The sequence below is a fragment of the Oreochromis aureus genome, linkage group 13, assembly GCF_013358895.1.
Source record: "Oreochromis aureus strain Israel breed Guangdong linkage group 13, ZZ_aureus, whole genome shotgun sequence".
NCBI lineage: Eukaryota > Metazoa > Chordata > Actinopteri > Cichliformes > Cichlidae > Oreochromis > Oreochromis aureus.
Genome location: NC_052954.1, coordinates 35,213,586 through 35,268,410, shown reverse-complemented (window position 1 = coordinate 35,268,410; position 54,825 = coordinate 35,213,586). Strand labels below are relative to the sequence as shown.

The window sequence follows — 54,825 nt, the reverse complement described above, 5'->3', positions numbered from 1 at the left end:
ATAAGCTGTTTCTATTGGACACTGATGCACACTGACTCAGCAGGTAGTTTTCACTTACCTGATTCATCACAGGTAAGCATCTGTGTGGGGACGCGCGGCACTAAAGCTTAAGGCCTGCAAACAGCTTCTGATTTTACCTGAGCTCCAGGCACCTTTGTGAGGGTCGCAGAGTGAAGATTTTCTTCTTCTGAAACTCATTTCAGTTGAACTCCTTTAAACCTGAAGATTTCTGCGACATTCTGAGTGTCCCCTCCTCTGTGTTTCTATCCAGGTGAAGGCTGGAATTCCACCAGGAGAGACAGGAGAGGATGAGCGCAAGCGTCCAAAGTTTCTGCTCAGAACGGTTCACCTGCTGAGTCTTCGACTCACCTGGAGTGTCTTATTGGCCGAAACCTGCAAAGAAACCAGAAACTCACCTGGTCGGCTCCGACAGGTACCACACGAGGCGAAAGCTTGAGTGCAGAACAAACTGCATGTCTGTCACGTCTGAAACATTACAACTCAAACATCATAGCTCTAAACTCTGACCTGAAAAATTCACGACCGGTGTCATCAATCCATCCCTTCACATTCGCTCTGCGCACAGCGGGGACGAGTTTAACGACCGTTGCCTCAGATGTAAAGAAAAGGAGAGTTTGGATCTATTGCGCTCAGTCGAGTCTTTCTAGTTTCAGGGATGAAGATCTTCGTCTCTCCAGTTTCCTGCCCTCACAGTAGCATTCTTTTAAACTCAGTCATTAACCTACAAACACAGACATCAGAAAGCTGCAAACCCGCAACACACACAACACCTAAGAACATCAAATCATTCTGAGCTTCATTTTTCTGACAAGAACTATTTGGGTATCAGTGACCTCTCAATGTACATAAATATGTTTTTGGCTTTGTTCTCTTTCCTGAGCAGGTGATGAGAGATGATCTTCAGTTACAAACTGCTTAAACAGAACATTTAAAGACCAAACTCTCACTTTCCAACTCAACATATGAATAGATTAGAATTAACTGGAAGCTGAAATGAAAGGATAGACGTGTGTTCATTAAATGAAAGCGATCGCTTTTCAGAGCTTCTGTGGCTGCATAGGAAACACACACATTAACCTACCTTACCGTTTTCACAGGTGTCTTATGTACGATTCGACCTCCACAGGAGACCCCTGCTCCTAAATGTTGCACAGCTTGCTTCATGAGCACTAACCAATAAGTGATCATTACTTACGCTCACCTATCAATATACATGCATCAGGAGCCCAGCAGCACCTTCAGAGGGTCACACTGCTGTGACCTATGACCTTTGAGCTTGAAGTTCTCACAATGACATGAATAAAAACTTTTTAAACAGATTTGATTGTTTTAAGGACTGAAGTCATCCCATATGAAAGGACCTTTTTAAAAAAACCTAATTTCTGTTTAACTCACTGTCTGAAACCACAACCGTTCACACAGGAAGTCCCGCCCACAGCCACCTGATTCAGAGCAGCTTTGACCTTTAAACAAAGACATTAAAGAGAAAACAAAAGAAAACAAAAACAGGTGAAAAAAAAGCTTTTTTACACTTGGAACAAAGTAGTAACTTATATGACAGATAGAGATACTCTTCTTTAATGCTTCTCTGACTAAAACAATCAGTATCCTTTCATTTCTGTCTCAGCTATTAAAGACCAAATGTGAAGGCTGGCCTTCATCTACATTGGGTACAATGAGTAATAATTATTCCTGACAAAATGACCGGTTGCGGTTCTTCTCCATCCTCCGCTCCGATAATATTGCAAATGAAGATGTCACAGAAGCTTCTGATAGCTCCCACATATTCACAGATCATCGTTTTAGACGAGACATTTATCACAAAGACGAGACCAGACTGAATCAGTGTTTATTTCATTTTCAGAACACAAACACAAACACAAAGCAGTTTAAATCATGAACATGCTTTTTGCTTAAATCAAATGTACTGGCAGGTTTAACAGCTCCATGCATGAGAAAAATGTCTCTGCATACCTGCTGCATAACATTAAGTCGTAATGGCTGAAAATGAGCTGACATTAATGAATACAGTGAATTTATTATTACCGTAAGATGTGAGATATGCTACACAGTAAGCTAAAACAGTTTCATTAGTCAGGAGGTGGTTTGTGCAGCTACAGAGTCGGTGAAAAACTGCCTAGCTATCCTCAGAAATAAACCTAAAAAAAAAGGAGAAAGAAATGAATGTGAAACCTCTCAGCTCTTCTCAGAGGCTGCGTTCACCTCCATCTCCCACTTCTCCAGGAAGTCCTGCAGGTTCAAATTGAAAACATCGATGCCCTTTTGGGAAAGGTGGACACCATCGACCCGGTAAAGACCCGTGTTTGCACCACAGCGGATGTTATCGTGGGTCAGAGAGGTGCCGCCCAGCTCTGAGATGATATTTTGGATCCGGCGGTTTACCGTAGTGCGGACCAAATCGACCTCGTGGCTGTCCGCCGAGTGGCGCCACACCCTTCGAGGGAGGATATTGGACCACACAAGGACGCACTGTGGGAAGATGCTCCTCATAGACGTCAAGTCCTTCTTGACGGAGGCTAGCAGGTCTGTGGGGCTGTCGGTGCTCAGGTCATTCCCCCCCAGGTGCAGGATAAGGACATCTGGGTTAGGCCAGGTGACCTTCAGCTGGTGGAGCTGTGGCAGCAGCTGAGACCACGTCATGCCCTGGGTGCCCTTCCACCAGACAGTCACTTTGCCGGGGTCCATGCCCAGCTGCATACCTACCTCTGGAGACTTGGCACGCGACTCGGCCCAATACACCAGCGAATGACCGACGATCCAAACGTTCCTGGGCTCACTGCTGACTTGCTTACCTGGAAATTCCAACAGGATATACTTGTAAGTGCCAAAGCCTTATGGAACATCTTCACAAGCTGAACCCAAATCACATTTAGCATCAAATCCCAAAGCTAAGACTACTCAGTCTTCAAGCTGGTTTCACAAAGCTCTTTTAGACCAAAGCGTCAGGTCAACTTTAATTAGCACAAAAGTATAATTTTAAAATGTCCAGAAGAGATCTGCAGTGCTTGGACATTTGTGACGGCTGACAGCTGAATTAAAGGTCCATCGACCTTTGTGAAACAAGCAACCTTAATACAGGTGACATCACATAGGATTATCTGTGCAATATTCACCCTCTCAGCTTCATTTGCAGATGAGGTTCCTTTTAGCTTCATGGTGCTTACTTGGTGCATTATTAAAGCTTTTCTTTGTCGTATTTGCTGAAGCTTTCTAGCTCAATACATCAGTGACTATATAAATGACTGAAGTGATAATTACCATTTCAGGAAAGTTAAGTGTTAAGCCAAAAGAAAACCCACCATTTACATGTTTGTGATAAATTACTCTTTGTATCTACATGTTCAGACTCATGACTTTGTTAATTGATTTATATTTTAAAAATGTACTTTTGACTATATTAAAGCAATCAAAACTATCAGCCCTATTTAATCAAGAGACCAAAATGATTACCTACCTTCGCCATCAAGACATTAAATAAGTCTGCAGTGTTTTTATTTTAAACCTCTTTAAAATCTAACGTATGCAAAGCTGTTTGCGAGCGTTGCTGTAGCAGCTTTTATATCCTGTCCCTAGCTAATAACTCAGTCCCAAATAGCACCCCATTTCTTAAATATTTCATTTTTACAGATAATACTGATGCACAAAAAACACTAATTATACTGCTTAACCTCGTTATCAGTTTCATTCTAAGGCCGTTTTACTCCGAGGTTGCTTCAGAGACCAATATTTCATGTGGGGAAAGGAAATGGAGCTTAAGTTCAAAAAAGCCCAACGAGGGCGGATGAACGGGAATGTGGAACCCCAACTACACTCGCTTGACTGTCGTTGGGGTGATGGCCAGTGTTTCAGGGCTTATAGCACAGTCCAGTCATAGCCAGGTAACAGAAACAATATCTGGGAGAAAAATTCTCTTTCCATAAACTTTTTATCATTTACAATCCTACCACCAATGGTGACACGTTTAAACAAAGCTGAAATCTCTATTGGGCTGTAGATCACATTTGAGCCAGTATGAAGTTCTTCTGGTCTCCACGTGGAACACTAAAGGCTGAATCTGCAGGCAGTGTCCAAAGCTTCAAAACGGCCTTAAAGTGGCCCATTTTTTGTATCATCGGGTCACGCATTTACATCTGATCATTACTACTCACTACTGGTGGATATTTAACAGCTGGACTAGAGTGTGTGATTTAGTCATTGAGAGCACCTTAAAACTACAAAGATGAAGTTAGTGTGGAGGTGGATCCATGGAAAAAGTCATTTAAGTGTGGGTCAGATCTTTAGAGACTGCAAGGCGTAGGCCAATCTAGCATAACTCTCTGTTCACATTATGCCCTGTTGTTGGATTATTTGACAGATTTTATTTCCATTTCCATTTCCCATTTCCATATTGGACCTCATTATTTCACTGACATCTAAACCAAAATAGTCTAAACTGGAAGTCCAACCTGTGAAACCTCACAGGTCTGCAACTTGAATAGAAGTTACCTGAGCACATGTTTAAAAGCAAAGATGAGACCTGTTGCGTGTGGAGTCACATTGGATGTAAATGCGTCAAAGCGTGAGCTGTGACAGACGACCTACTGCCGTTTGGATGATGGAAGTCCAAAGGTTTGAAGTTCAACCACTTCCTGTGACACAGCCATGTTTGTGGCACAGAAAATAAAAAAAAAACCCAAAAGGTGCGGATAAAGTTATCTATACGACCAGTCGGTATCAGGCAGGAATATCAGCAGTGCGTCAGTCCCAGCTTCAAAAGGACTTCTCTGTTAGCTTTCTGAGCTAACAGTGGTATTACAGGTAAGACAAGCAAGAAAAGTATAACGTCCCTATCATATAACAAAAGCTGGACGGCTTAAAATATTGGTGTGACAACTCTTGAAATCTAATTTTACAATCAAACATAAGAGTATCAGACTGTGGTAAATGATACTGATTACCTACCAAAGAAACGGTGATCTGTAGCTGAGGCCAGTGTCACAGACTAACAGGTACAATCCCAACCATGTGATTAACCGCCCCCCCCCAAAAAAACAAAAACTTTATACCTTTGATATAAAGGATGATGATTTAAAATGATCTCTTAAATTTAAACACAATGCTATGCTGCCTTAAACAAGTTTTAATAAAATATTCTATGATCAGAAGCGATATTTGTACTGAGGGCAGTGGACCCGTTCTGCTACTCCATATCGGCGTATATGACTGATGTTCTTATTAAATGTGACCAACGTTCACATAATGTTATAAGTCTAACTGAACCATCACTTTATGTTTTCTCTTCTTTCAGGAGACAGCCAATCAGGAGAAAGTGGCTTTTATATAAGGTGGCCTTCAGGAGACAGGAGCTCTTCGGGCAAGTATAAAGACTTATTTACAGGATAAAACTACAGAGCTGGAAATTAGCAGAATAGGTCCACTTCAGGCTAATGACACTTGCGTAATGAAGCCTATGGTAACAAGATGGGTAACCTAAAGAGGAGATTAATATGGACGTTATATACCTGGAGCAAATTTTCCAAATGAAAAAGGACAAACTTATCTGGACACAATGCTTTTCATCATACTTGCTACTCTTTTGTGACATTCAAAGAAGCCTATAAAAAACCAAATCTTGTATCTAAGATTAAAATCAAGCAGATGTGAAATAATGTAATTAGCAGTCCAAACAGGTCTACTCTGGAACAAAAGTCGCATCCCTAATGGGTAACCTCTCTAATCTCTCATTAGGTACCAAATTAGTTCTAAAATATTAGATAACCAAACATTTTTACCTGCGGTGGAATTAAACAACCTTCTCAAGGAAGCTTTCCTGATTCAGGAGCTCTTCCAGTTAAGTATTAAACCTGGCTGGATAAAAATAACCATTCCCGAGTTCCTTTTACTGTAAATGAATAAGGAAGGCTTTACTTGTTGGTGCCCGGATTATGAGTAGTCTCCTGGATCTTCTTCTGCACACTTTTCAGTTCGATGCAAATGGAAATGAGCAAACTTGACTTACCCTGAGTATTTCATTAGGACTGGACTCAAAAACTTCAAATCAAACACAAAAAAATCTTGTGCAAACAATTCTGTAAAAACTAAAGACTAAATGTCTAGAAAAGTGGACTTGTTAGCAATAATCAACCAAATTATAATTACCGCTTAAAACAATCAGAAAAGGAGCTGTTCCAAATGAGCCCTTATGTACAAACGCTCAATAAAAGATGGCAAAGCATTCGTGACCGCGAGACATTTTGGCTTAAGAGAGCAGAGTTCATAAGAACCTGTAGCTTAGCATTTCCAATATACTTCCAATGCGAAAATGGACACAGTCTGAGCTCTGCTGTGTTTAAGGCACTGTCATCGTTAATGAGCTACAGCTGACATAGTTTCTAACACTATCTGCAGTAAACATTTTCTCACTTCCGTCAAATGTCCGTTTTGACATCCTTAATCTCGGACAGTATATATCAGTAACATGGCATAGATGGCTGGTATATACCTAACGTTCACTGTATAACGGCTAACTACACACAAAATGACAGCTCTAGACCTCTTAGCATCGCATGCATTTGGGCAGACGGGGCTGGACCACTTTCATTCGACACTAATTCATGTACGCCGAACTTATTCCTGAACTGACGCTCCCTCATTATGATACAACCCTAGATCTTGGATCTAGGCAGTTCTGATAAGACTGAGACCTGGACTACTTAACCTTGAATTTTAGATAAAGAAATAAAGAAAGGAATAGTAGCTACCCAATCTTGATAAGACAGAGCAACCAACCAAATATAGGTAGGAATGAGTCAATCTATGAATTTTGGGATGGTCTTTATCATGGTCTTCCTCCTGGTGAGCTGAATCAACGTACTGAGTTTATTTGAATGAGAGCAGGTATCAGGAAAAACATAAAACCATTCAAAGCTTAGAAATGGGATATTATACTAGCTGTTCAGTGTTTACAGTGTTTACACTCAGTGGTCACCATTTCAGTACACCTCTCAGTATCTGGTACTGCGTTGAGGCTGCGAGGCCCAACAGAAGGATCTACTGGCTCTTTGGGGTTCAAATCAGGATTTGTCTTCGCTGTCTCCTGGAATTCCCTCTTTGGATTGGAGATGTGATCCTTCATCCAAAATTATTATAGACCTTTATTTACAACGACCCAGAAGTAGAACCAGCATACAAGCAGTCAGCAAATTTGTTCCTGTACTGGTAAGATACATACCATTTAGCAGAAGAATATACCTTCTGAATTACGTGTGTTTATGAATGACCACTGAGTGTAAGTAAATCTAAGCTGAATATGGTGCTAAGCTTTCCAAAACATGATCACTCTGCCTACCTGTCTAGTTATCAATGTGGGTTGATGCTAACATACTGTCAGGTTCTGGACTGGTACTGAATGTTTGGTCATACAGTGAAATTACACTCAAAACAAAGTCTATATTCCAGTGGAAGAGACCAAACACATTATTTTGTGGAGTTCAGATCGCAGCTGGTGGCTTCTCTCGATCATTGGATGAACCACCAGACTCGGTAAACGGGAGCAGAAGAACACACAATTGTAGCATTGCAATGTCTATGATGCCTTTTAGAGGAGTTAATGACTCAATGTCAAAGCTGTGGTGGTATATATATATATATATATATATATATATATATATATATATATATGTGTATGTATATATCTATATATATCTATATATATATACACACATATATATATATATACATACACACATATATATATACACACACACACACACACACACACACACACACACACACACGTATATATCTGACTCTACTGTGTAGGAATCTATAAGATGGCAGGGCCACCTGGGTGAAGAGACGTGACTGTGTCTTAGCACTAGATAGGTCTCTCTCCCATAGGGCGTACCTGGCTAACAAGGCTTGGGTAGTTACATGTTTTCAATTTCAGAGAAAGCAAAGCAATACTTCCTTGATGTTATCTTCTGAATGTTTTACCACGTGGCTGGGCTTCTCACTAAAATCTGCTTTTGTTTTTTTGTTTTTGAATACTCAAAGTACCTGTCAAGTGAAATAAAAAAGGAAACCATGAAAATAATATACATTGTATTCAGTGGAAAATATATTTGTCATTCAAATACCTGCAAGTGAAAGGTTTCTAGTTAGGATGAAATATCTTTTTGTAAAAACAGAGGTTCTGATACCTGACGAGATTAGCAAGCCATCCTTACTGGTCTCCCCTTGCTTCTTACGAGCTAGCATCTCCTTGAACTCCTGTTCTCTCTTTTCCAAAAGTCTCTGGTTGTACAAATCCAGCTGCAACATAAATGTAAATACCTTGTGTCAAGACTTCCACCATGATGCAGTTGATCTTATCATTCTTTTATCATTTCCTAGGTTTCTAACTCTCAAGTGCACAAGTTATCCAGGAACATACGATCGAAAGAAAGAACCCATCCAAAAACCAGACGTTCTGTTATTTTATCTCTTGTGCAGTAAAATATCTGATAGTCTAGTAGTGCTGAACCTACCTTCTCCTTCTGCTTGAGCTTTATGTCATCTTCTGTCTCTACTAATGGGGTCTCTGTGGGTAAACTAAACTGGACAGATTTGACTGGTTTGGCTGGTGACTGAACAGCTAGAGATTTCACGGTCTCAATGACCTTCAGGCATCTTGCCACTGTCGTAGAGATAGCAGAATGGTCAGTGCTTGCAGGACTTGAAGATGTCAGTGTTGATGACGGTGGTAGTACCACAGTAGTGGTTAAAGGTTGCGTAGGACTGGTGGTCCCAAGGGGAGGCGCTGTGTCTGGCACTTCAATGAAAGGCAAGACTGACTGATTGGAGGGTGGAGAGAAAAGAGGCTGTCCAGGATGACGTCGTGGTGGAGGTCCAGGAGGTGGTCCCGGAGGAGGCTGTCCTGGCCGCCGTGGAGGAGGTCCAGGTGGAGGTCCAGGAGGTTGTCCCAGTGTTTGGAATTGTGGACCAGCTGCAGGAGGAGCTTGAGTGACCATGCTGGATGTGGATGTCTGCGTTGGCAAAATCTCAGTGGTGACGCCAAGTGGCCAGTTGAATGGTGGTGTTGGATGTCGGTAGTGAGCAGGTGGAGGCCCAGGAGGGGGTTTTGGAGAAGAGGTTGTTGTGGCTGTGCTCCCCATTGTTTTGGTAAGACTCTGTAGCTGTTGTGCCTTCTTAAATGATTCTAACTCTTGCTGGTCCAGGAAATCTTCATATTCAGACATGTTAGTTTTCTGTTTGCCGAGCGGCTCCAAACTGGAGGATCTGACAGGCGAGGGGGAATGGATGCGATCCGATTCCAGAGAACCAGTTCTGGTTGTCCGCAGTTCTTCCCGTGGAGCCGATGAAGTCTCTCTCTCTGTGGTAGATCTCAGGCTAAAGACTTTCTCCTGGGCTTGGCTGGCCAGTTTAGAGACCTCTCCTGTACTCAGCTTCAAGCCAATAGTACGAAGTAGATTCTGGATCTTGTCATAGGGTTCTGTCTTTGGATCCTCATTTGTTTTCTCAACGGAGGAACGTTTAGGGCTCGGTGGTCTCTTTTGCCCTTCTTGGGCTAGACTAATGCTCGGTGGCTCTTGAGCCAGCCCCACAATTCGAGAGAAACCCTTGCCATCCTGAAGAGCCCGCTCATGAGGCAGAAGGTCATCATTAACATGAACTGGTCCGGAATTCTTTTCAGCATCCACCTTTCGGTTAAGCATATCAAGGAAACGGTCCAGGGGTGGTTTCTCGGCTGGAGGAGACAAGCGTGATTTCTTCTCCTTTAGTTTGGGAGAGGGGCTTCTAGGAGGCGAGTCTATGGGCGAAGGGGGTCTGAATGAGGTCTGGGATGAGGATGTGGCAGCACTATGGGACAAATGCGGGTGAGTCGAAGCTGTGTGAGCTTTGCCAGCGTGAGAAGGGGGTGACAGGCCACGGGATTCTGGAGAGTGGCTTTGTTTGGCTTGGGGATACAGATCGTAAGGTCGGTCCACATACGCCGGGTCATAGTAGTGATCATCATAGGGTTCATCATAAACATCGTATCGATCAGTGTAGCGGCGGCTGGTAGACGGCGGGCCACCATAGGGAGATTCACTATATAGGCGACTTTCATAAGAGCGGTCACTGTATGGACGGTCACTATACGGATCTGCGTATGGCCGATTGGCATACGGGTCCCCGTAGCGGTCACTGTAGCACCTGTCTTGGTAAGCACTATATGGGCGGTCATAATAAACATCGTCATAAGGAGGACGGTGGAGGTATTCTGGTCCATCTGGTCGTTTCTTTAAGATGGAACGGACCGGTTTGTACTCGGCTAGGGGAACGGCGATCCTACCGTGGTCGTAGTCAATGCAGGTCCTCTGTCCAGGTTCCAGTCCTCTTGGGTCAATGTCCACCAGCGACTTTTTGTAGGCGATCATTTCATTCAGCTCCTCCAGTTCCCGCTTCTTCCTCGCCAGCTCGTCATCCACAATTCCACCTCGCCTAGGAGGAGGGCTCAGTTCCGTCCTCCTCTTGTGACTTTCTTCATGGTCTCTGTTTGTTTTACTCCTTCTCTTGCTGGCCCGGTCTTTGCTCCTCTCCCTGCTCCTGCTTCGACTCCTGCCGGAGCTCTTGCTCCGGCTGCGACTCCTGCTCCTGCTCTTGGAGCGGCTTCGGGTGCGCTTGTGTAATCTCTCTCGGCTTCGCCTGTGCCTGCTGCTCCGGTGTTCACGGTCGACGCTGGAGCTGCGTCTCTTTTTGATACGTCCAAACTGGTCTCTGGAGGGACTTCTACTCGGACTCCTGCTCTGACTCCTGCTGTATCTACGCCTCGTGGCGCTGTAATCCTTCTTGTTAGTCTTGCTGTCCTGTGCTCTGAGATTCTTCACCACTGCCTTCAGCTTCTCTGCCTCTGGTTTTTCCTTCCTAAGGGAGTTACAGGGAGGTTGTTCTTAATAAGTTTTACAACTTTTCCAAGATACAAAAAGAAATATGGCATTTATTCAGAGCCAAATGTATTTACATGAAGAGTGGTAACATTTTGAATGTATAACTTACTCTTCGGTAGCTTTTGTCAGCTTGATGGTCATCTGCCAAAAAGAGTTGTGACAAATTCATTAGAATGATGACAATTTTGCATTCTTCGCAAAAGATTTCTCACAGTTTGAAGGAAAGTTGGGAAGATTCCATAAAAATGATGCCATAAATTACCAACAGAACTAGTGAGAGTTTGCTCACCATGCATCTCCACACTGGACTAATGTAAACATAAATCAGGTCATCCTTACCTTTCCTTTGTTTGCACCGACACCACCAAGTTTCCTCACTGGGAGGAAAACGCTCTCTGTGTAACGTTTTATCCTGATGGCCTGGACTCCCCCGTCTGCCGTGTCATGCTTGAAAGAAATGACAGACATCATTTTATTCAGAAATGTCACCAGGAACATCACACGTCCAAACATGCGTGATTTCCTCACGTTTAAGCTTGAAGCGTTAAATCTAACACCAACATCAAGAGAAAAACAGAGCGGTCTACAGAGGTAAACTCAAAGACTGTACTCAAAAGATGAAAACAAGATGTTCTTGAAGACGTTCCCCTGATTTCATTTCAAGAGTTCAGTTGCTACCAACCAGAAAGCCTCAACACTTCCTGTTTTGTTTCTCTACCAACAGTTTGACGAGTTGTTCCGGAATATCATTTAGCTGCCTCTCAAGAGGATCCCTGATCCGCTGGTTGGATAAACTCCACCTCCTCTGCAGCTGGTAGTCCTCGTTCTAATCGACACACCACGGAGGCTTTCCAGGAAGAGCCTGGACCACCTGGAGGTGGAGTCTGTTTGTGAGATGAGGGATTCACCGGAAAGGCAGCCAACTGTTTTTCAGAAAGAGCAGTTCGTGTGCTTCCTGTGTGACCTCCACAGATCACCTTGTGGTAGTTCCATTTAGAAATGTTTGGACCCTCCTCTAGAGTTTACCTGACTTCCTTTCCCTCCACCCCAAGAACCCAGCAAGGGGACTCACCGGGACAATGCTGAACTCAACCTTCTCGTTCAACTCCAGCTTCTTCTTCTCGATCACCTCGGACATGTGGAAGTAGAGCTGGGGGTTCTGAGTGCACTTGATGAGCCCGGAGTCCTCCAAGAACTCGATCACGATGCCCTGGTTGGAAAAGCAGCAGAGACCTGGACTCAGACCCTAAGAACCAAACTGAGGCCGTGTTCAGTTTTTGACTCTGAGGGTGGGAGTAACTGGACTTCAAGTCTTACGTGCTGACGCTGTTCAGTGGATTCTTCAAAGGAGTCGTGGAGAATTTCCACGTAAGTCGCCCGCTCCTCTTTGGTCTCCCGATGGGTGGCGATGTTGAAGCGCACCTGTGCAGGCGAGACACAGTTCAGGATCAGGTTCAAAAGAAGCAAAGGTTCCGTAGATGCTGAAAACTGAGACCTTGATGTTTTCTCAAATAAACGTGACTGGTCTGAAACAGAAGAAGACAGTCCAGGATCCTCACCTTGTCACCATCGAGCATTGTGGCAGTGGTCAGGAGGTCTTTGGGGCCAAAGGTCAGCTGTTTCTGTTGGCCGTCGATGGTCATCACCAGCCGGCCCACCTCTACGTCTCGTTTGGTTTTGACTTCAGCTTCAGGAGGCTTCTCCTTCGTTACCTCCTCATCTGTCTTGTCCTTCTTCAGCTCCACCGTTACATCCTGTCCTCCCTCCACCTCTCCCTTCTCATCTTCCTCCATTTTCTCCACCTTTATTTGCACCTGAAAGAAAACAACAAACTGAGTGTTTTCCTTTTGTTTTTCAGGGAAACTGCAGTTCCCACAGAGCTTTTGAAGTTGTACCTGTCCAGCATCAGCAACTCCTTGCTCCTCCTCAGTCGCCTCCTGTTTCTCCTTGAGCTCCTTCTTTATTGTATTGGGAGGGTGTCTGGGAATTGATTTGAGGATGGTGCCTTCAAATCGCTCCTTGCTGATGTCGTCCAGCGTGTCAGGGTCTCTCATTTTGAAGCCGAGCGGCGTCCACTGCAGGATGTCAGGAGGACAGCGAGCATTCAGAAACAGCTCAGAGTTTTATATTTGTGGGTCGTGATGTTTTTGTGAAGATAAAAGGGGAAAGGTTCAAAAAATCGGTTTAACCTCCTAGGACCTGCCGTCCACATATGTGGACATCACATTTTTGGTTATTTAGACCAAAATACTCAATTTTGCTCTACATGGGCCTGATATCCACTTACAAGGACATTATACTGCTAGTGTTCTATCAAAATTTTAAATGAATATCCTCATTTGTGGCTCTCATTCTTCTTAAAAACAAAAATATGGTAAAAAAAAACAAAAAAACAAAAAAAAACAAAATCTGGCAATTCTTTGTTTTTACATTCATCGGGCCCCAATATGCCCAAATACCAAAGAGAAATTAAAAATGCATGTCGTGGAAGAGTTCGGGTCTTAGGAGGTTAATGCACTTTTATGAAAAAATAAAATGACAATAACAAGCTCTGGTGATTTAAAGTCATGACTCCCAGATTTCATTCAATCATCATTAGTGGGTTGAATGCTCGGGACCCGCACACTTTGCAATGCTAATAATATTATTATTGAGCTGGTGGCGTGGGGCGCCCTCTGTTGGCTGTTGTGGGTTTCTAAAAGATCCAGAGACTTGTGAGACTTTGCCATAAAAGACTGCGTAAGAGCTGCGAAATGTGACTTTGCAGCCTGAACTCAGTGCCTCTAACAACCACGAGCAGCTCTTTCCTCACCTTGTCTTTGGCAGCTGCCAGTGCTGCAGCCACCTCCTCCTTCTTCTTCCGCTCCAGCTCCCTCTCATGCTCCTCCTCCTCTCTCTTCTTGCTCTTTTCCTCCTTCCTCTTCTTCCTTTCTTCCTCCTCTTTCTTCCTCTCCTCTTCCTCCCGTTTCTTCTGCTCGTACAGGATCGGGTCCTCAATCTTCTTCGTCCTCCTCAGCCTGATGGCCCTCGTGTTCGATTCCACCTGTGGAGACAAAACGATGGATCAAACCCGCCCCGTCTCTGCAGCTCGCTCCTGTTCGGTTCGGTCTGCGCACTCACCTGGATGGTCGTGAACTCCACCTCTTTCTGGAGGTCGTCAACGTTGAACTCTGTATCACTGAAGTTCTCGCAAACGTCAAAGGGAAGCTTGCCGTGCCTCTCCGACGTTAGGATGCCGACCTCTGGCCCCAGCGAGGTGATGATGCCCTGAAAGACAGCGGCACTTGAGAGACCGGAAGCAGAATGGAGGAGGCGGGTTATCAGTGTGCATGCTGCGTTACCAGCTCTCGCTCCTCTTTGGTGTATTTGAAGGTGAACGGGACTTTGGGTTTGATGTTGGCCGCTCTCCTCTTCCTCGTCATTGTGTCGATCAGCAGGTTGATCAGCACGTGGTCGTTCTTCAGAAGCGTGACGCCACAGTTTCGATGGTCGAAGGTCACATTGGTCCTGACGGTGCCGATGTTGGCGTGGATCTGACCCGGGTAACCAGGCATGCCGGGCTGAAGGCATGGGAGAGGAGCTTTTTAAATAAACATGTTAACGGCCTGGCACAAAGTCTGCTTACTTCTCCTGCGTAACAACCGTTTCTATAGCTCACCTGTTTAAATTGGATTAAGGCTTACAGTTTGCATGATTAGGGGCGAGGCCTGTTTGACTGACAGGTGGATGCTTCACCTGAACTGGACCCGTGGGCCGTGTTTGTGCTGTTGGAGCCTTTTTAATGAGGTCACTGTACTAACAGACCGTCCGAGGAGGCGGAGCAAGAGTTTGGCTCCACAGTGAGATTCTGGGACTCTGATTGGATGTTACCGAGTGCCAATTTGGAGATGTTAAAAATTTTCATTTAACACTGTTTGAAGTCAATTAGTGACATCTGCTGGTCGATACACATAAAAACATTAGTTACCGTCTCCTTGGTTTCCTGTTTGTCTCATCTCAGTTTAAAACTGTTAAAGTTTGAGTTCAGGGTCACCTTGGGTTCGATGATAGTCTGACTGACGATGCCCTCGTACAGCTCCGTGTCCAGCATCATGTTGGGTCCGATCTCCTGCTTGGTCCTGGTTCTGATCGGCTTGGTGAAGCAGTCTTTGGTCCCGTCATTTTCTTTCCTATCCTCCTCGTCGCCGCTGGCGTTAGCAGTGGCAGTGCAAAGGGTCAGGAGGAGGGGCTCCCTCACCCGCTGGATCCTGACGGCTCGTTTTCCCGCTCTCAGCTGATGGTAAGAGCAGAGAGATGTTTGAAACGGTCCGGTCAATGGCACCGACGGCCATGAGCACACTCTCAGCTAACAGCCTCACCTGAATGACGGTAAACTCCACCTCCTCATTGATGTCCTCCTGCGTGAACTCGACGTCGCTGAAGTTCTCTTTGGTTTCAAAGGCGAGCTCCGTGTCGTCCTGCCTCTTGATGACGCCTTCTGTCTCCTTCAGGCTGACGATGACGCCCTGCCGCCCGCAGATGAGTGGAAAGAGTAAAACCATCAGACAGAGAAGCCGATTCGAGAACACGTGAGCAATCAGACATTTCTCGTTTAAGGATAGACAGCGGAGAGGTTTCACCGCATGAGCACCGCCAGCAGGCGAGGATGGGCCTGACCTTCTCTCTGATCTCTTTGGTGTGGCTGAAAGTCGCCGGGATTTTGGGCTTGATGTTGGTGGCTCTGGTCTTCTCTGTGATGATGTCGGTCAGCAGGTTGATGAGCACCTGGTCGTTCTTCAGCAGCGTCACCGTGCTGTCCTTCCTGTCGAAAGGCAGGTTCCTCCTCACAGGCCCGATGGTCACATACACCTGACCCGGGTACTGACGCTCGCCGGGCTGCACGGCAACAGCACGTGGAAACGTGGAGGAGACGAAGTAGAAACAGTTTTAGCTTTTTTGTGTCTCTATTACATTTAACATCTTTGTTACAGTTTTCTGGTCTTACTGAATAAAACCTGAATCTGAATAAGCTAAACTAAATGCAGCTGAACCGAGTAAACAAAAACAACAACAGAAATGTAATAAATGAGAACATGAAGACAAACACACCAAACGCAAACTGACAAAATTAACCATACAACTTATTACAACGCTTCTTTTCTCCTTTAGATTTTTTATTTTGACAGATGAATAAATCAGAAAATTCAAACTGAAATTAAAAAAAAAGAAGAGTTTCTTATAAATCTAATGGTACTAAGGTGGCTACATGTACTGGTTTATTTTCACTGATGCAGCAGATCTATGTTGAAAAGCAGGCTCAGTCCCTGCAGCTTTCAGTGATCTCAACTTTCAATAAGCATGAAAACCAAAGTCGTTAAACTGGGCCAGAAAATGACTGTAGAAGGATTTTTAAACACTTTCAATGTTGTTAAACATGTTGACTGGCTGAGGATGTTATTTAAGGACCAGAGAAAGTCTTACAGATGTTCAATAGTTTGATTGGCCAATCACAGACAAACAGACCTGCGGCTGCTCCTTGGACACACTCTCAATTTAATAGATACAGAAAATTAAGAAATGATGTTAGTAAATTAAATAAATCCAAGAAAAGACGTTATTAAAAAAAAGATTAATGAGGTAAAATCCTAACTGAGGTTTGGGCGGGAGAGCTAAATCAGTGCATCACTGTAGACGTAGACAGATCCTTCCTGACTACACCCGCTGATATCTGTGTGTTTATTTTAAGGACAAAGCTTGTACTCTAAGACAGTGGTTCCCAAACTTTTTTTGCCAGGCCCCCTTTTTACAAGAAAAATGTTCGCGCCCCCCCCCCCCCCCACCACCTAACCCCCCACCCCCAGCACAAACACATCCTCCAAACACACACACCCATATTTTGTTTACAAACTCCATTGCGGTTTATTTCACACCTCAAACATTTAGTAAACAATTAAGCAAATACAAGTAAACGGCAATAAATTACAGGTAGTAATAAAATATACTACTAACTCTTTTACGCTACGTCCACACCTACACGGGTATTTTTGAAAACTCAGCTGTTTCTATGCGTTTGGGTCTTTCGTCAACACGTAAACGGTGTTGCGATTCACCGAAAACGGAGATTATTTAAAACTCCTTTTTTGCGTTTACGTGTGGACGAGGAATACAGAGTTAGTCACGCAACGTCAAAGGTATGTGCCTCTTTTCACGTCACGCTGTGCGCCACGTTATTGTTTACATGAGATGAATTGCAGAATGGCAGATAGAGACAAAATACTGTTACTGTTAATCTGACTATCTTCAGGTTTTACACGCTTACATACACACACGCAGTTACTGTCCCTCCATTTAGAAAGGCAGAGGCGTCACGGTGTAATTATTTTACGTGTAGTTGTTTTTTTTCCTGTGTAATGATATTCAACATTGCTATCAATACATTTTTCAAAAAATGCCTCTCTGTGCAAAATGGGTTTAAACACATAAACAGCTGTGGGATACTGTTTGTCCGTGATTTGAACCGGGGAACAAATTACGGCAGGATCAGCCTGATATTATTTGTATCCCACTGTAACTTTACTGCATAAAGAGCTAACATGTCCAAAATGTCAGGAGTAGTTAGTTATTACAAGAAGTGTTTGTGAACTAAAAATCAAGAATGTGGGATACTGTTTGTCCGTGATTTGGAGAGCCCAGCGCGTGCTCCCGACGCAGGGAAACTAATTTTGCAGGGGAGAGCTACCTTGGCACTTGTGCAGGTGAAGCCAAAGGGAAGACATGCTTCACCATATTTTCCTGTCTTTGGCTTGGAAGGAAGTTGGTTTGGAAACATATTTGGCGATGCTTCATCTCCTGCTTTGCGTTTATGTGGGAGCCCCGTCAAAAACCTGTCCACAGTGTCCAAGCGCTCTTCTTTTTTCTTTTTTTTTCCTTTTCATACCGCGCCCCCCCTGCAATGGCTCTGCGCCCCCCCTAGGGGGCGGGCCCCACACTTTGGGAACCTCTGCTCTAAGAAAAGGGATGGATCCACACGATACAGTGATTTAAATAATACGTGAAAGAAGAATGAGCAATTAATCAGACAGAGCTGGTATGAATATAACTGAATGTGTTAAAACTATCCATCCATCCATCCATTCACTTCTGCTTATCCTTTTTCAGGGTCGCGGGGGGCACTGGAGCCTATCCCAGCTGTCAAAGGGTGAGAGGCGGGGTACACCCTGGACAGGACACCAGTCTGTCACAGGGCTAACACACAGGGACAGACAACCAACCACACTCACATTCACTCCCGCATTCACACCTATGGGCAATTTGGATTTTTCAATTAACCTATCCCCACAAAACTGTGTTAAAACTAATGAGAGAGAAACCATCAGGTGCTGATAACCTGAGATCATTACAAACAGTAGCTGATGTGACAACTTCATTCTGTCCTCTGGGTGGAATAACCTCTTAAAGAACAGTAAGGAGCCAAAAGTGTGTCATTCGTTCTGAGTAGATGATGGAAGAACAGACAATGAACACATCAGTGAACTCTGTAGAACTGCGGCCTCACAGGGAACAGATGATCAGAGATAGTCGTTAAAGCTGGGCGTTTGAGTCAACTCGATCATGAAATCTTATTGGATACATTAAATTGTTATGGTTTTGAAAAGTCTGCTGTTGAATGGGTTAAGAGTTGCTTACTGTAACGTTTAATCTGAGTGACTCTGACACTCACACTCTCAGCTGTGGTGTTCCTCAGGGCCGTAGCCTGAGGCCACTTTTATTTGCTGTTTTTACAAACGACTTGCGTTTTGCTTTGGACAGCTCCACCTCTGCTCCAAGCTCTGCTGTTGAAGCTAACAGGGATCTTAATAAACACATAATGAAGCTCACTGAGAGAAGGCCGAGGGTTTGCAGCAAAGCAAGGGGCAGCTAACTTTGAGGAATCCAAAATATAAAACAGATTTATCAGTTTCTTCTTTGCTACATGATTCCAAATAACCTGCTTCATACATCTGATGCTTCAGTGAGAATCTACAAAGTAGAAAGTAGTAAAAATAAAGAAAAACCATTAAATGAGAAGGTGTGTCCAAAGCTTGTACATATATATCAAAAACAAAAACATTTAACTGACTGTTAATTTCATGTATGTATCAAAATGTATTTAAGGCTGAATTTGGCAGTTTGGGTCCTTCGCAATAATTAAATGTATAAAACAAAGCAGCGCTGAGGCGTCAGAGGGTTTGGGACTTGCAGCTGCAGGTTTCTCGAACTCACCTGAGGCTCCACGATTGGCTGACAGACAACGGCCTCGTAGATCTCAGGGTCCAGGTTCTCGGTCCCGCCCGGTGCCACCTTCACGTCGGTCGCTATTGAGCTGTTCTGCTCAGGAACAGGAAGTGACAGAACACCAGGTTTACAGAGAGAACACATCCACGCCGTCAACTTGTAGGACGACTAACAGGCAGCTAGGGAGCCCCTCACCTTCTCCTTGCAGGCGGTGAAGTGAACTCTGACCCCGGCCGTCATGGCTTTAGGATTTCCAAAGAAGGCGTCGAAGCTGAAGGTGAACTTCTCCAGGTCTTCACGCATGATGTAACCAAACGTTGGCTGCAGGTCAAACACAGAAAACGACAAAGATTCAAACAGGTGAGCTTGTAAACAGGTGAGGGGGTAAACAGGTGAGGGTCAGACGGAATTCTCACCCCAATGAAGGAGATGATCCCTGTGGACCTGCCCGGAGGTGGCCTGCAGACAGAGAGCAGTTTAAACAGCAGCTACAGGAAGTGATGTCACATTTACAGCACAGGTGTTAAAGGTGGGGAGGGGGGCACAGTGCCCGCGTCAATACAGAGATCAAAGCTGCTGAAACGAGCCGACCTCCACACTAACGTGACTGAATCTGTGAATTCCACAAACACACAGCTCACTGCTCCCACGAGCCGGCGTTCCATGTGGGAACTTTCATTTCTAAAGTCTCTCTTTAGGCCTGAGCTGCAGCTTCAACTCAGCTGATGCGTCTCACACACACCTGTGCTGCCTGCTGGTTCTACAGATGCCCCACAGGTGTCAGCATAAATCATTTATTTATTAAATAAATAAATAGAATACATTTGATGTATTTGTTGGTAGTCTGAGCACCGCCAGATGAGCAGGGTTAGTTCCACTATACTGAGAGAAGACTGACGTCTCCACCACCGAGCTGGCCGCAGAGTCTGCTTTTGATTTTAGGTGAACTGTCCCTTTAAAGAGGAGTGCAGTACCTGTGTGAGTCACTCAAACACAGCAGCCAGCTCACAGACGCAGGAAGCTGTTCAGCAGCAGCTCCAATGCTCTGAGGTAAAATTTGAGTTTTTGTGAATGGAGACTGGTGGGAGTGATTTTTGCCAACTGTACTTACTTTTCAAATGTGCGTTTTCCCAGCAGCCCCAGAGCTTTACTGATTGTGCTGACCTCAGGTTTGGGTGTCGGGGCAGGAACGGTGGGGGCGGTGGGAGCAGCGGCAGTGGTGGTGGCGGCGGGCTCAGCAGCAGGTGTTTTTTTGGCCACAGCTGGGTCCTCAGCGGGCTTTTTAGCCTCAGACGATGTTGACTCCGTAGCCGGAGCTGAAATCAGAGCTTTGATCTGACAAAGAAAAAAGAAGAAACCAGCAGGTGTCTTTACTGAGCGCGCTCACTAACAGCCTCATTCACATCCTGCACACGTTTACATTTTAATTCAGTTCAATTCAAATTCAATTCTATTTATATAGCGCCAAATCACAACAGCAGTCGCCTCAAGGCGCTTTTAATGACGTCTGAATATTTTAAAAGTGTTCTGCAGTTTGTGATACGCTCTGAGACAACGAGCCAGGAACATCTGACGAAGGTTCAACAGCCATCACTGTATCACCAACATCTGTCACACAGCTGCAGGTTAAGAGCACGGCTCTGTCCTCGGGGATCAGGACTCACCCACTCGGGCTGGTCAGGCGGAGGGTTGGGCATGGGCTCTTCCACCACAGGCTGAAACCAGACAAACAAACCTTCACTTATTCTGACATAAACTGCGCTTTTATCACAGCTATCACACAATAATCAATAATCAGTGATCGATATCTCTGACTGAGGTGGTGCTCGTGTGGACTCTGCTGATCTCTCACCTCTCCTGTCCAGCCGGGCGGAGGGTAGGCCGGTGGGTATCCAAAGGGAGGCATGCAGCTTGGGGGTACAAAGGCTGTGGGGTCCGGCGGAGGCATCCCAACCGTAGGCACAGGCGGAATACCAGCTGGGACCACAGGGGGGGGGACAGGGGGAACCACAGGGGGGGCCACAGGGGGTATGGGTGCAGGAGGGACGGGCTCGGGGCCCCATGGTTCAGGGGGACCCTCCAGATCCCAGCCAGGATGACCCCATCCTGGCGGAGGGAGAGGCCGGTCGGGTCCCCAGTCATCGCGGAGTCCCCTCCAGTCAGCCTCTGGGTGTAGGGTTCTCCAATAATCGGCACGACGGTCCCAGTCCCAGTCCTCCGGTCCCCAGCCAGGGGGAGGAGGTCCCCGTGGATCCCAGTCAGGGGGTGGGGGTCCTCGGCCGTGCCAGTCTGGGAGTGGCGGTCCTCTTGGATCCCAGTCCGGGGGTGGCGGTCCCCTTGGATCCCAGTCCGGGGGCGGCGGTCCTCTGGGGCCCCATGCACCATGAGGCGGCCCTCTCGGCCCCCAACCTCCAGGCGGTGGAGGTCCTCTCGGACCCCATCCTCCGGGCGGCGGAGGGCCTATCGGGCCCCATCCACCAGGCGGTGGAGGGCCCCAGCCCCCAGGAGGTGGAGGCCCCCAGCCCCCAGGAGGTGGACCCATGTCAGGCGGGGGTCCGTGTTCACTGAAGGGTGCAGCGGGAGGTGGGCAAGGGTCTGCGGCAGCGCCGGAGCCCCGAGACGGTGAGGAGGCTAAGCTAAGCTAAGTTAAGTTAGCAGCGGGGTTAGCCGGCTAATCAACCAAACACCGCCAAGCTCATCGGAGGGTCTCGCTGTTAGCGCTCCTTTTCAGGATAAAAGCGGATCATCTGACGCGGCCGTCCGCAGAACGTTCTTCAGATATTTTCAGCGGAAAGTGAAACAATCACAGCCGAACTCCGGGCTTCCTCCGCTGCTGCGCTCCAACTGACCGCGGGACTTTTTACCGCCCCCTACTGCCAGGAGGACGAAACTTCAACTACTGCTTCTGCTGCTGTCAGAGAAAGTTCCCCGTTTTTCCTTTATGTATGTATTTATTTATAATTGATTATCCATGAAGCCAGATAATCAATCAATCAATCAAATTTTATTTATATAGCACATTTTAAAGACCGAAGTACACCAAAGTGCTTTCCAATAAAATCATGATACAGATAAAAATCACAATATAAAATATAAACTACAGATATAAATAAAATAAATAGAATATAAAATAATTACATAATCTAAATGCAAAGCCAGATGTAAATTACCCTAATTAGCCTTGAATGCCAGGTTAAACAAATACATTTTTAGACGTGATTTAAAAGACTGAATGGAATCTGATGCGCGAATATGAAGAGGAAGAGTATTCCATAACCTGGGTGCGGCAACGGCAAAGGCACGGTCTCCTCTGGTCTTCAGCCGAGACCTAGGTTGCACTAAGAGTAGTTGGCCCGATGATCTTAGTGCTCTCTTAGGGCTATACAGACAGAGGAGATCAGCTAGGTAGTCAGGTGCCATATTGTTTAGGATTTTATAGGTAAACAATAAAATTTTAAAATCGATTCGATATTTAATAGGAAGCCAATGTAAGTTGGCCAGAACAGGGGTGATAGAATCATACTTTCTAGTGCCGGTCAAGAGACGTGCTGCGGCATTTTGGACCAGCTGCAATCACTGAAGAAGAGAAGATTGTAGGCCCAAGTAAAGAGAATTACAATAATCCAGTCTTGAAGTGATGAAAGCATGAATGAGTTTCTCCAGATCTTTGCGTGGTATATATGGTTTAGCCTTAGAAATTAGGCGTAGTTGGTGAAAGCTGGTTTTTACCACAGTAGAGACCTGTTTATCTAGTTTGAAGGAACTATCCATGAAAACTCCAAGATTCCTAGCAGCTTCAGTAAGGTGATTAGCAACAGGCCCGAGTGTGCCAGTCAGTTGTCCCAGAGGGATATTTCTATCAAAAACACTAATTTCTGTCTTCTTTTCATTTAAAGTAAGAAAGTTACATGATAACCAGTCTTTAACATCCCTCAGACAATCAAACAGAGGATGTAGTGAAGATGAAACATCCCCAGTCAGGTGGAGGTAGATTTGAATATCATCAGCATAGCAGTGAAAAGAGACATTATGTTTTTCAAAGATGGAGCCCAAGGGCAGCATGTACAGAGAAAACAACACAGCACCCAATACCGAGCCCTGGGGCACACCACAGCAAAAAGGGGCAGAAGAAGAGGAATATTTTCCCATCATGACAGAGAACGACCTCTCAGAGAAATATGATTTAAACCATGATAGAACATTTCCTTTAAGGCTTACTACTTGTTCCAACCTTGCCAAAAGGATATCATGGTCAACCGTGTCAAAGGCTGAAGTCAAATCCAATAGAACCAAGACGCAGAGGCGCCCAGAGTCAGCGATTAGAAGAAGGTCATTGAAAACTCTTAGTAGGGCAGTTTCGGTGCTGTGACGCGGTCTAAATCCAGACTGGAATTTATCACTTATACCATTTCTCTCTAAGTGGGTCTGTAGTTGCTGAAGCACTATTTTCTCTAAAATTTTTGACATGAAAGGGAGTTTAGAAATCGGCCTGTAATTTGCGTTTTTTTTTTATTATACCTTTATTTAACCAGGAAAAGTCCCATTGAGATTAAGAACCTCTTTTTCAAGGGAGTCCTGGCCAAGAGGCGACAACACGTTGAAATTACAAAGTTACATACATATTATAAAATAACAATTACATTTTAAAAAACGATTTTCTCTGGCTCTCTCAATCTAGACTTAAAAGCATTTAATGAAATAAGATCTGCTATCTTCCAATCTTTTTGCATCGTGTTCCATGTGAAAGGGGCAGCATAAGTAAAAGCCCTCTTTCCCAGTTCAGTTCTGGCAAATGGAACATTGAGCAACAAAAGATTGCTTGAACGCAGGCTGTAAGAAACAGTACTTTTCCGTGTGAGCAGATCGCAAATGTAGGTGGGCATTTGTCCAAGCAGGGCCTTATAAATAAAAATGCACCAGTGAGCAAACCTCCTGGAGGACAACGAAGGCCATCCCACTCGAGCGTACAGATCACAACAATGGGTCAAAGCCCTACAGTTTGTAATAAACCGTAGAAGTGTTACGATCAAGGCTGCTTTTCTTGATAACAGGTTGCACGACTGCATGTTTAAAGACAGTCGGAACACAGCCAGATAACAGTGATGAGTTCATTAAAAATAAGATACAGGACCCGATTGTATTCAATGCATCCTTAATGATACGAGAAGGAATAATGTCATGCAGAGAATTTGAGCTTCTCTGGTTATTAATTATTTCCTTTAAAGTCGAGAATGACACAGGTTCAAACTGTTGAAAGACCGTTGAACATTCGGAAACTGGGGCTTGATTTACTACCAGAGAATGTGGGGCCCTTAACACTGAGATTTTATCTATAAAATAATTTAGAAATTTCTCGCAGAGGGCCGGGGAGGCACCCATCGAAACATCAGAGCAGGGGTTAACCACCTGAGTTAAAGATTTTAAACAGAACTCGAGGATTGTGACTATTAGTTGCAATAATGTTCGACAAAAAAGAAGTTTTTGCCATTTTGGCAGCCTTCTGAAATTTAGACTGGCTCATATGCAGGATGTCAAGGGACACCTGTGTGATAACACACACCAAAGTATACTCTCCAAAGTATTCTTATTTATCAGATTCCAGAGTACCTTCTGTGATGATTTCTTTATGCAGACTTTGTGCTCCAAGCTGTTTTACCCTGCGAGGTTTCAGTCATGGCCTCATAAAATAAAAAAATCAAACCGATCTCCAACTTTCTTTCATCTGAAACATTTTTGAATAAATCAGAAAATTCAAACTGAAATTAAAAAAAAAGAAGAGTTTCTTATAAATCTAATGGTACTAAGGTGGCTACATGTACTGGTTTATTTTCACTGATGCAGCAGATCTATGTTGAAAAGCAGGCTCAGTCCCTGCAGCTTTCAGTGATCTCAACTTTCAATAAGCATGAAAACCAAAGTCGTTAAACTGGGCCAGAAAATGACTGTAGAAGGATTTTTAAACACTTTCAATGTTGTTAAACATGTTGACTGGCTGAGGATGTTATTTAAGGACCAGAGAAAGTCTTACAGATGTTCAATAGTTTGATTGGCCAATCACAGACAAACTGAGACCTGCGGCTGCTCCTTGGACACACTCTCAATTTAATAGATACAGAAAATTAAGAAATGATGTTAGTAGGAAAAACTAAACAGGATGCAGGTGGACCCCTGCCTGGTCGCTTGGATCTCAAACTACCTCACTGACAGACCACAGTACGTCAGGCTGAAGGACATCACGTCTGACACTGTGGTCAGAAGCACAGAAGCACCACAGGGAACTGTGCTGTCACCTCTGACTTCTCATCACCCTGTACACCTCTGACTTCTGCTATAACTCTGAATCATGCCATATTCAGAAGTTTGCGGACGACACGGCCATCATGGGGTGTATCCGGGATGACCAGGAAGAGGAGTACAGGAGTCTGGTGAGGAACTTTGTCACATGGAGTCACACAAACCACCTGCAACTCAACACCTCAAAGACCAAGGAACTGGTTGTGGACTTCGGGAGGTCCAGACCAGGTCCATTGCCAATTCAGATTGAGGGAGAGGAGGTGGAGGTGGTCAACACATACAAGTACCTCGGGCTGTGGATGGACAACAAACTGGACTGGTCATGCAACACCCAGCACCTGTATAAAAAGTCGGAAAAAGTAAAAGTCGGCCACTTCCTCAGGAGGCTGAGGTCCTTCAACATCTGCAGGAAGCTCCTGAGGATGTTTTACATCCTCTATGCTGTGGTGTGCTGGGGGCGCAGCACAAAAAGAAGGACTCATCCAGGCTAGAGAAGCTGATCAGGAAGGCTGGCTCTGTGGTCGGCATGAAGTTGGACACTCTGGTGTCAGTGGCAGAGAAAAGGACACTAAAGAAACTGCTGGACATTATGGACAATGCTGGGCATCCTCTGCACACGGCCATAAACAACCAGAGGAGTCTGTTCAGTGACAGGTTGCTTCTCCCAAAGTCAAGGACCAACAGACTTAAAAGCTCCTTTGTCCCACACGCCATCAGACTGTTTAACTCCTCTCTGGAGGGGAGAGGGAGGGGAAACGGGAGGACAAAGGCGGGGGGACAACTAAGCTGTAGTGCCTTTTCACTGTGCAATACTTTTTGTTAATATCCAACGGTGCAATAGACTCACAATACGTGAAATGTGCAATTCCCTTGTATTCTTATTCCTATTTATTCCGTTTATCCCTTTTGTATACTCTGTATTTCTATATGTCTCTGTATTTATATATGTGTATATATGGTATATTTCTGCTCACATTCTGTAACTTCTGTCGGTGCTGTGCTATTGGAAACTGAATTTCCCGGAGGAACCCACCCGAGGGATTAATAAAGTTTTATCTAATCTAATCTAATCTAATCTGATCTAATCTAGTAAATTAAATCTGAAACATTTTTGAAAGAGTGATTAAATAATGTATATTTAAAGTGCCTTTCAAAGGCATTAATAAAACAGTCAAATGACCACATCTGAATCAAGTAAAACAACAAACATGAACTCAGAAACATTACTGAAATGTTTGCGTGGGTTCTCTGTCTACTCCAACTTCCTCCCACAGTTCAAAGACATGCAGTTAGTGGGCTTAGGTGAACTGTTAATGGAGTTCCACAGGGTTCGGTGCTAGGACCAATTCTATTTACATTATACATGCTTCCCTTAGGCAGCATCATTAGAAGACATAGCATAAATTTTCACTGCTATGCAGATGACACGCAGCTCTATCTATCCATGAAGCCAGGTAACACACACCAATTAGTTAAACTGCAGGAATGTCTTAAAGACATAAAGACCTGGATGGCCGCTAACTTTCTGCTTCTTAATTCAGATCAAACTGAGGTTATTGTACTCGGCCCTGAAAATCTTAGAAATATGGTATCTAAGCAGATTCTTACTCTGGATGGCATTACCTTGGCCTCCAGTAACACTGTGAGGAAACTTGGAGTCATTTTTGACCAGGACATGTCCTTCAATGCACATATTAAACAAATATGTAAGACTGCTTTCTTCCATTTGTGCAACATCTCTAAAATTAGAAATATCCTGTCTCACAGTGAAGCTGAAAAACTAGTTCATGCATTTATTACTTCAGTAACGTTCCATGAAACAGACTTATTAAGTTTTCATCAGTTCTCATATATTAGGGTGCAAATACAGCAGAATGCTGGTGGGTACAAAACAAGATTGGCACAAAAAAAAAAAAAAAAAATTACAGAATAATAGTGGGAGTGCCAAGCATCCTAACCCTCCTCTCTCACCTTGTACCGCGCCCCAGGACACTGGGATGTGGCTCTTGTGGTTAGTGGACGACCTGAGGAAGTCGCGACCTCACAGGTGAAACATGTATTATGAGATTTTACTCTTGCATTCTCTCTGCGTGATCTGGGAGGATCCTTGGCGTCCTCGCAACACTAAAGACTGACAAGCTTTGAGGTTAACATGCTACTGCCTGAATCTCCCCCATCCCCCCAAAAAATACACTGAAGACACAGTTGGCATGTAATCTAATTACATTTGAAAGTAACTGAAGCGTAGCAGAAAAAGCTTTTATTTAGTTTTGCCGGCTGAAGTCGCTTGACTCCAACAAAGAAACCAGAAAAGTATCTCAGAACATCAATAATATGAATATAAGATCTCTCAAAATTACAGCAAAACTGGAGCTCAGGAGACATCCCAGAATCCTGCAGGGCAGGAAGTCGTCCAATAGCGTCAAACAGAGCAGGGGACAGTCTTTGCTTAGCAAATGAGAAGCGATCGCTCGCTTATTGCAGTGATACATTAGAAACCGGTTCTGCTCGACCCATCAGCATCAATTTTTTTCAGATGAGTAGAAACCACAGACTCTCAGAACGCGTAAAAACCTCCAAATACGGAGACAGGAAGTGAGTTTCTTCACTCGCTGACAAAGGCAACGTCCGTCAGACGCAGAACCGAAGGCAGAACGTGATGAGGAGGACGAGCGAGAGTCGGACCGGCAGTCCAACTCCGGATCGCCGTCCCGTTTCTCACCTTTACTCTTCAGGAAAACAAACATATGATTCAGGCGCGGAAGCAGGACCGAGGCCGGCCAGAAAACAAACCAAAATCAGAGCCAGAAGCTCCAATCAGAATTCGTAAAAATATCATGTGAACTTTATTTTTCTGACAGGAAGGAGAAAAAGGAAAACCAGCGTGAACTGGTTTAAACTGGTTTAAGTCAGCACAAGTTAAACTGGGGTTAACCGATTTAAAACAAAGACCTTTGAACTAATCCAAACGGGCGCGTTCTAGTTTTAAAGAGCAAACAAACAGGAAGTGGTCACATTAGGAAGCAGTAATCTTTTTCTAAACTCAGAGCTCGTTCCTGATTTTGACCCTCGCCTGCTTCCGTACTCTGAATGCAAACACAGGAAGTGAGATACAGAAGTGAGAAAGCGGGTGCAGCTGTGTTCGGGATAAAGGAGGACGTCTGTCCCATCGCCCTCGCAGACGTCCTGAGGTGGCGTTGGATGGCGGTGCAGAGGGCGCGGGGTCACAGCGGCACCTGGGTCGCCCTCAGGCTCTTAAACCCGACTCGCCGAGTCAGTCGAAGGGGCTGAAGTCCCTCTCCAGGTTCTCGGACTCGTCATCGTCGGAGAAGAAGTCGTCCTCGTCGATGTCGTCCTCGTCGTAGTCCTCGTGCCACTCTGGGACGTACTCTTCATCGTACTCGTCGTCATCGTCCTCTGCTTCGTCGCCGCCCTCTTCCCCTGTGTAGTTGTTGTTGTCCGAGTCTCCGGAATCGGACGCCCGGTCCGACTTGGACCTGCGTGAGAGAGAACGTGTCAGTGTGTGCACATGCTCAGTACGCACCTTCAACCTTGCTTTATGTTGTAGGAGGCGTTACTCACACTTTGTTGGTGTCGGCGTGCTTGGACAGGTTGGAGGCCTGAGTGGACTCTGGTTCCTGGCTGCCCTTGGATTGGTATCCGACCCGGAAGTCCTGGAGACAGAAACAGGAAGCAGTGCAACGATGACATCACAGAGCATCCCATCTCATTTTGGCAGGAGGTCAGAGCAGCATCCTCTGAAAAAACAGCTAAAGAAGCTTATTTTGATAGGTTATATCGTTGACTGAGGCTGCTGACTAATGTGGTCATGACACGACAGCGCGTGGAGGCGGAGCTCGGCGTCACATCTCTGACATGGTCTATGGGCCTCATGGTTTATGGGCCGTGTATTTTCTCAGAGTGGTGAACGTGTCCACCTCAGAAATAAACTTCAGAGTGAAGCGACTTTAGCCTGCGCCGTTCCTCACACATAAACGCTGCCGCAGGAAGCGTCAACAAATCTGCAGCACCAAACACGCCGAGCCACCGCCGTGGCGAGATCTTTTTAAAGCGTTGGATTTAATGTCAAAGACTGAAAACGTGCAGAGCTAACTTTTTACAGCGTGCATGATTTTCACGGCGCCCCCTGCAGGTTCATCTAAGCCTGTCAGAGGAATCAGCTCCATGATGCGGGCTGAGGCGCGTTCCCAGTTCTGTCATCAGAGCCGTGACGCTCGTCGGCTCACCAGCTCATTTTCACAGTTTCCTCTCAGGTCGGTCTCATGTAGACCAAACCAGTTCTGGAGCAGGTACCTGGGTGGAGTGCTGGAGGATGGCAAGCAGGCGCTCTTGGATGCGGCGGATCAGCTCGAGTCCAGTGTTCAGGTGTTCGGGTTTCAGCAGCCGCACGCACGAGGCCAGGTCGGTGCACTGCAGCAGAGTCTCCTCTGAGGAGAGAAAACCAGCAGACACACCAGTCAGACCAGTTGACACGGGCCTGATGAGGATCAGAGGATCAGAGCCTCACCCAGCAGGATCTGCAGAGCGTTGGTGTGCAAGTCCAGAGCCTCGGTCTGCTGCTCCATCACGTCCATCTTCTCCGTCTCCTGGTTGTAGTAGCTGTACACGCAGGAGTAGGCCAGCACCTGCAGACAGAGTGGAGGGCACGGTGAGCACACGCTCCGACATCAGCGGGAGCGGCTGAGGAGGAGGAGGAGGAGGACGACGACGACGAGGATACCTTCCGAGCCTGAGCGAGGACTTTACAGGCGTCGATGACGAAGGTCAGAGACTTCATCTGCAGAGCCTCATTGATGGACGACACCTTGTTCTCCAGGTTGATGGCAAAGTCCTGCAGACACACACACACACACACACACACACACACACACCATCCAGTCTGTCAGCTACTTCACTGTGTGATTAAATAAAGCGGCAGCCTGTAGTTATCCACAGTATTTTCAGAACCCTGACCCCTGAGCTGGAGACCGAGGGTTGAACTGGGCCGGCAGTTTCAGCAGATACAGGTGTGGGGTTCATCTGAAGCACCTACATCACCTTGGGTTATTGCATTCACAAATTTATACTTAAGCGCTCTTTGTACTGACTGCACGGCCTGTAGCGGGCCACAGCGGTGCTCTTTGAGGGTCTGCAGTCATACCTTGGCCTGATGGTGGAAGGTGCATCTCTCGTTGTAATCCTGGAACTTCTTCTCCTGCCGCGCCGCTTTACTCACCTGCAGACAGATAACACCTTTAATGCCAGCAGCTCACCACAGCTGTCCGTAAGGAACACACAATGTTCACACTGGGCGTTTCTCAATATGCGTACTTGTGCGTACTTGCGTTCTCGTGTACTCGTGATACGTCATCAGTTGGAGACCAAGTACTGTTCCAATTCGAAGTACGCATCAAGCTGAGAACGCGAAAACGTCCCGGATGTGTTCTCGCTCCGCCCGTTTTATCGAGCATGCATCGGTGTGGACTTGGTACAGCTAAATAGCGGACTCCCGGCACATTGGTTTCACCCCCCCCTTCCCCTCCCCCTCCCGCTCGCGGTCTTCTCTCTACTCAGGTTAAAGAAACTCCAGCAGCTGTCTATAGTATTGAGTGTCCACTAGAATAGAAATAAAAGCGTTCTAACATCTCACCTGCTTGTTTTTATTAAGGTATGTACACGTATGTACATGTACACTATTTTTATTAATAGAGGTTTCACTACTGAGGTTAAAAATGATATATAAGTCACTTAGATCACTTCTAAATGTTAATGTTTGGTTTATTTCAGTGTTTTATTTGTTCCTGAGTAAACCGGTTTGGCTGTGATTACAGTTAAGCTTCATAACATGTTACTCAGTTAAATTAGGAGGGGACGGCAGTAAAACTCCGGACCTGTGACATCATCACGTACGCTGGTGTTCCAATTGTACATATCGCGAGTCCGTGCTCGCGTTCTCGGCGGGTACGTACTCACCGAGAACGCGAGCACGTACTCGCGTACTTGAGAATTGAGAAACGGCCACTGTTTGCTGTTCTGATTGGCTGACTTGTGTAGTCACATGACAACATGTGGACCCACCATGGCAGAGCAGTTGTAGTAATCTTTGTGTGTTGGTTTCCATGGTTTCAGGCAGCGCCAGCAGAAGCCATGGTTACATTTGGCACAGGTCATACTGAGGAGAGAGGTCATCGACATCACCGTTACCAGAAAGTCTGAGTCTCTGTCTGTCTGTCTGTCTGTCTGTCTGTCTGTCTGTCTGTCTGTCTGTCTGTCTGTCTGTCTGTCTGTCTGTCTGTCTGTCTGTCTGTCTGTCTGTCTGTCTGTCTGTCTGTGTGTGTGTGTGTGTGTGTGTGTGTGTTCATACTGCAGGCAGCCTTCGTTCTTCTCGATCTGAGCCTGGCAGCTCGGGCAGCGTTTGGAGATGAGCTTGGCGAGGTGTTTGCTCTGAGCCTCCATGCTCATCCCTTCATAGTAACCACCGTCGTCCATCCACTGGGACATGTGACTGCAGCTCGCTGGGTAGTGTGCCTGCAGCAGGGGTGGGGGGAGCGGCCGCATGTTTACACACCTGGCCTTTAAACAGTTTAACGCAGCAGCGGTCACCTGAAACCCAGGTGCTGCGACTCCAACACACAGACTGTATACAGAAGATGGACATGCACCCACTGGTTTCTGTGCTTTGTTTGGCGCAATGAGCGAAAAGGTCACCTGACTATGGAGTTGCTCACTCATTGGCTAATGGGATTTGACTGACAAAGCTTCCGCTAACGAGGATGCTTTGCATAATCCTCATGTTTTATTCAGTCAGGCCTGGAAGGGCCAGATCAGGTGACCAGGAGACTTTAGCCAATCAGACTTAAGGGGAGTCGCCACCTGCTTGACACTAGGCAGAATGCAGGTTTAGGCCATCTTTTTATACAGTCTGTGGTAAAACAAGGTTCCCACGGGAACTACAGCTTCACCTATAAACTGAAAGCATGTAAGGTGACCTCTGACCTCAGGGAAGTTGCAGCTGAAGCAGGAGGACCAGCAGCACTTTGAGCAGGTGGCCATGCTGCCCGTGTTCTCCTTGCAGAGGATCTGATCACAGCCCTGAGGGTTGGTGCACCACGTCAGGTTGGAGCAGCACTCCACGTAGCCTCTGAGCAGGGCGTTCTCATACTGCGGAGGAGGAGGAGGAGCTTAACACCCATAGACGGGACAGGCGAACCTGAAGGTGGTCAGATGGTGTGTTACCTTGGCGATGGTGTCCTTGTCAGTGAGGATGCTGAGGAAGAACTGGGAGGTGGGCTGAGCCTGGCAGTCTGTGATTGGACAGTTGCAGTTCATGATCAGGTTCTGCTCGATCCTCGCCGTCAGGTACTCCTGCCAGCACGACTGCACGACACACACACACACACACACACACACACAGAGTCAGACTCGTGCCACGCCCACAGCAAGCATCAAGAACTCAGAGCGGCGCTGACCCTGCAGCAGTAGTGCATGCAGCTCAGCGAAGGCACCGGCTCCATGCCGCAGCTCCACGGGCTCAGGCACACTGGGCAGGTGGAGGTGGGGCTTGGTGGCGTCTGAGGGTTCAGGAACTTGAGTCCAGCGGCCACGATGATGGCGTCAGGGTCGTCGGTGTACCGCTGCACCAGCAGGTCCACGTTCCACTTACAGTGAATGAGGAGGTGCTCGGCCCGGTCCAGGTCCAGACTCAGCGTCCCCGCAACCTGAGAGGACAGACAGGTCACCTAACGCACCTGAAGGGGTGGAGACTACCCCCCCGTGAACCCCTGACCTCACCTGCTGAACAGTCCTCTGCATCAGCTGACGAACTTCATCCTGCGTCATCGTGCGACCCATCGAGAAAAGAACGGCGTCAAGAACACCATCCTCAAACCGCCGCGGCACAGGCACCAGACTGCAACACACACACACACACCTGAAACACTCACACACTGCAGGACGACTCTTTGATAATCAATGAATACGATTATTTTTTAGTTAATGTATCAGCTTAAGACTCTCCAAACTGGTGCTTTTCCTTTGAAAACTCACCTGGTTTAATACAGGTAACACTGACTCAGTGCCCCCTCCTGTGGCACACAGTGGTATTGCACCTTGCTCACGTCGGTGTTTAACATTCAATCTTAGTTCAGGTTTTATTTCACGGTGAAGAAAAGAAAACTGGGAGTCATGTCGTTGAATGACTAACAAACGTCAAAACCAAAACGCCTCCAGCTCCAGACCATTTAACAGATGACACTGAGCACAGCGCCCCCTGCAGACCAGTCTGTCAAATTTACACTCTGTTTAAAGTAAACACTTCCTCCTCAGGCCCCACGTGCAGGAATCCTCCAAAGTAAAGGCGTTTATGAAGGTTTATGTTCTTTTAAAAGTCTTCGTCTCTGATGGATCCTTTGTAAAGAGTACGACTGTTTGTGTAACCTGTGCTGGGACAGGAGTGTGTGTCTTCACTGACTGCACTGCAGTGTGTGTAATACCTGTATTCAGCATGTGCGCTCCTCACACTCAATATTATTCAGTTTCTGGTCCTGACACGTTTTGTCTCACTGTTATCGCCCTCACCGAGTCTGATAGTTGTCTTCGTCAGCACGAGGAACGTGGAAATGACCCACGGACTGACAGCAGCAGTGTCTGTCCATCGTTTCATTCTGCCGCTGCTCTCATTCGCAGCGCTGTCAACCGTACGGGCCAAACCCGAACACGTGCAGCTGATGAACAGCTGAAATCAGCTGCTGCAGGAGAGCAGCTCAGGTCCCCATAACCTCACAGTTTAACGTGGATGTGAAGCGCTACACGCAAAGCCTCATTTACCCCTCGGACCCCCGCCCTCAGACACTGATGCAGGTGCAACTCTTTCTGTGAACCTGGGTTTAAGAAATAACAGCTTCAAGATAAAGCTTGAAAAACAAGTTTGACATCATAATGTACCAACCACACGACGTCACGCTCCGACCTGACAGAAGATGGCGCTACGCCTGTTTTTAAACCCAGGTTCACAGCCAGTGTTACAGCTCTGAGAGAGTCTGAGGGCGGGGCTCTGTCAGCCTGCGTGTAGCGTTTCACGTCCTCTTTAATCCAACGATGACTTCTACGAACAGAGACGAGCTCTGAAGAATCACTGCAGCTCAGTTTGATCCTCATCAGTTTATTTGTCAAAGGTTTGCTCGTTAATCAGCATTTTAAATCAGAACAAAAAATTTGTTTAAACTTCTTTCTTCTTCTCTTTAAAGTCGAGTTCGGCTTCAGTGTGATCTGAACAGAGGTCAAAGGTCAAACAATATTTACAACATTGTGTCTCTGATCCGTTTCAGCAGCTTGGTTTCACAGACGTCCGATTTCTGATTGATCGGCCGATCAATCGCAGATAAACTTCGAGCCGATCAAAATCAATCGAGATAAATTTACAACCCATTCGAGTCTGTGGCCTCGTTTGAGGCTGGCAGACCGCCGCAGGTCCCTTTTCTGCGGCTGCATTCCTACTGGATGATAATAAAGAGGAAGTGCTATAAAAAAAATAAAAGCTGACGTGAACGAATAAAGTCAAAGAAGAAGAAATGAGAATTCTTCTGGTTCAGAAATGACGTCTGTAAAACAAAGTGCTCTCCTGGCTAAGGAGGGCGGGGCTTAGCTGAGACTGACAGACTGAACCCATGTGTCAAGTCAGAGGTCGCGGTCACACCTGATGTCGGCCCGGCTGTCGGAGGCGGTGTCCTTCCTAATGTCGGCCCGGCTGAAGGAGAACTGGGCCTGGCCCTTCTGCGGCGTGGACGGGTCCTCGGGGACAAACTCCACAATGTGCGGGTTCTCGTCGTTGCGGCGGATGCAGCCCTTGCTGATGACGTGCATGATGCAGGACAGGACGTCGCTGGTGCTGCAGCTGAAGCGGCCTGAGCCCGGAGAGCGCGATGCCTCCTGCTTCTGACACGAGTCCAGCACCTGAAAGAGAGCGGCACAGGTCAGAGCCTCAACACACCACTGCGGGCTTTTATTTTGAAGGAGGCAGGCAACCTCTGACCTTGAAGACGAGGTTGTCGATATGCATCTCCTTCTCCTGCTTCATGATGTGGACGATCAGGCAGTAGATGTAGTTCCTCTTCCTCTCCAGCGTGCCTGCCGCGTCCTCGTCCACGTTCAGATACGTCTGTTTGGGCAGCAGCCACACGGACGCCGGCACGCCCTCCTGGCTGCGAGACGCCACCTGCTCGTTCAGCCGCAGCACACCTGATGTAAAGAGATGCAAAGTCAGAGAAGACTGACAGCGGTGCTGACACACGCCGTGTGCGTTTGTGAGGCGGGTCTGACCTCGGGCGGGGTTGTCCGGGTGGCTGCAGGACAGTGGCCCGCCCTCGCCGATGAGTGGCAGCAGAGCGTGCAGCAGCACGGTGGCGGAGAGGCCGCTTGCCTGCAGCAGGGCGTCAACTCGAACCTCCTGCAGACGCACAGAAACACAAACGTCACATGCACATCAAACTACGGACTCGTTCCTCCAACGCCACAAACACGGTGGGCAGTGAGACCACGAGGAGCTACCTGCTGGCTGTTGAACTGCAGCAGCACGAACATCTGCAGCGTAGAGACGTGCAGCGTCCAGTCGCCGAACTGCAGCTCGGCGTGCCCGAGCCACGTCCACTGCAGCCGCCGAGGCTTGGAGTGGCTCAGACCGTATATGGACTGACCTGCAGACAGGAAGTGACATCGGTCAGTGAGCTTGAGGTAATACTGATTGCTGTTGGAAATAGGGGTGCCGGTGTGGGTGGAGGCGCTCACTGTGGGTGTAGAACTGGGTGAACTGGTTCAGGTAGGAGCAGAGCTCCGGGGGGAGGTGCTTCGCCGGCGCATCCAGGTAGCAGAGCGAAGAGACGGCCCAGCAGCGCGGCGACAGAACCAGGACCTGGACCTCCGCCTCCTCCTCTGACTCTGCCCACTCCTCCTCCATCACCTGCAGAAACAAGGACACAGAATGAGACCCTGCAGGCAGTGATGGGTACTTGGGGGCAGGGCAGACATGTGACCTGGTCGTGCTCCTGCAGGCTGCGGTCCAGCTGCTGCAGCCGGTACAGGTGGAACTCCTGCTGCACCTCGGACGACTCGCTCAGGTTCTTCAGCATCTGCTGCGGGAAGCGGCTCGGGAAGCAACTGCCGATCTGCTCCGCCACGGCGTGCTCCAGCCACACGTTCCCCTGAGCCAGCAGCCGGTCGCCCAGGTAGTACCTGCACAGAGCGAGAGGCAGTGATCGTTAGAGATGCGCAGCGGGACGCGCAGCGGGACGCGCAGCGCAATGCGGCGCAAGTGTGACTGCACCTGTAGAAGTGCTCAAAGGTGCTGGCGAGCTCCAGGCCTGACAGGAAGAGCATTGGCTCCAGAAACTGCTGCAGCCGCTCCAGAGTCTCCACGCAGCCGGATGCCATGCCGCTCGCCTGGATCATCTGATCGATGTACTGAGCGAAGCGCTCGCTCACCTGCGTGCAGCAAACACAACAACGTCACACCGTGCACCGAGAACACAAGAGCTTGGATGGACGCACAGCGGGGCCGGCACTCACGTGCATAGCTCTGAGGATGGAGAGCTGCAGAAGGGCAGCGGAGAAGCCATGCCGCAGGGCGAGGATGAAGGCGGTCTGCTGGCCGAACAGCTCCTCCATGGCGTTCTTCAGCCGAAGGTAGAGCTGCCGATATCGCTCCACGAAGTCCGGCAGAGTGCAGCTCGCCTCCAGGAACTTCTTCACCTGAGGGGGAGGAGTCACGTTTAGCTCATTAGCATCGAGGGCCGGCGTCCTGCAGGTTTTAGATGTGTCCTTGATCCAACACAGCTGATTCAAATGGCTAAATGACCTCCTCAACATGTCTTGAAGTTCTCCCGAGGCCTGGGAATGAACTAATCATTTGATCCAGGTGTGTTGACCCAGGGTGAGATCTAAAACCTGCAGGACACCGGCCCTCAAGGCCTGGAGTTGGGGACCCCTGATCTAAACCCTCAAACAGGAAACGACGCTGAACAGCTGACTCACCTGGCGTTGTACAACCCCCTGCCAACAGAGGGCGATGCCTGCGATGCTGCTGCTGCTCTTTACTTTAGGTTTGGCTGAGGACGAGGAGGAGGAGGTGGAGGTGGCTGCGGAGGAGTCTTTGTTCTTCCCTTCTTTACCATCTGCAAGAAGAAGACATTTCACTCATCGAGTTTGGGGAGCTAATGCTCGCCGGCGATGAGTGACAGGGAGGTGAGATGAGAGCGCGGCAGCCACAAACGAAAAGTGAAGCCGAGCGTCGGTCCTTCTTTTCCCGCTGAAAAGAAACCGCGTCAGGGACTGAGATGGGAACAGGAAGTAAACAAAGAGCGGCCCAAACTGAAGGAAAACAAGATGGAGGACGGGCTCGTCTGAAGGAAGCCGAATGTTTCAGTTGGTTCAGATGAGGACAAGGAAGGTTGCCAGGCACCGCCTGCTGGAGGCATTTCAAACAAAAACGGGTGCTTTTGGGCTGCCTGTCAGACTCCTCCCCCAGCATCAGCAGCTACAAACATCATGTTTCAGCAGCCAGCAGGGGGCGACACCAGCTTCCTGCCCTCATGTGGACGCATGAAATGTCAAAGCGTAAAAACCAAACTAATAGGGTCCGACTGCAGCACCTTCGTCCTCTCAAGCACGTTTTATCGCCTCTCCTGGTGAGGAGGGGTACGGCACCAAGACAGAGCGCCTCGCCAACGTTTAAACACCGAAAGATTGACTTTAAATATGACTCACAAACGCACCACAAACAACAAGCTTCGTCTCCTCTCGGTACGTTCTGATCTGACGGACGCCCAAACAGGAACAGGCGGTTGTTCAATGCTGCGTCTCTTTCATGTTTCCTTTGTTTTACAAGGCTGAACACCAGACGTGTAAATTCAATGCAAATATTTCGTGTGTATATTTTATCTATTCATTACACAGCTGTTCACACCGAACGCATCATTGTGCACAACGAATCTGTGACATTTATTTTTCAGATCAAGGTTGATGTTTCAGATACGTATAAACACATCTGACCAATCAGATCTCAGCATTTGGTAACATCGTGCTGTTGCTCAAAACGCACGCCGAAGACAAACTGTGAAACCGACCCGTTTTACCTCAGACGCTCACCTACACCTGCTCAGTGTCACTCTGGTGCCAACAGGAGCTCAAACTGCTGACATCCTGAACGTCTTAAAACCATCGTTAAAAGCATCATGAACAAAACTGTTCATGATGCGAAAACTGTGAAACCATCCAGCTTCAGGAGCTGCAGGATCAAACCAGGAACTCCTCACTGCTGCTGCCTTCTCGTGAGAGCTGCATGGACCCAGAATCTGTTTCTTCCTTTTCTGGTTGACAGCCTCGAGGTTCCTGACAGTCATGCTGAAGTCATATGCTTGTCTTTAAGCTCCGCCCCATCATCAGCTCTGTGTGATGTTTGAGTGCAGACGATTGTAACCCACCTAAAATTTGCCTCATGAAAATGAACTGCTGTTCCCAACGAACGTCAGTAGGTAGCACTATCAGATTGTTTAGTACTTGTGAACTTGAGTTGATATAGAGAAGGAGAACAACGCTAAGGCTACTTATGCTGGTCGGAGCTACTCACCGAGAGTTTTTCTTTAATCCTTGTTTAAAAAAAAGTTACGTGTGAAGACACAAATTGGATTTTACTCTTCCGCTTGTTGGGAAACGCGAACACTTTGTTGATGCCGATGTTCCCCGTTTTTGTGATTTCTGTTCATTTCGGGTTGTTTTTTTTTGTTGGAGTCTAAAATTGTGAGAGCAAGGCCAGTAAATTCACCTGCAGCTGGGGATCCTGGGGATTCAGGATCCCCAGCTGCGACGCAGGAAGGTTCCCAGTCTACTTAGAAGTGACAACTGCGTTACTTATTGACAGATAAGCTTATGAGATCTCAAAACAATACACTACCCGGGTAGTACTACTAACATTAACACTATACACACACACACACACACTTCACACACTTCACACACCTGAACTGAAAAGACTGAAAAGAACTCTGAACTTTGGACTATGAAACTGAATACATGGACTGACAAATATGGATTATTGGAACTGTTACTGTTTTTTGGTTTTGTTTTGAATAAATGTTGACCGTTCTTTTAGCTGTGTGTCATTCGCTCCTTAGTTGATTCCTAGAGAACATAAGCCCAAGATCCTAACTTTCTCTACATTCTGTAGTGGTATCGTGTGTTACACAGACAATGATAACTAAAAGGATGACACGAGATCACCGTTTTTATGGAGACTGAAATCTTTTTAAACTTTCCCCATGAACAACCTGCGACAGCGTCCCCGTGGCCTTAATGGCGGGCCGTCACCCTCAGAAGGTGTCAGGTTGAGTCTGCGTTTCCTTTTGTTTAGGATGAAATACGACGGTGTTACGGTCCAACTTGGAGACTGCGGACGAGCTTGCATTTTGTTTTTGTTTCAACGGCAGGAAGAAAAGTGAAAAGCTCCTGAGATCGGGCCGACTCATCCCGACCCTGACGTGCACTTTGACCCCTCGGACGTTCAAGCCCAGCTGTTTTTTTTGGAGTCACAGGTGAGTGTGAAGCACGGCTGACATTGAGCAGCCATCATCGCCCTCACTGTGAGGTCACTTAAACTGTCCTCACAGTCACCGTGACAACGCCAGACTCTGACACGATCACAGATCTGAGACTGCGGCCGAGGTCAGATAAGAACGCTCGACCTGTTTGGCTCAGAGAGGAGGAGGGAGGAGGAGCGCAGCCGGACCCTGGAACAAACGAGGCCTCTGAACTTTGCTCTTACTTACTCTTCAGCTCTTTGCTTCTGTTGAGACCTTCTGGAGACAAAATAAACTACTGTAAGTTATTAACATCCACAAAGGGTCAAAGGTCAGCTTTCAAACACACATCAGCTGTGTCTCAAAACGTAGGCCGCATCCTCCTCAGGACCCGGCCTTCGCGGTCTACGTGGGCCGGGTCCTTTGAAGACCGAGAAGGTCGGAAGTGAGCGGCTGTGAAATGGGACGGTCTAGCCTTCAGATCTGCATCACCGCTGTGTCTGTGGAGTTTAAACTCGGCTGTCTGCTCCTTGCTATCTAAAATATAACAGGACACCAGCTTGATGCTATCGAGCTGGTGGGTAACAGACGTCTCTGAAAACGTCGGAGCACTTTTGCAAATATGTGATGTCTTGAGCAGCAAACTGAGCAGATATTTGAAGTTTACACAGCTACATTCTCACCTGAAAATACGTTAAAAGTTTATTTTGTGACCCAGAAAGATTAATAAGAGTAATATTAAACCCAAGTAGCTGCCGCCATTGTTGGGAACTGGAATTTGCTGGGCTGCGCTATTCAATTCAATTTCATTTATATAGCGCCAAATCACAACAACAGTCGCCTTAGGGCGCTTTATATTGTACAGTAGATCGCACAATAATACATACAGAGAAAAACCCAACAATCGTATGACCCCCTATGAGCAAGCACTTTGGCGACAGTGGGAAGGAAAAACTCCCTTTTAACAGGAAGAAACCTCCGGCAGAACCAGGCTCAGGGAGGGGCGGGGCCATCTGCTGTGACCAGTTGGTCCATATCCCCTATGAATTCTGGGATATGGTGGGCCACGAAGGGCACACCCGACCCATCCTTCAAATTTGGGGAAATGAAGGACGCATTGGTTGGCCGCATTTGAAGGAGTCAACGAATTGGGACAGCCTTCGTCGCCTGGCTTTGACATAATCGGCCTACAAATGCGGCCTCGGAAGAATGCAGCCTACGTTTTGGGACACAGCAATTGTTCCTGAAACAGAACTTCCTGTTTGTGTCATCAAAGATCCTCTGACCCCGACCACCACTGACACCTAAAGACAAACTAATGCACTTTAACCCAAGGATCACACAAACCCAACAGGAAGTCAGAAAAACACGAGGAAACTATCACAATAAAAGCCATGAACAAGCTCCGACTCACTGGATTTGACGGGCGGTTTGAGCTCCTCGCCGTCCACTCGGCTCGTGTCCACGTGGACCAGCAGGTGCGTGAGCCGCCTCACTCGGGAGTTAAAGATGGTGGCCCGACTCTTACAGCGGCGAGGCGCCTCCGAGTTATCCAGATACTCACTGAGCAACCAGGACAGAGGGCTGCACGCCGAGGATTCTGGGAACACACAGACATCGGGCCGAGAGACGGTCCGCTTTAACGAGGTCATAAAGTAAACACATTAGAATTCAATAATTAACAATCTAATCAACGAGGACGACCTGCAGCTTCAACGGGAGAGGAAACAATCTTTCTACAGACATGAATCCAAACGCTTTGATCAAATCAACAAACACAAAAAACTAACCTCAAAATCTCCGACACACATAATACAGTGAGACAGTGTGAACAATTACACACAGACACACAAAAACCACAAAAGATATATTCATGCAGAAGCTTTTGCGTGTCTGTACGTGTCTGTACGTGTCTGTGCGTGTCTGTGCCTGTCTGTCTGTGCGTGCGTGCCTGTCTGTGCGTGCGTGCGTGCGTGCCTGTGCGTGCGTGCCTGTCTGTGCGTGCGTGCCTGTCTGTGCGTGCGTGCGTGCGTGCCTGTCTGTGTGTGCGTGCCTGTCTGTCTGTGCGTGCCTGTCTGTCTGTCTGTGCGTGCCTGTCTGTCTGTACCTGACAGTGTGATGCTGTGAACGATGGGGGTGATCAGAGCCTCCCAGCAGGTTCGACCTAGAGCTTCGGCAGCCTCGGCGTCCGGCAGGAAACGATCGGCGAACATCTGCTCGTGTCTTAGAGCGCTGTTCAATCTAACCACACACACACACACACACACACACACACACACACACAGACACACACCAGTTTTTCCAGATAGTTGTACTTGATTAGATGCAGTACTAGAGTATTTACTAATACTGTAACAGTTTTTTTAGTGAGTATTTGTACTGCAGCCGTTCACCCTCATGACTGAAATGCCGTTAGAGCGGCTTGGCGAATTTCTCGTGGTCATGCAGACACGCTCACAGCGAGCTGGGCCGTCATTGGACACGCCCACAGTCTGAGTACACATGAACGCATGTAAAACTTTGGGCTCTAACATTTCCTGCAGGCTTTTGCGTCCATTACAGAAAACATCGTCTTTGCTTTCTGACACACGCTGTACTTTACAGTACTGTCAAGTCATTTTAATAGTATTTCCTGCACTACTTGTACGTGCTAGAGAGTGGCAGTACTCTGTATGCAGTATTCATACTTGTTGAAGAGCTGCAACAACTGCGTCTTGTCCTCCATCACCTCCTGACACCAGGTGTGGGCCTTGGTGCTGTAGAACAGGTAGGTCCGGCAGCACAGCTGCTCCTTGAACACGGGCCAGAACGTGGGCTTTGGACCCAGAACCTCGAAGCCGTGGACGCGGGTGTCTATGCCGCCCTGTGACAGAGAGGGAGGGGTCAGTGAGAGGACGGGAAGCTGAAGGAAGCTGACGTGAACTCGGTCTGACCTGCTGGCACCGCTTGACCCTGATCTGGACGATGGGCCAAAACCGGGTCATGTTCTCCAGCAGAACCACGCGGCTGGCCGATGGCGGCACGTTCACCTGTGGAGACGCAGACGGGACAGGTAAGGGAATGCTTGGAGCAAGCACAGCACAAATCGTATGGAGACTCGCACTCACCGTGTTGAGTTCCGTGTTGATGTTGGTGGGCTCGTCTCCCCCCAGGACCAGAATCCGGGCCGGCATGTAGCTCGAGTCCTCGCTGGCCACCAGGATGGCGAGTTGCCTGAGCGGAGACACAGACGGTGAGGTGTCAGCGTTACCCGAGAGGCGGGAGCAGACGGCGAGGAGCCGGGGCCCCGCCTACCTGATGATGACGCCTCTGTGCATGAAGATGTTGATGAAGTGCGAGCCGGTGCAGCCGTTGGACTCCCAGTAGGTTTTCGGGTTCTTGTCGGTCAGCTTGTTTGCTCGATGGTGATTGGACGACACCTCCACCTTCTCCCAGCATTTGTCCTCCTTCAGCTCCACGCTGGACCCTGAATGCAGCACAGACAGTTAGAAGCACACCTCCCCGAGAGCGCCAACAGCCCCTCCCACTGCAGATTTAAGGTAGAAAACCACCACCGGAATGCAGCGTGAAGCGGCTCTGCTCACGGAGCTCAGCGAGCTGTGAAACCAGAGCGACGGCGATTATCAACAGTGTTTATTATCAACAGCCTTTGAGGAAACACACCACCTGATGCCATCCTCCACCTGTGACACTCAGGGCTGGATTTAAATCTGCACCAACAATAACACAGACTGTACATAAAAGATGGACATCTGTTCTCCAACCATCGGCGAACACGGAAGGGGCGGCTCTGACCATCACACTGCATGCTCATTGGTTACTGAGACGTCAGTCATGAGCGAACTAAGCTATTCTGACAGAGCCCGTTTTGCACGGCGGCGAGTGGCTGCCACGCCTAACACTCGACCAGGATTGGGCGTTCACTGTTCTTTTGTTTTGCAGTGAAACGTCAGGATTTAACCAACCTTGGCACAGATTCCTGAGAAACACGTCGAAGAAGGGAATGTTGATTGGCTGGTGGCTGCGGCGGTGCTCCTCGATCTGCCCCAGCACCATCTGACAGGAAACAGGAAGTTGTTTCTTTACGTTTGCTTTCAACCGAGCGAGGGTCGTCTCCAGGTGACAGAAGCCCCACCCCCGTGTACCTGGATGCATCCTGCGAGGACGCTGGTGGTCATCTTCTTGTAGAGGCTGGCGTACTTCTCGCAGTCGGTGATCAGGTCTCGAAGCTCGGTGACCAGCAGCAGGTTGGTGCTGTGCTTGTCCAGCGCCTTCACCAGCGCCTCCTTGGTCCCCAGGCGGCACATGACCACGGCATAGTCTTTGTTCAGAGACGCCAGCCGATACAGGAAGCGGATGAAGAGCTGCACCACCTGCGGGAGGAAGCGGGAGGTTAGCAGATGTCGGCTGCTTTACCTGTGAGCGTGCTCCGAGCGCGCTCGCTGACCTCTCTGTCGTTGATGAAGGCCGTCATGGAGGACAGGCAGGGCTCGATGCTCTCGTGCCACGGCAGCATGTCCTCCTGGTAGTTGTCCAGGAACTTGTTCAGGATCCTGCGGGAGCGTAAAGAGCCAATCAGACAAGAGCATCCTCATCAATATTAAACATATTACATCCACTCAGGAAGAACCTGCACAACATGACTGAGCTATAAACATGTGGACGGGGTGGGAGTGCACACCCAGCACCTGTTGCACCTGAACACAGCATTTTGATCAATCATCATCAAGGTGAGCAGGGTCAGAGGTCAGCATACCTGAGGATGGACAGCTGGGCGGCCCGATCGCCTCGGTGCTGCTCCATCAGACGGACCAGGTCCTGGTAGGTGTCCCGACTGTGAGTCACCTGCACAAAGACAAGACCCGGGGTTAGGAAACATATCTGCGGCGTGTGCACATGTGCTCAAGCGTGCGTCACATCACCTGGCTGCGCTCCTCCTCCAGCTGTGAGGCGTCGTCACACAGCAGCTGCTCCAGCGTCTGGATCACCTCCTTGGTGGCCGTCATCTCCTTCAGACTGACGACCAGCATCTGCAGCTCTGTGTCCTTGAAGTCGAGCTGCTCGCAGCTCTCTGAGCGCACAGGTTGACGAGCACGAGTTAAAATTAGGGCTGTTCGATATAACGATATATATCGGATGACGATAGAAAAACGTCTATCGTTTCATTTTACGCTATCGTTTGTTTCGTGGTGTCGCAAAATAAACTGTTTACGGCAATATTTTTTCATCATTTTGATGGTCACTGTAGTGGCTATATTAATTTCCTAAAGTTCTCTCTTTCTCTTATATTTAATATAACCACACTACAGATGGACAAGCGCTTGTTTTTATGCGTTGTCGTTAGCAACAACGACGGTAAAACCACCTCGTGTCCGCTTGTTTATTTTCCACATAAACCTTTCACAATAAAGCTCAAGATCCTGTTGAGACTTTTCAAAATAAACTGAATCACGTGAAAGATGCAGAGTATTTACGGATGATAAGCAAAAAGAGCCGTCAGGTGCTAAAAATAAACCTTAGACTCAAACGTTAGAAGAGGCTTTTCCCGCAGCACGCTGTGTAATAAATACTCACAAAGAAAATGGCGGCCGTTACAACCTATGTCTAAAAATGTATCGTTTCATGCATCAGTTAAAACACTCGACTCCAGGTACGCGACGCCCAGCTGGAAACACTTCACGCAAGTCGAGCTGCCCGACATTCACAGAATTTACAGAAAATTTTACGTTTTTGTGATTTATATCGTTATCGGACGATAGATGTCTTAATATCGGGATATGAGATTTTGGTCATATCGCACAGCCCTAGTTAAAATTAGCACAAATCTGAATGGACTTTGGCAAGAGTGATCCAAAGCGTGCGTACCTTTGCTCTCAAGCTTGTGCACCATGGAGATGTGGTTGAGTGCGATGATGGCGAGCATGGTCTCGGCGCGGGACAGACTCAGACACTTCTTCAGGACGGCGGTGACGTCGCAGGCGACCAGCTGCTCCGCGAGGCTCTTGTGGTTGGAGATGAGCATGATGATGACGAGCAGCCCGTTCCTCACCGACGGCACGCAGCTGCACAGAGGAGGGCGTATCAGCACGGCGAGCACACGGCGTTAACCGTACTCGCCGCCCCAAAGGTCACTCACCCTTTTGTGTTCAGCATGAGGTCGATGGCGGCTGGAATGGCGTCCAGCAGGCCTCTGGAGCCCTCGGGCGTGGCCGAGCCGATGCTGGCAAAGATCTCCAGCATCATCTGGGTGCCGGACTCGGAGAGCGGCGGGCTGCTGCCTACGCTGCGCAGGTCGTGTTTGCTGGCGCCTGTGATGACCTTCAGAGTCTGAGAGGTGGAGGAGCCAGTCAGGAATCATTTCACGGCAAAGCGGCAGGTGAGCAATGAACAGAAGTTTTCTCACCGCCAGCGCCAGCTGCTGCACGTGCACCACGCCTGAGAACTCCTGCATGCAGGACAGGATGGCCTTGACCCCGCCCTCGGTGGCGAAGGAGACCCTCCACTCGTACTTGAGCATAAGGAGGTGGGTCAATCGGAGCGTGCTGACGACCACGTCTTTGGAGGCGGAGCCGAGCAGCTCCACCAGAAGCTTCAGCACTTTGTCCCTATGAGAGAAACATGCCGTCACCTTCTACTTCCTGCCAAACACCATCACAACCAGCGCCCGCCAGCGCAGCAGATCAAGGTTTTATGGTAACGCCACAAAGAAATAAGGCAATTTGACCACGTTTGTGACGAGACTCCACTCACATACCGAGGGTGAAGGTTAACATCGGGATGACACAGGAAACCGCTTGGCGGCGTCTCACCGTACGGTCTGGGCTGAGTCGCTCCTCGTGGCGTTCTTCTCCTGCGCCCCCTCCACCAGCCGGGTGAGGAAGAGGACAGCGGCGAGCTGTTGGGCGTGATCTGAGCCCGAACCACCCTTCTTTAGGACGTCCACAACCTCCCCCAGCTTCTCCAGCACTGTCTTCTTGCCCTGCACCCGCGGGTTGTTAAACACTGCAGGAAGAGAGCACAGGTGAGTAACAGCTCGCTCTGATACCTGAAACGAGTCTAGAACAGGCCCCGCCCCCACCTTTCATCTTGTCCTCCAGGTCGTCGGGGTATTTGCTGACGTCCTCTGTGGGCAGCTCGCTCTCCGTCTCCGAGCTGCAGCAGCCCGAATCCACTGGAAGCTCTTTCTTGGCCTTCTTGGAGACGGAGCCCATCGCTGAAGACGAGGAGGTCGAGGCAGACGAGAAGCCCTGCCCTCCTCCGCTACCTCCACCCAGCCCGGACGAGCTTTCAGCTGTAGAGACGCACAAACGAGCACAGTGAGACAAGGGTGTGTCGAGGACACGCCTTACGGGAGGCGTGTTGTTTGTTTTCTCACCCAGCAGCTCTTCGTCCTCCAGGCTGGCTCCGCCTCTCTTCAGGTAATGTTTGGTGAAGGCGTGGGAACACAGCAGGTCGCCAAGGCACGATGACGGCAGTTTCTGCTTCAGGTAGTGCAGCAGCTTCTTGGCCACGTCTCCGGGCACTGACAGGCCAATGAGAGACGAGTCGTCCAGCTCCGCCTCCTAAGGACAGATGTGGTGACAGTCAGGCTGTTCAAACCACAAACCCGGATCATATTTCACCGCTCAACGTAGACAAGCCAGGCGGCCGCCGTCCCGCGCTCAGACTCAGGTTTATTTGTACCATGTGACTGGGAGGTGCACTGACCAGGGCCATGAACCCCTCGCTGCGAAAAACTGTGCAGACTTTGATTTTTATTTTCAGAAGATATTTCAGCTTCTCGTGATCTAATTGGTCCAACAAGCTGCACACGTGCAGCGACTCTTATCAAAGGACATAAGGTGATGTAGCGGCACGCTTACGTCACAGGCGGCTGACGGTCAGATCCTCTCACCGCAATGATCCGCCTCCCCGCGCTCTGACTTTAAACCCAAGAGACGAAGGCGTCTCCTACCTGGTCATCGAGGCTCTGCAGCAGGACGCCGTTGACCTCCTGCTGCTGCTTCGGCTCCAGTTTCTTGATAAAGAAGAGGATCTCCCACCACTCGGCTCTGCTCAGAGTGACCGGCTCCGTGTTCAGACCCTCGGACAGGTAGGGCAGAGAGTAGAGACCGCCCGGAGGCTTCGAGAAGAAGGTCTGGCTCACTGAGAGAAGAAGAGACGTGCTCAGACTGCAGAGGAAAGCAAAGGAACAGCAGACAGCGCTCGGCTCTTACCTGATGAGAGTTTGAGCGTCTCGGTCAGAGAGGAGGCCTTCTCCTGCGTCTCCTTCTCGGCCTGACTGCTGCTGCCGCTGCCCAGAATCTCCACCATGTGCCAGTGGACCCAGTAAGTCCTGGACAGGGAGTTCCAGTACACCTGAACACAGCAGAGAGCAGGTCAGAGGCAGGCTCTGAGTCACGCTGATCTGAGTGCAGTTTCTAACTCATTAAGTTAAGGACTCAAAAATAAGAGCACCAAATGTGGACGCACCTCCGTGTACTCTGAGGGCTTTTATTCTGAAAGTATTCACAGCATGAAGGTAACATGTCACTGTAAATAAAAATCAGCTGACTGTGTGTGTTGGGGGGAGGGGCTAACACTGCTCACAGCTTCGTCCATGTTTCTCCTCCACCAGCTGGCGTTCAGTAGCTACACTCTGATGGTGTTCACTGAGCGCTGGTTACCTGTGCTCGCTACCCTCTGCTGGCGATTTCCTGTAGTGTGCTACAACTTGTGTTTCCATTTAATGTTTGTGCGCTCTACTCTGACAGCCAAATCTTTCTCTACACCTGCATGAAGCCCCACCCCCTACTTCAGCCCACCTATACGGGTTTCCTCACCTGTACGGGTGGCGAGCCGTCGTTGCTATAGCGAAACTCTCCTTCGTCGCCAGCGCTCACCTCCTCGTAGTCCTCCAGCATGCGGACCATCATGCCGCTCTTCAGGTTGTCCTGGACGTACTCCACGTAGGCGGAGCGGCAGGTGAAGTCCGAACGTGTCTTGAAACCATTTGCTTTCTTCTTTGGTGGTGTGGTGGCGGGGGCCGCGCCACCGGAGCTGATGGTTAGAGCAACAGGGGAGGCGCAGAATCGAGGCTGAAAAATGGACCTGAGGACAGGGCGGGAAGCCTCCTCCCCCTGAGCCTCCACGCCAGCCACACCTCCCGTGAGGTGGGCGGAGCCATCAAGCGGTTGGCGGTTACGGTCCCAGCCCATCACTCGGACCAGCTCCGAGATCAGGTTGGCCATGGCCATGGTGAAGTCAAACTCCCGCTGGATGCGGAGCTGCTCCGTCTGGTGAGCGGAGCTGCTGGAGGAAGAGGCGGGAGAAGGGCAGGTGTCCAGCTTTTCAGAGCCTGACTCCGCCCCCGCCGTGTTGAGCTTGTCCATCAGAGACGTGACGCACAGGTAACGCTTCACCAGGGAGAAGAGCAGCTTCCCGGGAATCTGAACACACACAGTCAAACAGGTTTACTGCAGCGGCGCCCCCTGCTGGGCGGGGCGACACAGGCACACCTCTGACAACATAAAGAAACGAGTCTTACCTGCGGCAGGTGAATGCCCTCGAAGGAGATGCCGTGCTCCTCGGACGACGTGGTCTCAGCGAACAGCTCCAGCAGCGTGTAGCGGTTATCGAAGTCCATGTGCTGCTCAATGCCGTCCTGCTGGCTCAGAGACAGCAGCACGTACGCCCGGCTGCCTGCATGCGACACAGCGGGACACGCCCTCAGCACCTGACACCACTCAATAACAGATCAATAATTGGATCAAGGACACATCTAAAACCTGCAGGACACCGGCCCTCGAGGCCTGGAGTTCGACACCTGCCCTTTACACTGTCAGCAGGGGGCGGAGCCAGGAGGGTGGAGGCAGTGTTTAACAAGGACTTAAAACATCTGATCAAATTATTGATTAACTGATTTTTTTCAGACCATGTCAGAGTAAACGCGGCATCACGCTCGACCCGCATTAGCGCTCAAAGCTCTCAGCTCTGAGGTGAAGACGAACGAATGACGCGGAGCTTTACGAGACGTCAAGCAGCTGAACACGGACAGAATAAACCTGAAAGAATCAAAGTTTTAGACACATTCAGATGTGGACCTCTGTTGAAAGCCACCAGAGTCCATTCATAAAAACGCTCATTTTAGCCCGAGTGTGGAGCTGCTGCTGATTGGCTGCCTGCACCGACGAGTGCGTTTCTGGACCGAGCTGTAACGAGCGTGACAGGATGCACACTTTAACAAGGCGGATGTTGACAGAGATAAAACAGTTTCTACATCAAAAAGCTCCAGTGCCTGTTCGGCTTCACGCTGCTGTGATTACCATCAGTAACTGGAACATTACTGAGAAAGAGCATGATCACAACTTATTGATTATTAATCATCAGCACCGTTCTATCAGAGTACTGATCATGTGACAGGCGTTGATGTCACCGACTGTTTCAGAGGGAGCAGTCTATGCCGGGACTCCCTCCTCCACCTCCATCAGTACGGGAGTTCAGAGATTCTCAGAGCGTGAAAACGTGAAACTTTCTTCTTCTGCTCCGATTCCAGCTATGACGTGGAGGAGCAGTGTTGCTTCTCCAAGCAGGAATCAAACTCCTCCATGGCTTTGTGGCATGTAAACATGGCTGCTGTCCCTGCACGCCTGAGGCCCATTTAAAGGTTTGAGTCATCACCCCTCGACGCTCAGGCGGCTTCTCCAAAGTCCAGATCTAAATCTTAAGGCAACCACGATCTCAGCGTCCTAACGTCAGCTTCACGCTTCTGCCTTTGATCATTCTGCTAACCTCGGCCTGCACGCCTCAAACGGCCGACCGCGGTGACACAGCACTCTGAACTTCCTGTACGCGAGGGCTCGCCCTGTTTTTTCTCGAGTCAGCTGAACATTTCTGTTGCCACGGTGACATGATGTCAGGCTATCTGAGGGTTCACGAGCTAAAAACTTTAGTCCACCCGTCATGACCGCCTCTGACTGGACATTCTCCCCGTCGGAAAACGCTTCCTCCCCCGATTCACGATCGTTCTCACACGCTGGCCAATTGCCAACACCTGAACGCTGATGCAGCACTGGAGCACACCGCCGACCGCGCCGAGCTCATGTCGTGTATCAAAGACCAAACCCACTGAAAAACACCCCTCTAATCCTATTGGCCAGCTGGTCAAAGTAGTAGTTTTATATTTTACGCCACATTTTAGAGCGAGTTGGGAGGAGGAGGCGGTGTTGCCTCGGTCTATCAGCTGATGGTACTCAGCACAAACAGGTGTGACGCATAGTGCGCAGATGTCATTACTCTGATCGGTCCTCACGCTTCACTTCCCATTTCATTCATCACTGAAACTCCAGAACGCCGCCGCCACCCACCCAACCCTTAAAACACAACTGACCGGCACACAGGCAGAAGATCCAGTCTGACCTTTTTTAATATTCTGATGATTTTATCTCCCACAGCAGCTCCAGCTGTTAATTCTGTTCAACTACCGCTGAGAATGTAAAAGAATAATGGCGCCTAATCCACCTGAGGACTCTAAAACAAGCCTGCAGTATCATCACAGCCCACCGGGGGGGGAACTAAGCCCTGTATCCGATCACAGCGCGGTTTAAAGATGCGCTGCTTACCTGCGTCGTGTGAGGCGAGCGCACGCAGCATCTTCCCGGCGCTTCGCCTCGTCTGCGTCTCCTTGTTGCACAGCAGCTCCATCAGCAGGTTGAGCGCGCCTGTCTCCTTAAAGACGCCGACGAGCGAGCCGATGCTGGCGTAGGCGCTCAACACGTGGATGGTGTGCATGATGTTGATGGAGAAGTCGCTCTTCTTGGCCATCTGCTTTCGGGCTCGGCACACCAGGTTCTTCACGTCTTCCTTCATGTCCGACAGCTCCACCTCGTCAAAGGTGACGTCGGACGGGAACTCTGTGCCGCTTGAAATGCCCGAGTCGGAAGCCTCGCCGCCACGCTGCTTCTCCTGCTGCAGGGGGCGCTGGGAGTCCGTCTTCCTCTTGCCCAGCAGTGTGGGACAGTTGGCGTACACATCCTCTGTCGACATCCACATCAGGATGTTTTCCGGTTTGGATTCTCCAGACACAGTGCTCACGGACCCGCCCACCCCAGAGCTGACGCCAACCGTCCCGCCCACTTCGCTGGCACCACCTCCAGAGCTGGAGCCATCGTCAATGGCGATGAGGCACCAGCGAATCAGGTATTCCGTCTGGCCATCGTGGGTGCGCCGCTGTCGAATCAGCTCCTCGGGATACGCCTGCAGCTTCGGGCCGAGCTGGACCAGCAGGTTCCCATTGCGGCGTTCGCCAACCATGGTCACTGATGGGAGGAGCCAGAAAAGGAGAAGTGGTCATTCAAAGAGAAGAAGTGCGCTTATTTATGTTTCAGTAAACTTACTTTACCAAAAATGGGACTGGACTTTGAGGAAAGTGGCAACCGATGATCTCCAAACCAAACTCCAGTCAGAAATCTGCAGATTTTAGAATCGTTATTCTTTCGGTTCCTCTCTTTAAAACAATTACTCTGACTGAACATGTGTGTGAAGGAGGAGAACTTCTGAAGTGAAAGTGAAAGAGTAAAACATGCAGACCCAAAGAGAAATACTTCAAATTTTAACTGTACTTTTGTGGCGGGAATAAAGTCATGTAACAGTTTTATTGTATTCGAAAATGATCAAACATTTAACTGGAGTTTGGTGTCAGAGTTAAAGCAGTGTACAACCAGCAGGTCTTCTGTGACTTCTCATATAAACAAACTCTAAAATTAACCAGAATCTGACTGATGTTTCATCAGGAGGCCACAAGAACATGACATCACCTGAAGTATAACTCCGTTTTTGTTGAGAAAGAGAAAAAAAACAGAAAAGCTGATCAACCCAAAGAAAATCGTGAAAATAACTAAAATGACCAGAAACTGAATGGAGCTCTGGCATAACGACAAGTAACACAGACATGTGACTGTAGTGTGATGTCAGCGGTCAAATCTGCACATTTCTTACTGGATTCTGAAGAATATGCAGAAATCAAACTAACTGGACTTCGGTGATGGGGTGAACTCTGCAGATGTGACTGGAGCTGGGTATAGAGAAGATCACTCTAAGATGACCACAACTGCGAGTGGATGCTGGTGTGAAATAAAACAGATGTGACGCTAGTTTGATGTCAGGGCAAAATTTGTGGATTTCTGACAGGAGTTTGGTGGAAGCACAAAGTCGGCTGGTTTCCAGCTGCAGCTGTGTTTCGGCCCTGGGACGATCCCGGTGCGTCTCCCCGCTGTCAGCTGAGCGTGCGCTCTAACGGCTACTAGCTTCAGCGGGCTACGTCTAAAACTTGGGTAAGAAGGAGAGTAATTTCTGGAGTCACCTGTGCTCGCCGCTGCCCTGCCTTTAGCGCAGTGTCATTAATGAAATCAAAGTGACTTTTCATTGCATCAGCTCACTGACAGTCCTGTAGATTCAGGAATTAGTTGGGCCCTTGATTTTTTTTTATTTTTTATTTTTATCTGAACGCAACAAGCTAACATGGCTGCTAAGGCTAGTTCGCTGCCGCAGTTAGTTTCACCTTTAACCGCAAAAATCTGCGCTTTGTACGCACTTTGTCAAAGCTGCGGCACGCTTTGTTGGTTAACATGCCAGCTAACTACCCATCACACCTAACCAGCCAACTTTTACTCATGGTGAGCCATATGGACGGAGCGCTCAAAACGTCACACCAAAGCCCATGTAAAAAAAAAAAAGAAGCTCCATTTAACCTTAAACAGCCCGCTGATCAGACTAACTCACTCTTTTTTGCTCTATAGAATATTCTAGTAAATTCGGCGCCTCCAACTTCCCGTTTTTAAACACAAGTTATAATGAAGTCTACATCCAGTCTTCCGCTCTCTGCATCATCGTCACCTCAGACAAACTTCAGAGGACGAGCCAACAGTTCCTGACTGAGCCCTGGTGGCGATAGCCTGCCATCTGAACCCCAGTATCAGTGTGCCGAAGCGAAGTGTGCCGAAGCGAAGCGAGCCTCCGACAGGCTCGCCACACGTCTCAGACACGGACGGGACTGCGCGTGTTTCTGCTCTCTGCGGAGCGTTTGTTCTGAATTAGCAGTTTTTTGAATGGAGTTTGGTGCGCCGCTCTCAGGGCGGCTCGGGGTGGGCTGTGGATGTGAACGGAGGGCCTCCGGCAGGAAAGCGGCTCCGCGGGCATCCACGGCCCGGACCGGAGGACCAGCCGAGTGTCAGGTAAGTCCGGCTTACCTGCTGCGTCACAGGCCTCCCCCCCGCTCTGAGTGCCCCCCCTGGAGCGCTGTTTTCGCTTCCTTCCTAAGGTTTCGTTTTTCAGCCTGCCGGTGTGGCTCTGCTCGCTCTCAGCCAGAGTTCTGGACTCCTGGATGCGCATTTGCGCACTGTGACAGGAACAGCGTCACTAACGGCCTCTTCTTCGACGCACGCGCCGACACTTTTCTTCTTCGCTGGGTTCAAAACTACGGTTGATTGAGCAGCGCGCCCCCCGCTGAACGGCCGTGGGACATCAGCCCAACGAGTCCAACAGGGAAGGCGAAAACATCAGAGAGGTCTGTACAGGTGTAACTAACAGGTACACAGGTGCAACCATAGCTGGACTGGCCATCGGGCATACCGGGCATTTGCCCGGTGGGCCGCTGGCGATTTTTTGTTTTTATGGGCCGATGGATTTTTTTTTTTTTTTTTTTTTTTTTTTTTAGGAAGGGTATATATAATGAAAGGTTTTGGATTGGCCAATTGGTCATGATCGACTCTGGGCTGGACCAATTA

General features: G+C 48.4%; 2 protein-coding genes across 8 annotated transcripts; both read right to left on the bottom strand.

The window, feature by feature from the left end:
- Positions 1-1,853: 1,853 nt before the first annotated feature.
- On the bottom strand, positions 1,854-22,066 carry si:dkeyp-121d4.3. Of its 2 annotated transcripts, none has more exons than XM_031756381.2 (21): positions 21,058-22,065; positions 20,870-20,920; positions 20,317-20,540; positions 19,622-19,664; positions 19,401-19,526; positions 19,194-19,298; positions 15,609-15,827; positions 15,311-15,457; positions 14,986-15,225; positions 14,294-14,512; positions 14,073-14,219; positions 13,765-13,995; positions 12,848-13,027; positions 12,512-12,766; positions 12,270-12,374; positions 12,025-12,162; positions 11,292-11,399; positions 11,062-11,093; positions 8,550-10,929; positions 8,223-8,334; positions 1,854-2,834 (listed from the first exon to the last, which is right to left on the bottom strand). In XM_031756381.2, the coding sequence occupies exons 1-21, from the start codon at positions 21,745-21,747 to the stop codon at positions 2,218-2,220; spliced, it is 6,369 nt and encodes a 2,122-aa protein (XP_031612241.1). In that variant the 5' UTR covers positions 21,748-22,065; the 3' UTR covers positions 1,854-2,217. The 2 variants fall into 2 exon arrangements, with proteins under 2 accessions (XP_031612241.1, XP_039477413.1); XM_039621479.1 differs by lacking the exon at positions 1,854-2,834 and adding an exon at positions 7,797-8,079 and having other exon boundaries at positions 21,058-22,066.
- A 5,638-nt stretch (positions 22,067-27,704) lies between these two features.
- LOC116333206 (cullin-9) lies at positions 27,705-54,469 on the bottom strand. 6 transcript variants are annotated; one of them, XM_039621942.1, is made up of 46 exons: positions 54,289-54,427; positions 52,438-52,510; positions 51,664-52,359; positions 49,590-49,744; positions 48,886-49,491; positions 48,280-48,421; positions 48,018-48,208; positions 47,439-47,625; positions 47,142-47,354; positions 46,873-47,065; positions 46,467-46,668; positions 46,200-46,390; positions 45,929-46,125; positions 44,986-45,134; positions 44,820-44,908; positions 44,511-44,616; positions 44,209-44,436; positions 44,029-44,119; positions 43,358-43,529; positions 43,171-43,276; positions 42,997-43,092; positions 42,751-42,926; positions 42,171-42,304; positions 41,478-41,663; positions 40,313-40,342; positions 37,524-37,663; positions 37,059-37,241; positions 36,817-36,974; positions 36,527-36,725; positions 36,282-36,453; positions 36,045-36,190; positions 35,817-35,943; positions 35,530-35,735; positions 35,194-35,450; positions 33,291-33,408; positions 32,969-33,217; positions 32,736-32,876; positions 32,496-32,660; positions 31,864-32,027; positions 31,578-31,671; positions 30,661-30,735; positions 30,241-30,351; positions 30,028-30,145; positions 29,814-29,947; positions 29,082-29,173; positions 27,705-28,996 (listed from the first exon to the last, which is right to left on the bottom strand). In XM_039621942.1, coding segments are annotated over exons 2-46 (7,809 nt in total). In that variant the 5' UTR covers positions 52,439-52,510; positions 54,289-54,427; the 3' UTR covers positions 27,705-28,773. The 6 variants fall into 6 exon arrangements, with proteins under 6 accessions (XP_039477876.1, XP_039477878.1, XP_039477877.1 ...); XM_039621944.1 differs by having other exon boundaries at positions 52,443-52,510; XM_039621943.1 differs by lacking the exon at positions 54,289-54,427 and adding an exon at positions 53,039-53,698.
- Between the last annotated feature and the right edge of the window lie 356 nt (positions 54,470-54,825).

Excerpts from the sequence above, each read along its gene's own strand:
- si:dkeyp-121d4.3 (XM_031756381.2), bottom strand. The coding sequence starts at position 21,747 with ATGGGTCCACCTCCTGGGGGCTGGGGGCCTCCACCTCCTGGGGGCTGG. Across the intron at positions 15,828-19,193 it reads AGCCAATCGTGGAGCCTCAG|CCCGGCGAGCGTCAGTACCC; the intron begins GTGAGTTCGAGA and ends GTTGCCGTGCAG. Across the intron at positions 10,930-11,061 it reads CTGACAAAAGCTACCGAAGA|GAAGGAAAAACCAGAGGCAG; the intron begins GTAAGTTATACA and ends TAACTCCCTTAG.
- LOC116333206 (XM_031756386.2), bottom strand. The coding sequence starts at position 54,430 with ATGCGCATCCAGGAGTCCAGAACTCTGGCTGAGAGCGAGCAGAGCCAC. Across the intron at positions 44,437-44,510 it reads CCTTCATCAACGACAGAGAG|GTGGTGCAGCTCTTCATCCG; the intron begins GTCAGCGAGCGC and ends TTCCTCCCGCAG. Across the intron at positions 43,277-43,357 it reads CACAGAGGCGTCATCATCAG|GCAACTCGCCATCCTGGTGG; the intron begins GTAGGCGGGGCC and ends GTCTCCGCTCAG.